General features: G+C 46.0%; 1 protein-coding gene across 3 annotated transcripts; it reads left to right on the top strand.

Annotated features, from left to right (window-relative positions):
- The first annotated feature begins 13691 nt into the window (after window positions 1-13691).
- Window positions 13692-68682, top strand: LOC139054269 (probable E3 ubiquitin-protein ligase HECTD2). Of its 3 annotated transcripts, none has more exons than XM_070531017.1 (20): window positions 13692-13768; window positions 44090-44376; window positions 48576-48678; window positions 49050-49139; window positions 49259-49323; window positions 49440-49485; window positions 50573-50682; window positions 51063-51214; window positions 52647-52770; window positions 53174-53270; window positions 53345-53452; window positions 54369-54501; window positions 54601-54689; window positions 54818-54979; window positions 55700-55774; window positions 55857-55944; window positions 60256-60362; window positions 60470-60585; window positions 64437-64580; window positions 68227-68682. In XM_070531017.1, exons 1-20 carry the CDS (start codon window positions 13712-13714, stop codon window positions 68345-68347), a joined length of 2274 nt encoding a protein of 757 aa, XP_070387118.1. In that variant the 5' UTR covers window positions 13692-13711; the 3' UTR covers window positions 68348-68682. The 3 variants fall into 3 exon arrangements, with proteins under 3 accessions (XP_070387118.1, XP_070387116.1, XP_070387117.1); XM_070531015.1 differs by lacking the exon at window positions 13692-13768 and adding an exon at window positions 16211-16642; XM_070531016.1 differs by lacking the exon at window positions 13692-13768 and adding an exon at window positions 37233-37885.
- Window positions 68683-68926: the final 244 nt, after the last annotated feature.

The raw sequence follows: 68926 nt of genomic DNA, 5'->3' as shown, positions 1-68926 counted from the left end.
TTCACCGAAAGGGTTCTCCCCTTGAGCCACACAGTTCGCGGAAAGGGTTCGATCCCCTAGAGTCGCACAGTTTGCAGAAAGGGTTCTCCCCTTGAGCCGCACAGTTCGCGGAAAGGGTTCTCCCCTTGGTCGCACAGTTTGCGGAACGGTTCTTCCCTTGAGTCGCACAGACACAAAGGAGCCCGAAATCACCGCGGGGCGCCCGCCAGACCGGCAACCTCTCGAGACCATAGCGAATTAGGGATCCATCCTCCGTTTCGATTAAGCAGGGTCTTTCGATCATCCTTCTTGCACGGGGTGTTACACGCCAGTCGTAAAACTGCCCATCGACTGTGTTGCAGATGTCCTACCACGGCTGGCAGCTTAGGTCCGGCAATGTTCTAGCTGGCGATTGATCTGTACGATCTTCTTACGAAGCTTTCGGTTGTGCCGTTGCTTCTTCCATCTTGCGTGTAGCGATGTCTTGGCTCCCCACAGGTGGGCTAGTCGGCTGTCGATCTTGTCAATCTGGACTTCGGGTGCGACCGTCTGTGTCGCCCTGTTCATTTCGCCATTGAGCGTCTCCATGCATCCATGCCTCGATGTCATCGATGGTTTCCTCATCTCTCTATTCAACTCGATGCTTACGGAACTTGTCCCAGTTCGTCCATTTGAATAGCCTAGGAGGAGGGAGTGTACACGCCTGAGGAATTCGTGTTTCTATGATCATGTGGTCACTACCGAGATATTCAAAGGTATTGCACCATGTTGCTTGAGGGTTATTTATGACCGCTGTCAGATCCGGCGTCGTGTCCTGTGCCGTTGATGTGCCCGTGTGGGTCGGCGCTGTGGGATCCGTAATAAGAGATAATGCTGCATCATCTGCAACAGGCGTCGACCTTTGGCTGTAGTGTAGCCATAGCCCCAGGCCTCGTTCGGGGCGTTAAAGTCTCCCCCACTAGAAATGTGTGTGCGCCCTCCAAGGCAAGCGCCCCTCGAAACAGAAAGAGGGAACGACGCCGCGAGTGAGCCGGATTACCATATACGTTGAGGAGAAATACCCTGTGTTCGCGTGTGCTATTGCGATGGAGCTCTACGAGCAGGTGTTCCGCATGTGTGTCGCGTACGCTGTGCACGATGTGTGCGATGTGTACGATGTGTACGATGTACGATGCGTGCGCGTACGCGTATAGCACCGCGTACGGTGCCGCGTACGGTGCCGCGTACGGTGTTGCACTGCTATCTGTTTCCGAATTCAAATCGCGAGTCCGTGATCAACGGGAATCGGCGAGGCGTGCGCAGTGTAACCTGGAAGCTTTGGTACGGTGCCTACTGTTTCCTGTACCAGTATGACGTCGGGCTTGGGTTGCGCGTGTGGGACGTATTGTTGCAGCAGTGGTTGCTTCCTAGAGAAGCCTCGACACTTCCACTCGTTAGTGGGGCTGGCCATCGTGGTGCTGTACGTGTGCGTTACCTGAGATAGGGCTAGTGTGAATGGGCCCATGATGGGCATTATTGGCGTGCCTGGGCGAAGGCCTATGTGATTATCGATTTTGTCTATATGGGTTTCAACCCTGTCTGTGCGAGCAGTGAGGTTATTGGAATTGCCATGTCGGAATTGCCATGTCGTGCCTTAAGTCTTCTCTCGCCAGATCCTGCGTGCACAAAATGAGCGCCAGTTTTAATGCACAGGTTCGGCGTCTATTACAAGCAGGTTATCCTAGCGTAACAGTGGCCACTGTGACTGAACGCCTAAAGAAGTCGGTTTCGAGGGCGACGGACGTGATTAGAGAAAGCAGTAATAGCAAAAAAAAAAGAGTAGTGGCTATGCCGTACATTCATTCAGTATCGCACAGGCTTAAAAAAGTTGCAAGATATGATGTTAATGTTGCTTTCACTGCCTCCAATAAGCTAGGTAACATATGCGCTGCCGTGCAGAGGAAAAAGGAGCAGGTAAAATGCAGAGAAAGAACATATATTTGTCCAGTGAAGCACGATAAGAACAACAGTTTTACTGACTGTCGTATGGGTGTGGCCTATAAAGTTCCCTTTAGCTGTGGCCAGTTCTACGTAGGGCAAACGGGGCGGTGTATCAATCAGAGGCTAACGGAACATACAAGGTCGTTAACAGGTGGATCGCCTTCTAATCTTTCCCTACATTGCCAAGATTGTAACTGCACGCCAGAGTTAGATGAATGCGCGATATTGTACAGGCACAAGAATGAAGATACGCGCCTTATGGTGGAGGCATGACTTATTTAATGGTGGAAGTGTGTGCGTGAGTCAACCTTCGATTACTTTATATGTATACATATGGAAGAGATTAGGTGCCTTAACAGCTATCTCTCACGTAGACAGGCACGTGTACCCGACTGACACGTGGTGATACCATTCCAGAGCATGCGCAGATGAGTATTGTGTCTTCTTTCTTTTTTCCCCTCAGTACTCACTTCAGTTGATAGTCGGCGTTCGTGTTGTCCAGTTTTCTTCTCTTGTGTCCTGTCCGCACGCCTCACCTTTTTTGCATAATGGTTATTCATTGCAACCCCGATGTTGCGGATCCCGGTTTGAATTGCAGAGAGCAGCTTCCTAATTTCTTCTTGTTCTTTCCGGCAGTCATTTATTGTGAGATGTGCTTTACGCCAATCACTTACGGCTGATTCGAGTTTGTCGAGCTTTTGATGCTCGGAGCTGGCCTCCGCGCGTTTCTTTGTGGGCGTTGCCGCACTGTCGTCACCGTTCGTAACGGAGTGGGGACTGAAGTACACTTAGTTAACGATTGCTGCGCCAACGACTGTTTAATCTCGCGGATTTCTTGGGTTAACTGCTGCACGACCATGCGTAACTGCGCGTTTTCGCGCTGTACTGCTTCAAATGCCACATCCCTAGAGTCCCTCTTATTGCTAATAAGTTCTGAGGCATTGACTCCCTGAGCCCCGCATCTCAGCGAGCCCTTAACCGCATCTGCCCAGCTCACCTTGCCAGGTGGGTCCGGGTCCTGGCGCCCGGCTTGCTTAGGACGCCGCAAGCTCGAATGGCCATGGCTTGGCCCGGCGGTTCAGCTGCGCGCCAGGCTCCGAGTCCTGCTCTGCTGGCGAGATGGAGGCCCCGCTGCCGAGCGAGACCGCGCCTGGCCTCGAGAGCGGGAGCGGGGAGCAGGTGGGAACTGTTCGTGGTAGTTCTGCTACTGTAGCTCGAGGGTTACCTCCGCTGCCACCCTCTGTCGGTCCCCGCGTCGTTCCCTAACGAGATAAGGGGTCTTGAATAGAGCCTTGCAGGTCTTTTCTGCAGTGCAATGCGCTCCACCACAGAGGCGACACCTTGGTATGCATGTGTGATTGGGGTCTGGGTTAGAGGCTCCGCAGCCTCTACATACACGGTCTTGGGGGTTCGGACGGACTTCCATACGATGGCCGACGCGTCCGCACTGGTGGCACACGTCAATCTGCTTTCTGTACAAGGTGCGCTTGAGCATTGCACCCCCGTAGTACACCCATGTTTGGACCCGGCCACAATCGAAGGCGATGCTGGCCGACGTGATCTTGCTGCGTCTTTTGGCCGCCAAAGCATTCGGGTTCCTCTTGTTGACGATACTGAGGTGAATGGCCTTGGTGTCTTCCTCGAGAGGAATGCCTCGGACGACTCCCTTGACTGTATAGTCGGGCGCAGTCTCTATAAGACCGAATCTCAAACTTGTGCTCGTCGAGCTCAAAGCTGGCGAGACGGCGGTACTGTTCCGTATTATAGGATAGTGAGGGGTACTCACAACGATGATGGTTTGCTGCATATTTGGGTAGACAATGTCTTCCGTGGCGTCTTGTGAAGATACGCTTGCTGCCCTATATAGGGCCGAAGCGAGACGGACGACCCCGACTGTTGCAACGTTCAAGCCACCTCGTGGCCTTAACAACTTTGTGGCGATCACGTGGAAGGGTGGGCATCTTCCCTGCCTTCGAAATTGCTGCTTGTGTACACGCGGGCCTCGCTGCGCCTTGTTCGTGCCTCCAACGCCGGCTTGGGAGGCTGATGCAATGTTAGGGTTTAGCGTGCTTGCCCCCAGGAGAAAGTCATTCCCGCGGGCCAATGGGGCACCATCCTGCTTCTTCGGAAATCTCGGTGAATGAGATATGAGTTCCTTCAGCTTGCACTTCCATGGCGGCTTGGGGAAAGTCGACGCGCAGCCGTAACTGCGGCCCACGTAGCGGCTGAAGCAGTAAGCTTAGCAGTAAGCTTAGCTCGGCGCAGCCGTAACTGCGGCCTACGTAGCGGCCGGCTGGAACACTAAACTTAGCAGTAAGCTTAGCTCGGCGGCGCAGCGGCTCGGGAGAAAAAGTCCAGTAAAGTGGTGGAAAAGCAGTTCCCACCTTGAAGACGAATATCGGTAGAGTCCGGATAACTGGCTGGAGATGCTGCTGCAAAATTACAGGGATATTTTGCAAAAAACACTGCGAAACCATTTACGAAAGACGGAGCCGACGTGAAGTGCATCCGCTCCCTTCGGATTCTTGTTCTTCCCTTCGTAGCCCACCATTTTTTGTCTGGCTTCCGTTCTTGATTCGCCGTAATGCCACGTGATGCCATGTGATGCTATATAATCAGGGTGCAGAAACTTTTATACATCCATTGAGACGTGTTACGAGTGGGCGTTTAGCACTGTTGTGCCTGGCGGTCCTTCTGGACAAAGGATGCACACCGTTAATTGAGCGTGCATCTATGTTATGCCATTCATGCTTCATCGTCTCTTGTCACCAAAGAGCTGGCGACGAAACCAGCGTCACCTGAAGCTAATTGACGGTGATGATATGTGTCTCGTTACTGTCTGTTCAACGACCCGGAGCTGACGAACGAGACGAATTCAGAGACCCCAAACTGTTCAGGAGTCATCGTCTCTGTGCAACCTACTAGTTGCATTAAAGAGCCTACGCTGACGACTTCGTGGAAACAGCGTCAACCCCGGTTCCACATAAAATCGCATCTTCGTTGCATTGAGGGCGGGTAGAAGGTTGGACACCAGAGGCAGAGTCCGGAGGGAGGCGCGACGCCATGCATGAGTGGGATTGTGGAGACTGTGAGACAGTACCAATTGGCCGAGAAGAAGGACATTGAATTATCTTGTCGAGCGAAAGAGGGAAATCAACTGCTTAAAAAGGGGAGTTTGAGTGTTGAAGAGTGTGCTCGCACATAGAAAGATTTGGCATGTAGTGTGCTCCGAGAATCATGGAGCTGTTTTAGTAAACTATGCTCATGTAAATTTGTATATAAATACGTGATTTTCTATTTTCTTTCCTACTTCGCTGCGATGGAATAAACAGTGCAAGTTTCGCAGTAGGAATCGTCTCTCCCCGCCTGGTCGCGATGGTCTCCCGGACGCCTGCGGCCTGCCGAGAACGCCACGCTGACCAGAAGTAACGCCGGTAGAGGTTATAGTAACCGGCGTCGCAACAGACGCAATAATCGCTCATGGTCGCACGATCGGCTCTACCACTGGCGGTTGACAGGAATCCTCAAAACAAATCACACAGAAAACAAAACGATGCATTGATGACGTCACTGGGGACAAGTATAATAGGAGGGGGATGTGATGTTGGGTAAGTTTCCGAACCACACTTTCCCATGACATGTGATCGTGGTTTGTTCAGGCGTTCATAACAGGTGCGGCCAACGCATGCGTCATGTACGCAAGAACAATACGCCGCGTCTTGCGAATTTCTTTTTTCGCTCTTGTGTTCCTTTTTGCTTTACTCATTGAACTTGCCGCAAGGCATACGAAAAAAAAAAGATAGCAAAAGGCGTCAAATAAATGCATGCAGTCCTGTTTGATGCAATTACTGCGGCAGTGAATTCGCGCACTTGTCCGTTATCCAAGTCATCCGGGACATTCGGCTTAAGTTTGACCTCCCTTAGCATGTCATGCCAAAAGTCCTTAGTACTAGTCATTAGCTACAATAGATGACGACTTCCCACCGTAGACACAGGTGCCAGGCACTTAAGACACGTTGTAGGGTTGTCACTCGCAGATATCCAGGCACAGAAGACATCAGGTGCCAGGACCACCCCAGCCCGAAGGCTCCGAAGAAACTTCCTGTACCCGGGAAAGGTTGCGGGGAAGAAAGCAGACACACGGGGGTGTAAGTGTTCGTGTGGCTTGATGCAGAATCGACTTCTGAGCTTGTAGAGGTCGGTGGCCAGAAGGAAGTGAGGATGATGCATTGTCAGGTAAAGGTGGTGAGTGATCCATTCGGTCAGCCAGGCTATTGAGCTAGCTAGCTCCCAGTGTGTCCCTGAATCTGAAGTGCACAGTAATAGTTAAGTGGGACGGCTTGTTTAGCCTATGTATTTATTGAAGGATTTTGAATGGCTTTGTAACTTTTTTTAGCTCCTTCAACGCACCGAGCGAGTCGGTGCAGATTTTAAGTTCTGTAACGCGCTTACACGTTCGATGGCATCATATAGTTCTAATAACAAGGAATCCGTCATTTCAGTGGCATAGGCGCGTGTATAATTAATTCAGGGATGACTAGACCTTACGTAAGAGACCCGTCCTCATTGCGGAATGAACGCTTCATCCGTGTACACAACGCGATGGCCTTGGAGGACGGTAGTCAGAGTTGTACAAGCTGACTGATTACGTCGGTGAAGATTGGTTGTCTTGTTTGTAGTAACTTACGTGTATACCACCACGGGAGGAAAGTGATTCTGTGTCGTAGTCAGAGGTGACTCGCCAGTGAAATTATTGTTAGGAGCAGTGGCCTCCTTAATGTGCTGTCTTTTGAGGATTCTGACCTTCTCTCGCTCAGTCACGACCTCTGAGGTAGTAGTCAGTTCAATTTGCCTGCACCACATGAACCAGTTCACGAGGTCCTGCACCCTGCATTCGTTTCAGCGGTGCAGCAATGTCGCGCTCTCTGAGGCGCCGTTCCTTTCAAATGGTGCAGGAAAGGTCCAGGACCAGTTTACAATTTTGCTGCACCGTCTTATTCTGTCGGTGTTGACTTAGTACAGACGTACAGGCGCGAAGCAGCAGCGCAGCCGACGACGCAAGCACCGTCAAAACCCCGCTTTCGCGCACCTGCTGTGTCTATACGCAAGCGTGGGTTGTATTTACGCCTCAGACGTCGATAATACCTGCGGTTTGTGACCCTCAACCTTACGCATTCGTCACTCGGTACCTCAGACAAAACATAATGCCTGCACCACGTTTGTACCTCGGCATTGTGCCTGCACCACAGACATCGAGCTGCATAATTTCCGAACTTCTAGTGCACTCCCGTGAACTGCTTTAGAGTGGTGCAGGCGAACAGAAGGGACCTAGTTTTGAGCTTAACGGGCTCTTGCAGAATCGGAATGGGTGTATGACTTGACTAGGAAGTGCGGTGGTAGTTACCACGAGACCTCGGTTTATCACTTCCAGAATTTGCCCACTGCCGAGTGGGTGAAATTGCGCATGGTAGGCAATGCACGGTTGGATGACTGAGTGAACGAGGCGGCGAGCCACGTTAGTAGGTGCCCTGCAACTCTTTGGTGCAATCCTGCGCACCAAGTGGAGAGTTGTTGCCGATGTTCTGCAAATCTTTCGAAGCTATGAGGCACCGGATCCATGCGGGTGGTTCTCTAGTAAAAGCAGATGCACTTCTTCTCTCTCCTTCCAGCCTTCACTTGAAAGTTCGCCTTAGACGCCGCCATCCTGACGCCCGTATTAGCGATCGAGGAATAGCAGGACATTTCAACCGGTACTTCGAAGCCGGTAGCCTGTGCGTAATTCATGGAGAACATCTAGGACTTCCTGTAAATGCCGGCATTGCGTATCCATGTCTCTGTGAATGGACCACAATGTGACATCGTCCGCGTAGATGATAAAGCGGATATTAGAGGTTTCTTGCAGTATCCACGCTAGAGGAAGGAAAGCAATACTGAAAGGCAAAGGCACCAGCACAGACCCCTGCGGTGCACCTCGGTTAGACGTAAATGACCCAATTTGTTGTCCCTCTCTACGTACGCAGAGCATTCGATCACAGTGGAATGCATGCACCAGTTTGGCCACTTTAGATGCCAGGCCGAGACTCCGCATGTTACCAAGAAATCACTTCGTGCTCTGCGTTGTCGTATGCCTTTTCTATGTCTGTAGCGACCACGGTCCGCACGAGGTGGCTGTAAGGTGATGCATGTAGCACCTCATCTAGTACTGCCAGGTCGCCTACAGGGTCTAAGTTTTGTCTAAATCCAATTTGAGCTGGTTGGTCCCTTTGATGATGTTTTAGACACCATTGAAGACGAGTGGCCAGCATCCGCTCAAAGGTCTCGCCGACCGTTGGCGTTAAAGAAATTGGCCGCAGGGTCTGAAACCTTGTGGATGGCTTTCCAAGTTTTGGTATTGGCTCGACGACGGAATGTTTACACTCATGGGGAATGATACCTTTGGCCCACACCTCGTCCGTAGCTTGTAGTAATGAGACAACTGCGTCTCCTTCCATATTCTTGAAGAGCGCATATGGATTATTGTCGTAATCAGGGGATGAGTGCCTCCTGGTGCTTTCAATGGCTGCGATGGGCTCGTCTTGCGTAAATGGAGCGCTGAGACCTGACGTATCCGCCAAATCGTCGATTGAAGGAAGAGCGACTGGAATCTACTGGTGTTTAGGAAAGAAACTCACAGACACTTGACTTGCGAGTTCCTCAGGAGTCAGGTTGAGCGTCAGCCGAATACTTGCTGAAGGATAAGCTTGATGGCTTCTGCGCTCCATGGCCCGGGAAGTGCACCACATATAGCGCTTTGTTTCCTGCCCCTGATCCGAATCATTCACCAGTGTTTCCATAGGCTATGTGTCAACATCTTCTCATGTCGTCTTGCCCGCGCGGTAATGCGATTTACCGAGGCACGAGCATCGCTATCCGCGGTGGGTTGCGATTAGCCCGAAGCTCAGCTTGGCGGTGCTCTGCCCACAGCTTGAGTAACTGTATAGTGCGTATCGGTTGATTTTCATTCACAGTTAATAATATCGTGCAGTCTGTGAGAACAGACTGTAGAGTAGGAGCGAGGTTGCTCGTATTTAATGACGAAGCTCGGTCGTCAGAGCGGAGCTCACCGCAGTTCGCAACTGTAACCTTGCGGCAAAGTTCGTTTGCGGTTGTTTCGTTTATAATCCAATATATATAGGGCACTGGTCGCTTCCGCACCGCTCGGGCGAGAATCGGTCTTCCTGGTTGTGTAGAACTGAGCTGGTAAAGTCACCCAAGATTGAGTCGCGCATTCCGAGGCCTTCAGTAGAATGCGCACCAATAGTAAGTTTTCTTTTTTTTTTGTGGGCGTGTTAACGCTGCAATCACTTCTTGCTGCTGATTACACCACTTGCTTTCGTATGGTTAATTTATTTGTGTTGTCATAAAACATTGGAAGAGTGTTCGTGTAAAAAAAAAAAAAAACTCCGTAGTGCCTTCATCCGTGTAGCATCATGCATTTATAAGTGGACCAAATAAGAATGACTGATTTCTCAGTCAGTGAAAGGTGCACACAATTCGGAGTTTAACGTGTTGATTTTTATTCGCACGTGTTGTGCTGTGAGATGACTCGAAGCGAGGGGAAAATGTCAGAATACATAAATGATATTTATTCAAAACTGTAAGTTGCCCACATGAAGCGAACATAGGTGCCATAATGTCCAAACTAACGTACAATACATTCTCTAGCCGTTTTCTACTTTCTGGCCGTTTTAAAGTACGAAGGGATGCACGACAACAGTATATTATCAATTCAATTAACATACAGAGTTTCCTTCCTTAGCGAAAAATTTACCGAACTCCCATCGAAGCGCTGTCGTCTTAATTTCATTGCCTATCACTGACTACCCATTCACAGGATTTGGCGGTTATAAGTTATCTGGAACATTTGGTAAAAGGGCGCACAAAATTGGTAGACAAAGCAGAAAAGGTGGCGCAGTCTTACGCTGCAGTTTTAATCCACAACGGAGCAGCAAGCTTGATTACTTCCCCATTGACTCAGCTCGGCTTCTCCATGTTAGTCTGCACAGCGTAACCACACCCTTCTTTCTTTGCTCCTGCAGTGGGTATCCGGCCCAGTTCGCGAGCGACATTTGCTCAGAGATGCAGATTAGTGCTATCTCATAACAAAATCAGGCGACAACATTTGTAAAACATACTTATATTGTCGTTGTCAAGATATTGTGTTCTGTAAGCCTTTCATGCACATTTGAAACTAAGACAAGAAAATTGTGAAGTTTGGGTTTCTGCATAGTACTTGGCCGGATAAGTAACTCGAGCGCCGTACAGACGAGTACAAAGAAATGGCCGCACACAGGCGCAATAAAATGTTTTTACGCACCCCGATTGCCTTAAGGACAAGTTTTTTTTTTTGCTTGCCCCCCCCCCTCTATTTTTTTTTTTTATAGAGTGTGTTTCATCTCACACCGATAAAGTGATGTTTTCCGAATGGATACAGGTGGTCTAAAAGTGCGCTGAACAGAAATAGTACCTAAATAAACAAAACTTTTGAATTCAGAAGTGGACATAAGATTTATTGCAAGAAAGTGTAAAGCGTGTGCAAAGTATGCTTGACGATTGCGAAACATGATAGAGAGTGGTGCCACTAATGCTCGAGATAAGACTCTTGTCAGTGAAATTATGAGATTTTTCATATCAGCAAAAGCTTGATATATGCCGCACCAAATAACTAGGATATTGAGCGAAACAACTTTGCGTTCAATTACGCTGTCGCTTAGCAGGCGCGAAGTTTTGCGCATGAGCTGTCTAGGAGATCGTGCCTCATTTGCGAAGCTGGTAGATTAGGTTATAATGACTCGGCGTCATGTGTTGGGATTAAAGCCGTGAGATTGTGTCCCTGACGGCAGGGGCTATTATTCTACGAAATATACAGAAAATATATAGGGCTTGTTGGGCGCCTAATGCTGGCATTCGCAAAATGAACAATAGATAAGTTGTCACACGCAATTTATATATATATATATATATATATATATATATATATATATATATATATATGTGTGTGTGTGTGTGTGTGTGTGTGTGTGTGTGTGTGTGTGTGTGTGTGTGTGCGTGTGTGTGTGTGTGTGTGTGTGTGTGTGTGTGCGTGAGGAAGTAGGAGTGAGTTGCGCTTCGTAGTTCGTAGGCCGACCTATGTCGTCCAGTCAATCGGGCTGCTAACGCCTGGAAATGCCGAGCGCTCTCACACGTGTGTGTGCGCTGCCGTGCTCGTTCTTCCTTTCCTGTTCATTTATCTTCCGATTCTCTCCAGTGTACCGTCTCTTGCCACGCGCAGTCCCGCTGCTAACCTTTCCGTCTCTCCTTCGCCCTCTTATACCTCTCGCGAAGGAACGGCACATACAGCTGTACTGCTGTGCCAGCGGTCGCAGCACGGAACCAACGCTGCCGATCTCGCGGAGTCGAACGACCGTGCAGCCCAGTTCCGGCGGCCACAGGGCCATTAGACGTTCGTCAAGAGTGCTCTCTGCGATAGACAAAAAAAAAAAAAGGACGTTCATCGGCACGCGTATCACGCCAGCGCGGTCGATACACACCGGGCGCGTTCATGTTTTACGCATCTGGCCGGCCGCACGGCGCATGCCACTTCGCTTCGCCGCGCACCGCTGACGCCGGGTCAGGAGGTGGCCGGACCACACGGCCCAAACCGCCAAACACACCGCTCGTCTTCACTCGGTCAGCAAGGTCAAGCCGCGTGCGCGGTACACGCGGCGCTGTAACCGCGCGTCACCCGTTTTGACACCTCTGCGCTGATTTTTTTTTGGGCATGCCAACTTGCGCGCGCGCTGTTTCATAGCTGCGAATTCCGCACAGTAAAAAAAGTTAATTGTCTGGAGCTCGCTTTCGCGTGGGGAGGGCAGGGCGGGGACTACGCATGAAAAAAGTTAGTGCAGTAAGTGTATTCTGTATTGTGCATCACGCTTTTCCATTCAGGCGCGCTTTTGGCAAGCCGCCTCTTCCTGCGATGTTATTTTCCTGCGCGATGCGTTCGCCCGTTGAGCTCTAAGAGGATAAGGTTAAGTACAGGGTCTAACTGGAGGGATTGCAGGCATCAGTATGCCTCCGGTTACCCCATTTCACTTAACATTTGCTCAAATAAATAATAAATAAGAAAAATGAAAATGACTCATTAGCCCGCGTAAACACTGACAAATACAAGATAAATAAAAATAAAAACAGAGACCAAACAATAATAACGAACGGGAGTCACTGATCATAAAATCATTCCTAATATTTTGAGCAAATGACGTGCTAACAAAAAAGACACGGCCACTAAGTGGCCATGATCCAAGTATGGCCCCAAGTGGCAATAGGTGGTTGCCTCCAGAGCCCTAAATGCGTAGCGTATAGTTGTTGCAGATGCTGAGCATATACTTAAGTAGTCCAGCGACTTTGTCCTCGTTCACCGTAAGAAAGGGGGGAGGGGGTCTTTAAACGTACATGACGCGGTGCTTGCACGATGAATTTTAAAACTGCTCGGTGAGGCAACATCAAGACGAAAGCGATGAAACCAGGTTTTGACCCTTCGTGCCAACTTCACATATCCACACAATTTCAGTCCAAGGTCTATACGACATACAGATTGACCCTACTGACTTCTTTAACGAACCATGACGGAAGTTATTTCACTGAGAGTTTTCGTATTAAGTTTCTTGCCTCGTGGCTGATTAGCGGAGTGAGGTATTCCATGTGTGTAAGCACGTTTCGCCAATTCAGTCAGGTCGTTCTTTCTAAATATGCCGGTATACGATTAGGAAACCGCTGAAATGCAATTTCGTTACTGTTTGTTCCATCGACGTGTGTCAGCTCCGCAATTTTACAGCGAAGCTGTTTATGCGGACCGTGTGCCGTCGTTGTCGGACTTCGCTAAAAACGGGCCACGTGACTTCGCGAGAGAGGAAAAGAAGAGCTCAACAGGGGGAAAGGAGTTGTAGTGACCCCTTTGCCCCTACGAGAATGCTGTCTTATTCGTTCTTTTCTTCCCTTTCCTCGCACCCCCCCCCCCCCTAGTGTAGGGTAGCCAAACGGGCACGTTCTTGGTTATAATCTCCCTACCTTCCCCCTTCTCTCTCTTATACGCGAATCTTATATGGTTGTCACACGGTCATTTTAGGCGATCGAGCCAGATCGGCATTGAATTTATCGACGATTGATTCCACCCTGCCGCAAAAGAAACCAACGTTATGCAGGCGGTTTGCAGCCAACGAACAGTGCCCAGCGATTGAAATGCGATACTAGAAGCGCGTGGCTGCCGGCACTTTTTCCGCCAGCGAGAAGTGCCGGCAGCCACGCCAATCGTCAAACCAATCCAAGCAATCGTCAAAACGATTGCAGCGCCCACATCTCCAGTGGTGGGCCTTGCGCCCAGTATACGGAGCTCTGCATTAGTGGCTCCGCACACTTCATCCCAGCTGAAACTATGAGAAGACCAAGAGTAGTGCGTACTCCTGACAAAGGAACTCTAAAAAAAAAAAACAATGGGAGAACCGCAAAAAAATCAAAAGCACGCCTAAAACATGCTCACCACGCGAAGCACGCAAAAGCGAAAATAAGGCGACAGAATGGTGAAACAAAAGCGTCACAATATAGACTGCTCGTGAAGTTTCACTTGCATGGTGTAACAATCGGTGTAACTAACACAGCTTCGCTGTTCGACCATCTTCACGGACTGGAAGAGGCGGTGATTTTTATAACGATTTTACTGTATGCATTTTTTTTCATGGACGCTGCAGAACAGCAGAAGTGTGGACTCAGAAGTCTCCGTGGATGTGAATTCGTGAGTGCACGCGCTCTGCCGGACCTCTCACATATCGATACGACCTTTCCTTACGTGTGTATTTCTTATTTATGCTCCACTTTGATGGTATTTGGATACAATGTATGAGCTGGCATGTATGTGGGGCCACACACACAGCCGTCTTTAACGCTGGACTACCTCAGGAATGAATTTCATTAGTAATAGTGGAGGGTTTTGGAAGTAGCAGAGCCTGAGTTAGCGGGTGCTATCTGTCTCGCGTGATAAATATAGTTTCGGTTCTGCGTATGCGCGCTGTCTCTGAATCTGTTTTCTGGCAACGCTACTGTAGATTTAGCGTATGCGAACCGTTTGTAGCCGCTGTTTCTAAAGCTCTTTATTTACAACGGACATCACCGAGATGCCCTGGCCTCCTTCTCCCTATTCAGCCTTACGGAAAGAGGGGGACTAGGGTAGGGGCCCGACAAGCCAGAACTGGTCAGCTTAGCCGTTGAGACTGTCTAGACTGGCGAACCCTTGCCAGGGCCTCCCCTTGCATTTATCCCATTTAGCGCGTTAGTGCAGCCACTGAGAGCTATGTTGCTACGTTGGGGTATGTAACGATTCGTTTCATTTTTTATTATGTTTGCCCGTGACACGGATATAAAAATTGCATGTACATTTTTGTCGGTGAAAAGAACATTGTATACAGGGTGTATCAGCTACTTTTAGCCAGTTTAAAAATATGCCGATGCACTCTAAGACGACGCGACCAAATGCATGTGGCTCACTTTTGTATGTAGTGTGTCATGCTATCTTTTGTATTTTGCTTAATTAGACAATTAGTCAATATTAATTGACCAACTTCTGGAGCAAGAAAGTTAGGCAAACAATTCAAGTTAGAAAATTGCAAAGCACTTTGGAAAAGACAGTTTCCAACTTTCTTTCTGTTAAGCAGTGTTTTTCAGCTTACTGCGGTTGCCCATGAAATAAAAAAAAAAAATTCCACGTGACATACCCGCTTGCGCGCCGTGATTACAGCGATCCCAAACTGTCCGCGTACAAACGAAAATAGCATGTAGTAGGGCCTGCTGCCGCTTAAAAGGCGGCAGGGCAGTGACGAAGGCGTTGGCTGTGCAATTTACGTCCGCGATATGCTTCCCTCGCGGCGGTTCATGATAGCGATAAGCAGGCGCAGCGGCAGCACCCCCGGCTAAATGCTATGTTCGTTTGTGCGCGGAACGCTTGGGAGCATGCAGTGCAATCACGACGCGCAAGCGGGCATGTCACGTGGTGTTTTTTGGTATTTCGCGGGCATCCGCAGTAAGCTGAAAAACACTAATACTTCATAGAAAGACAGAAACGGTTTATTTGTTGTATCTGTTGCTTTTCAGACATAGGTTATTTCCATTACTGTATGTTCACTCTGTCATAAATGTGCGAATGCCATCGCCTTTGTCGCCGGAGCACGCCAAATCTAGTGCGCTTTGCTCAGTTTTCCTCCACTCACCTGCAACTATACAGGGCTTTGACACCGCTGTCAAGGTCTGCCTAATGTATCTAATTCCAACGTATACGCCTGGCATATTTAGGCGACAGGAGCGGTTGGATACACTTTTTCGACGCACCCTATGTACAAAGATATGCAAGCAAATCTGTTTTGTTGCACATTCTTTTAATCCTTCTGTCCCCTCTTCCCGTGGTAGGGTAGCAAATAGGACCGCTTTCCATTCAACCCTTTGCGTACCCCTCTTCCTCCTGATTTTTGTTTTGCTGTACAAAAAAATATTTGACAGACTCGTAAGCAGAGAGTGCATTCCACATCAGCTTTATACTTATATTTGTGTGGCTGTGTGTGAGGGAGGCCCTCCTTTCAGGAAAATATTAACTGGAGTGCCAATATATATTGTCACACGCTCCTTTTCTACCCTTCAACTATGCCGTTGCCAAGAAAAATTCCGCAGTGAGCTAGCTGGTTTGACATAATCAACACTGTGGCGCAAAGAGACAAAGGCACAGGTGTCGTGTGTTTTCTCGCTCAAATCCTGTCCCTTCGTCTCTTTACGCAACAGTGTTGATTACGCAGTTGTATCGTGCACGTTAAAGTGATTACATAAAGGTCAGCTTGTGGGACAAATATTTATTAGCCAAATGAAAAGAAAATCTATATCTAAGTGAGCCAGCCGAAATAATAACAACACACACACGCACACACGCACGCACGCACGCACGCACACACACGCCGTCAACCAAATAAACAAACAAACACGTGTGGCGTGCCTTATCAACTAATTTAGAAAAAAAAAAACATTCCTAGTTTCTCGTGTGACTTCGTGTACATTGACAGCTTGCCAATAGCTTGATCAAGAGATAGACTGCCTTTCCGACTTCGCTTTCTGAAAATAACTGCCAGATACAACAGCTGTTGCACTTTCGCGACGTCACATTGTGGTATTTGCGGGATTTATGGGGAGTAGAGCCTGCGAGCCCACACGTAACGGGAGTTTGAACGAGTACACCAGTGGGAACAAAATCTTGAAAAATGCCTAAAGCGTGCTTTGCGGCGAGAGCTGGCACGCAGCCGCGACGCCGACCTTTCCTGGCCCAGCGCGGGTCCGCCGGCGCGGGAAGATTCGAGAGCCCGGTTCTTGGCGGCGCGAGTAACCATAGCTACGGCCGTTGCTAGCAACAGCGGCGTCCCGGGTCGGCGGCTGCCCCAGACGCGCGATGGACGCGTACGGGGCGGGGGGCCGGGAGTCGGCCGTGTCGCTCACCTGCCCGGCTTGCCGCATCTCGGCGGTGTCGACGCGGGCCCGGGCCATGTGCCCCTTCTGCGGCTCCTTCTACAACCGGGACGCCAACTCCAACACGTCTCTGCGCAGGAGAACGGCACCGGGCGACAGCCTGCCGCACATAGTGAGTGGCGTGCGCCCGACGCTTACACGTGTGTCCGTGCCATTTGTTGACTTGTCTCTCGCTCGGAGGGTCGTTATCGCTGCAGGCTGACAGCTGGCTGTGCGCCATACGCCCTTCCGAACTTCTAAGCGATTCGCCGACAAGCGACAAGACGAGTATAACCAACCATAGGCACCCGAAAATTACCCCTGTCACGCTTCAGAAAGCACAGTCATTCGACGAGGGGAGCTAGCTAGCAATATGTCTAAACCATAACTGCAGCCGTAGTGGTAAAAATATGCGTAGATCGAAATGTGAGGCTGCTAAATGTTCAGTGAAGCTGGGACAAGAAAACAGATGCTCAGAAAGAATGGCCTTGTATTCGCAGACAATTCTAGTGTAAGAGCTTTTTACGAATACGCGAGGTTTTTACGAATTAAAAAGCGTTTCGTTCGTAAGTGCTCTAGCTGTGCCACTCGCTGGCCGCCTTTGCTAATATGTCCAGCATGAGGATTGACTTAAATTTGCTGTTACGAATAATTATCGCGTAAGAAGTTTTTTTTACGAGACCAGGGATCGTATTCAGATAAACGTTTTTAAGCTATAGAAATCTTGTCTTACCTGATCATGAAGTTGGACACATTAGCGAAGACGGCGGAGAATGGCAAACAGCTAATTCGTCTCCTAGCTAGGTTCATATTCACAAAAAGAAAAACAAGGGAAGGAAAAGGAAGATTTTACGCTACATTTTTTCGTAAGGGCAGATGCCAGTCAATCGTATACGCCAATCAACAAGCCAGTCAATCATATTGCCCGCCATGTTATTAGTGAAGGCGTCCTGTCAATGGCAAACAGCACTTACGAACGATAAGCTTTGTAAATTCGAGCCCTGTTCCGTAGGTATGCTTTGTGCGAGATCTGCGCATCAGGAGTCACAAATGGAAGAGTCGGTGCTCCAAACAAGTTTGTGTCGAGCCGAACGAGTGAGCGGCGACCGCATACTGTATACGCATGAGTTGTACTTCTCAACCTTGTATAACCTTTTATAACCGTATAACGTCAGGGCCATGACGAACATAGTTGCGTAAGAAACTCTGTGGGAGCACAGACCCTTCTTGATAAATTAGTTGCTCTAAATGACACACTTAATATTCTATTACAAATAACTCACTCCACGGCGTGAAGAATGCACATAAGAACACATCTATACGTCTGCATTCTCCACGACGAATGGCGCCGAGTGATTTCACCTCAGCAGAAATGCCTCGTAACAAAATAAAGCTCAAAGTGTACTGAATCTTTAACAACAACGCGAGCATTGTTAACGCATGCAGTGTGTGTAAAAATCGCTTCGTGGTGTGCTGACGATAAGACGGAATAAAATGAGACAAGTGATTTGTAACATAAGTCGACTTTTTCTTTTTTATTACCAGCTGACTGTGTGTGGATAATCCTTGTTTTGATGGTCTTTGCCGTCGGTCGAAGTGGGAGCACTCTAACTAACAGTACTTTAGGATGCAGTAGTCGTTCACGGCACCGCTTTCGATGCGCGGGTAATATCTCAGCGTTCTTCTCGCCAAGAGGGCGCTCCGCTGTCGTCTACACTGGGTCGCTAGAGCGTTCAGGTATTTGTACAGGAAAAACACTGACTCACAGTGGAGGAAAAGAACTAGGAAGCTTACCAGCAAGTATGCGACCGGTATAGTAAGCGACATGGCAACAAAGAACGTCAAACGCAAAGTCAGAGAAACTGAGACAATCTCCTGGGTGGCGGCAATGGAAAAGAAATCTGCTATGAGTAACTACCTAAGAGATATAAAACGGAATCAGGAAAGAAACAATTTATGATAACTCAAAGGGAAGCTCTTTGCATTTAGAATTGTGCTCAGGATGCCTTTTATAAAGCAGGTTCACCAAGGAAGAAGAAGCGTGTGCTTTCTGGGGCAAGGCTGGGGTAACGATAGAACATGTTTTATTAGAATGTGAAGATATCTGACCAGCTGTCGGTTTAAGCTCCTCTGTCCTCCATGAAGCCCTCGGGTTCATCCGCAACAGGGGGAAAGTAAACATGCCAGCAACAGAGGTTAGTAAAAGGCGATTGGAGGAAATTTAGTGGTCGCAGAAAAGTAGGGAGACCCCACACAATGGAGACGTGCAAAAGGGAAGTTCCCTATAATGGTTCAGAAAGTTTGATGCTGGGAATTCTTTGTGTTCTTTATAAACATAGGTACGACATTAGGCAAAATAAGAACAAGAGTTTGATGGCGCAACCCACCACCCTGTTCCAAAGGTGACGCTCATAGCATCCACCCACACACCCACCTACTCATCCATCTATCCATCTATCCATCTATTCATCTATCCACTAGTGGGGGAGAAGAGAGCATTCAGATGCCAAGTCGACACATCCACATGCTGTCCATCTATCCATCTATCTACTAGTGGGGGGGAGGAGAGCGTTCAGGCGGCCAAGTCGACACATCCACATGCTGTCTCCAGTACAATTCCTTTACGTACACACATGCAAGACGGCGTATATTCACCGCCCCCCTACAACTCCGTCACCTCCACTCCAGAAGACAAAAAGATTGTAGTGTGGAACAAAAGCTGCGCTCACTAAAAATTATTTTAGCATTCCTGTTGGCAACGATGCGTTTTTTTTCTTTATATTTGTGCTAAAGCATCAAAAGAGCCGAAGACAAAGTATTGCTTCATGGTGGCTATAGTTTTATTGAGTCAAGATAACTAATAAAACAAAAGCAAACTTTGTACTATCAAAAAAATTTGGCGCGCACTTAAAAATATTTTGAGCTGTACTTTCTTTCCTTCTCCTTCTTTGAGGAGCGGTTAAATCATTTGCCCTCACTTCGTCTATTTATTTCTCAGTACCTTCGAAAGGGGATTCACATGCCGGATCTAATGACCGCTTTAGTTCACGGCCCAGGCTTGACGCGGTCCAACAGCTGCGAATCATAGGTTGCAAAAAGATTTTAACCGACTAGTTGCTCCCGGTGCGATTCTATAGCGCTCTGGCTTGTCGCCCTCAGTACGGGAGCTGTGTAGGCAATTCTGTCTCTCGTGCGAATCCAAGTGGTACCAGTCGGCAAAATTTGACATGAATCAGACCGCGCAGTCTGAATATGGATGGCGATAAGCTCTAAGAAACGCATATTGCAACGTGTCTCACTATATACGTAAATTGCAGCCATCTATTCGCGCAATAGGGTGTCCCAGTTACAACGTTAGCCAAGCTGTTCGGTAAGAAAAAATAAAGGCAGATTAAAGAAACACTGTGCAATTATAAAACTTACGGTGTTCGATCGTCAGACGTCTGACGACCGAACACCGTCAGTATTAAAAGCGTATATTGCACAGTGTTCTTTTAAATATCTTTTTGTTGTTTTTATTGTTGAACAGCTTAGCTAACGTTAGCCGGGACACACGGTAGACTGCACGATGGCAGAAGCGAATAGTGCAAAGTTTTGGACTCTCAAAAAAGAAACAATAAAAAATAGACCGGGAAGACTTCCTGTTTTCCCGCACTGTAAATTTTTATTATGCATCTACCCTCCTTTTGTTTTTCCCGGCGTGTTCCGGTTGTACAATGAGTCACCGTAAGAATCCTGAATGAAATAAACTCTCAAACGCACTTGTGACAGCCTTCCTCTGTTTCAATCTGTTTTCATTTTAGCACATATAGGCCATTCACGTGATCCCCCTGCACGTGCCCTTTAAATGTTCTTAAATGTTTTGCAAGATTTCTTGACGAATTTAGGTCGAGATTCCTTGCTCACGAATAGGGGGCGATGGTTTATTTTGAGTAACAGTACCGAAGAAAAAACGTTGACCTACATTCGAATAAATATCATATTTATTTGATAGTTTTCAATTCTGCGATATTACTCGGCTCGGACCTTGAATCACATGTAGCTCTGGGCTGTCCATCGGGCCTGCGACGCGGCGGAGAGGCATGGCCTCTCTGTCCTGACGTGGGAGCGGCCCGCTGTGCACTAATCGCGCGCACCGACGGACCTCAAGAAAGTTATTCATCCATCCATCTGTCCATCCATGGAAAGAATAGTGCTGCTTGAATAAGAAAAATAAATTGCGACTTTATCGTCTTTGTGTTGTACACAACTTCTTTTCTGTATGGCACCTCCTGGTGCTCGAAGTACATGGACAGAATTTAGCACTCTCACGTTGCCCGTGTTTAAGTAGACTAAATTTATAGAGTTCTAATGTATAGCTTTATGGTATCCTCTATATATAGTTTCGCAGCTGCTTGGCCAAATGCTTATGCTAACTTCTTTTGTTCGAGGCGGTCCAAATTTTATTATTTGAAAATATTTAATTGGGGCAATGTAGGCGCATTACGTTTATTTTTGTTTCTTTTGCGTTATCATGGTGAGATTACAATGTAATTAGCCTAATCAGCGTAATAAAAAGTTCCGAGAACTTGTGTAAAATTGTCACATTTCCTGTTTCCATTATTCAATTCAGACAACGTGCAAGTCCGACGTGTGTCGGCAGCACGGCACTGGAAATGACGTTTAAGTATAAATGTTTGTTATACAATTTCTGAAATTTAGTGTTTCTGTAAATCAACGTTTAAGCCCTTATATCTACTATTGGGGTTAAACATAGTAGAGATCGGTGCGTTTAAGCCGCCGGCGATGAGGCAGTCATATAGAGTGAAAGGCTTCTTGCTTTTCAGGTTTGATAAGTCGTTTTGAAGGTCCCGGATGGGGTTTAATCAACTCTGAGGCCAGAAGTTCAAGAATTCAAGTCACAAGCAAAATGACGCAGTGCCACCTGCGAGATTTTTAACTAGCATTTTTCGCCCGGTGCTTTGCAGCGCAGCTCTATCGGGCACTTGGCGGGTGCAAATTGTGTAAGCTAGTTTGTAAAAATAAAAAAAATAAATAATTATGTGGTTTTGCTTGCTAAAACCACGATCTGTTTATGAGGCACGCCGTAGTGGGGGGACGCCGGAAATTACAGCATTCTCACCCTTTCTTCACCCCCTCCTACACGCACACGCACACACACGCACACGCACACACACACGCACGCACACGTGCACACACACACGCACACACACACACGCACGCACGCACACGCACGCACACACGCACACACACGCACACACACGCACACACACAGGCACACGCGCACACACGCACACACACACACACGCACGCACGCACACACACGCACACACACGCACACACGCACACACACGCACACACACGCACACAGGCACACGCGCACACACGCACGCACACGCACGCACGCACACGCACACACACACGCACACACACGCACACACACACGCACGCGCGCGCGCGCACGCATTCCCTCGTAGTGGGTGAGCGCAATAACGTGAGGGAAAAGCAGGCAAGCAAGCAAAAGATGGTGGCCTTCACTGTGGGAGAAGGCAGCGGTCGCAATAAATAAGTTCAAAGCCGAAGAAATCACTAAGTTTGCTGTCTTTTTTTTTCTTTTTTTGTACTTTCGCGGTAAATAGGTTCTCGGTGTCGCCTCATTTCGGGCCTCTTCAATAAAAAGCAACTAAGGTGTACAGTGGGGGAATCGAGCCTTTGTCTGCCAGTAGAACATCCCGATGCTCTAGCCATTAGGTCACGATCACACGCATATTTCTCTTGTGCCAACGCCGATTAGCTCTTTGACACGTTTGGAGCCTGCGTCAAGCGTCACTTTCTCACATTCTTCTTTCATAGAAGCTAGCGCTTTGATAAGCTGCGTTACACTGCACAGGCTTTCAGCATTGGCTCCCATTCTCCAGCCCTTTTTTAGGCTTGTAGCGCAGCTCGGAAGAGCAAAAAAGGAATAAGGTAGGGGTAATCAAAGGGAACGGGAAACAGAGTGAGCGCTAACTTCCAACTGACAGTTTATTTCGTGACACGAGACTACTTATACACTCGGCAAACCATATGACATCAGGAGATAACAAAGACATGAAGCAACAAAACCGATAGTGACCAAGTGGTAACATTCAGACAGCCTGTGGCTGCAGTCGGAGATACGCCAATTCAGTATTTGATAATGATAATGAAGGTGAGCTTACACATGCATGGCCCAGACCAATGATAGCCTTTGCTTCGATGATTTCTCTTGTGAGCTGATTACGACTGCGACCAAGAATGACGCATTCCTCTAAGACAGGTTCGCAACCACACGTTTTGCAGTGCTGCGCCAGAAACCCCCCAGCTGTAATACAATTCTTGGCATTATAACGATGTTCGCGCAGCCTGTCATTCAGACATCGCCCAGTCTGTCCAACGTAACATTTTCCGCACTTGAGTGGAAAAGAATAAACGACACAATGTGTGCAATTAACAAACTTATTTTTGTGGTTCTTATCACAGGAAAGAGGAGCTACCTTATTGGGATTAGTGAGTTTGCAAATCCTCATTAGCTTGTTTCTAAGAGAGCGAAGAAAAGACAACCAGCACGCAGATAATCCTGTAACTACTAGGGGTAGGACTAGCGTCATCCCTTATATTCACACCGTCTCGCATAATCTTAAGAAAATCGCCCAGCGAGCGAATATTCGTGTAGTTTTTTCTGCCCCTAACAAGCTAATGAGGATTTGCAAACTCACTAATCCCAATAAGGTAGCTCCTCTTTCCTGTGATAAGAACCACAAAAATAAGTTTGTTAATTGCACACATTGTGTCGTTTATTCTTTTCCACTCAAGTGCGGAAAATGTTACGTTGGACAGACTGGGCGATGTCTGAATGACAGGCTGCGCGAACATCGTTATAATGCCAAGAATTGTATTACAGCTGGGGGGTTTCTGGCGCAGCACTGCAAAACGTGTGGTTGCGAACCTGTCTTAGAGGAATGCGTCATTCTTGGTCGCAGTCGTAATCAGCTCACAAGAGAAATCATCGAAGCAAAGGCTATCATTGGTCTGGGCCATGCATGTGTAAGCTCACCTTCATTATCATTATCAAATACTGAATTGGCGTATCTCCGACTGCAGCCACAGGCTGTCTGAATGTTACCACTTGGTCACTATCGGTTTTGTTGCTTCATGTCTTTGTTATCTCCTGATGTCATATGGTTTGCCGAGTGTATAAGTAGTCTCGTGTCACGAAATAAACTGTCAGTTGGAAGTTAGCGCTCACTCTGTTTCCCGTTCCCTTTGATTACCCCTACCTTATTCCTTTTTTGCTCTTCCGAGCTGCGCTACAAGCCTAAAACAGTCATGACATACCAACTCGCCCAAACTGCTACGCTTTTGACCTCCAGCCCTTTTTCTCGCAGTGCGCAGCGCTGTGCAGTAGCTGCGCTAAGTTGTACCGCTTTCATGAACGGCTCAGGTTGAACAGGCTTTAACGTTTTTTCAACGGCGTACAATTTTCATACACCACATGACATAGAGATACATACGCACGATTGCATAACAGTTGGTCGCAGATGACGTCACAATCCGTATTTTTCTCGCTTACGCCCGTACCACTACCTATCTAGAACACAACAAGCGGGGTGTTGTAAATTCGCGTCGAACGGCCGCAGTATATATAGATCATGCCGTCGTCATAGGATCGTCGTCAGCTTTGCCGTCGTCGTCTTGTCGCAATTTAAGCCGACTCAACTCCAGTTCACCTCACGTAATGCAAAGTATTCATGATTTGGTAGAGAATTGCTCTTATAAATCATATAACTGTTCTGCAGCGAACAGTTAATGCTTTTGCGACATGTTGCGAAATGATGTGGAGTGCAGCGCGCGGTGTTGTTTGTTGTAGTTTTGATACCCAGTGACTCAACTTGGCCCATACCCTGCGGCACAGACACAGTGGCACACATCCGGTAGCCCCTGGGCGCATACTTATTGGCTCCAGGGGCACATATACTGTTATGATCGACCTGCCAAGAGTGAGAGACATTCAGGCGTACGTTCCCATGACAAGATGATTTGCCTCGTCCCAGAAAAGGCTGTTACGTTAAGCCTGGACCTCGACCTGTCAAGTGTCAGAAGCGTTCAAGCGGGCGTCCCCATGTCAACATAATTACCCTCTTCTCCGAAATGGCGTCACCCCTTTTATTCCCCGAGCTGACACAAAGGGAAGGACGAAGGAAAGAAAACACGAAGGGCAGGAGGTCGACGACGGCACAATCTACTTCCACAGGCTCCCCGCGAAGACGTCGACGACCACAGGACTGCTAGGGGTAATTCAAGGCCGTCCTGGTCCCAGTGTTAATCAGAGCCGCTCGAGGCTCGGTTAAGAGTCACAATCATGTACCAATGAAGTGAATACATTCTTTCCTACTTTTTTTTCATCATCACGATGCCCGCTTTTTTCGTCGTTTCCTGATTTTTGCGATTAAGACCCACCTCACCCGGTCGTGGTCGTATCAACACCTAGTTGCACAGGCCCACTGTGGTTGCTGCCCACCGTGGCTATGGTGTTGGGCTGCTAAATCCCGGCCACGGCAAGCACATGTCGATGGGGGCGAAAACACCCGTTTGCTTACATTTAGGTGCGCGTTAAAGTACCCCAGGTATTATTCCGGAGTCCCCCACTACGGCGTGCCTCATAATCAAATCGTGGTTATGGCACGTAAAACACCATAATTTTTTTCCAGTGGCACATACCCAAGTTGACGTCAGAGAGGACCCGGCGTGGTCACTTGTGCATACGGCGTTGCGCTGCTAAGCCCGCAAGGTTTCGGGTTCGATTCCCGGCCCCGGCGGCGGCATTTAGATGGGGCAAAATGCGGAGACTCTCGCGTACCGTGCATTGGGTCCTTGTTAAAGAGCCCCAGGCGTTGAAAATTAATCAAGAATCCCCCGCTACGGTTTGCCTCATAATTATTTCGTGGTTTTGGGCGCACAAAACCCCAGAATTCAATTTTAACGTCAAAGAGGTTCATTGATGAGTGGCACATACCCAGTGATCAAGTGGCACCCAGTAGCACACGGGAACGGCCAACATTTTTAGACTACACGATCTTCGGAATCGCCCCTCAAGAACGACGAGATACCCGTCACAAAAAAGTGGGTTGAACTCGTCAAGAATGCTTTGCATTAAGAGATCAATCGTCATGCCATCGTCGTCATAGAGTTTCATACAATTACTAGCGTCTATGGGAGCTTTAAGCAGGATGCTTCAGCCAGTATGGGAATGATGAGTAAATGAGTTAGCCTAAACTTCCTCGTTCTTGTTTTAATCGGCTTCGCGATTTTTCAAACTCATCATTCTCAAGAGCGTACAGCGTTTTAAATCAGCAAGTTAACATTTTTGAAATTGTCCGACGGATTCGAACAAATAACCTATAGCACGGAAGCCCGATAGTGAAAGCATTACGCCACGGATGAATGCCCAAACGGAACCGCTGCAATTAGCAGCGATTATACGTGCTTGCAGGGTCTTATTGCCATCTGCATTAAAAAAAGAGACAGTATAGAATGCTTTGAGGCTTAGGCCAATTTAGGTCCTGATAAATCGTAACAAACGAAGCCACAAGAACGTCTCAAACTCCAAGCACAAATATCAGACAAATCCATGTACTACATATCGTTCCCATTGTGGTTGAATGATCCCAGCGCCAGACTTCCCTCTAGTAATTATTGTATGAAACTCGATGATCGTCGTGGCCGTGATACTAACGTCGGCACCATCGTCTTGCTGCTGTCTTCAAGCGCACGTTCGCGTCACACACGCAGCTGCTCACCTCAAGCACAAACCGTTGGTCCATCTGGTAATGGTTTGCTGAGCCTCTAACGATGCTGGATAGACAGCAGTCAGCAAATCGCTACGCCTAACATTGGTTCCCTCAGTGCGTAGGATCTGCTTATCGTTTTTTTTTTTCTGTCCTATACAGTCCAAAAGTTTGCCTGTATTAAATGCAGACGCTGATGTAAAATAAAAAAAATAATTCTGGTATTTCACGTTCCCTAGCACCGATATGATTAAAAGACACGCCTAGTGGTAGTATCCGGATTAATTTGGACCCCCTGTGGTTCTTTGAAGTGCAAATAAACACACGAGCGTTAAATTCTTGCATTTCGTCCCCATAAAAATGCGGTTGCCGAAGCCAGGAACGAAACAGGTTTCATTCGGTTTTGTTCAATTTAAGTTCACTTAAAAAGAGTCGATAAGACCCTTTTTATATTTACAAAATTTAGGAAAAGTTTATTTCAACAAAAGACGACAGGAACACTGAGTCACAATGACGGCATAATTCCGCCAGGACGATAGCATATACAAAGTACGAAGCATAGTGTGCACGGCACGTTTTCAAAGAAGTGTCCGAGTCCAACCACACTAACATATAACCACATAAACCCATGGAAAGGCACAGTTACACATTCACATTACACACACAGTCACATTATATAAAATGATATTTTATATATACAGTGTACACAATGGTTATGTACCATTCGCATGTGACAGAGGCGCTTTAGATAATTTTGTAGTGATGCTTAGAGATGTGTACACACAAAAATGATAGTGCATACAAGAGCACACACACACAGACACATAAATCACAGGCACCTACATAGATACACATTCAATGAATACTTTTTATGATTTTGCTACAAGAACCAGGCTGGTCAAAAATTAAGCCACACGCGTCTATCAGTCACTGACAGGAAACGGCATGACCTCTGTGGAAGGAATTCTTCTTCCCCAAGGAAGAACAACTCATCTGACAGAAACGACAGCAGCTCAGAGTAGATCCTCTCCAGAAGTGGAAGCAGGGCGCAGCGACGATGTCCCACGGCAACTGCCTCGCACCGGTTACGCTATAGACAACAGGCCCCATAGCAATTATAAGTCGGGCAAAGCGGCCACGTGAGCAGCGACCAGACGCAATAAAACGATCAACTACGAGGCCACGCAAACCAGTATGCATGGTCCTCCAAAATAGCCCAGCAACGACGCATTGCTTGTTGGATTCTTTAAGGGGGTCATTGGGCCACAGCGAAGATGGGATTATGTCCCACCAATATAGTCTGACACGCGTTGGGACCACTTGGCACCCTAGAAGCCACAATGAAGTCGCGTAGGTTGCCAGGCAGAAAGGACGCCGTTATCGCACCCCACGACCCATTAGTGGAACGTGCGCTGCGCGCTGGGGGAACCAGAGGAAGCAGTAAGGCTGACATTGTATCCACAACACAGTTTTCAATGACGTCTACATCAGGACATACCTGTTGTATGTGGCGATAAAATGCCACGGCCGAACAGTAAAATACAGGTGCGTTTAACACTTGTGGCCCGCGATGCAAGTGTACGCCCGGTAACATGTAACGAATTTTTGTGCCAAAGAAATAGCAGGCAAGTTCACGCATGGGACACTGAACACGTTGTAACAGGCGGATCAGAAATCGCAGAGCAAGCAGCCGGCAGCGGACCGACACGGATGGAAACGCGAATCCACCGCGAGTGCGTGGTTGTCCAAGCGCCGAGCGACAGACCAGTTCTGTATTGCCCGACCAGAACAAGGAACCAAGAAGGGTCTGCAAGGACCTAGTAACTCGTAATGGCGGCTGTATAACGTGACAAACGTACCACACCCGGCAGCAAAAATACAGACTGTGCTAAGTACCTTGTTTCTAATAGGGGTGAATCATACCTTTGAACATCCTGAATATTTCACCATACATCTTTAAGAATTAAGAGCCTAATAGAATCTGATATGCCATCACAGGTGTAATGAAGGCCTAAAATACGAATAGAATGGTTCTTTTGAAGACGGAAAGGGGAACTTAGGCGTGTGGGGGGGGAACCAATGAACAAATAACGACATTTTGAGAAATTTAGCGCAGCATCTGAAATATTTCCGTACTCAGCGAAAATTCGAAGGCTACGGGATAAGTTATCTTCATTCCTGAGATACAATGTGATGTCATCGGTGGAGGCTGTTACCTTCACAATACTGCTACCACGCAGTGGGCTAACTCTCTCAGTATCAAACGCAGAAATGACTCAAGGCTGAGCACAAAGAGTACTGGGGATAGACGGCAGCCTTGACGAATACCATGAATAACGCGAAATGATGCAATTTCACGACCATCAAGAAGCAATGTACTTCGGATATTTGAATAGGCATTCCTAATAAGTTCAACAAAATTTGACGACAAGCCAAACGAGGCAAGTATACTAGATATGTAACTATGTTCAAGGCAATCGAATGCCTGCCTTGTCTTGATCTAGTGAAACCAAGAGACCACGTGCTGACCTGGTCAGCGTGTACGTCATTATGTCGCGCGTAACGAATGAGAGACTCTGTATCTCTCTGCTAGGGACTGAGCATGCCTGATGGTGTCTTATTAAGGAAGGCATCAGGCTTCGCAAGCTTCGAGTGACAACAGCTGTGAAGGTTTTGCAGTCAACGTTGAGAAGCGTGATTGGCCTCCATTCCTCTGGATGAACTGATGATGGATCGTGCTCAAATATCAGCACAATGCGATAGTCGCGAAGACTAGCCGGGAACTCAGTTCCCAAAGCAGCGGCTGATAACAGGCACGAAAGTGGCACCAATACTTTCTCAGCAGGTATCGTCTGGTCCTGGGGCTTAGCCACGCCTCATGGAAGATAATTCCACTTCACCTCATCAGCTGACGGTCCTGCACAAAGACGGTCAGCAACCTCAAGTGGAACCTGAGGCAGCTAACTAAGCACTGTACGAGATGTTTGAGTACCATGACCCATTTGCATAGTCGCACGCGGCCTGTTTTCAAAATGCTTTACAAAGAGCGAATAATCACGTGTGGGAGGCGACATAAGAGGAAGTCCTCTTGTGGCTGCAGAACCGAATGTATTCCGCTGTCTAAAAAGAAGGTTTCTTGCAAAGCGCAGAACTTCAGGTTGTGCACACGTATTACGTCTGCATCGCCAAGCAGCAGCTGACAAAGACCACACTGCCATGAAGCGTTGTAAACGCCTCCGTAGCTCACGCTGCCATGACCGCGTCAGCGGAGTCAGTTGATTGACCCGAAGGGCAATACGGAATTTCGTGGCAGTATCCGGCAGTTCTTCTGACATACGTCGTTAGAGTGCACGTCCATCAACTGAAGAATGCAGACGCTACTGCATCTTGAGCACGTCCCATGATTCTGGGTCAGATCCAGAAAGACAGGCGCGCAAGTCTCTTGACGAAGAGCGCGAGCGCGTGTCATGTTAAACGCGGATGTCGAGGAGCCAAGGGCTTACTGATGAGAAAGGAGGGAAGCAAACTTCAAGCTTAACTACATTGTGGTCGGAAATATAAACAGGAGGTGAAGGTAAAGTTATCACATCATATCGTGAGACGTACTGAGCTAAATTGCTTGGCACATAGGCATAGTCTAACCTGCTTGACCACGCGCCACGTCCAAACAAATGAAGAACCATGAAAAAGTCGATGTGTATCCAGCAACGAAAAGTGCTGGACGAGAGGACACAACTCCAGTGCAATCAGGGCGACCCCAGCCTGGGCCTTGCACAACCTGATCTCGTGTCTAAAACACAATTAATATCCCCAACAAGCACCACGTGATGGCCGTCCAGGAAATACATACGTCCAGGTCATGAAAAAAATCATTAGACTTAGTGGACTACGCTGGTTCATAGATGCACAAAATACGTAACCTAAATGACTGTAGTACGCAATCAAATGCCAATATCCGCCGTGTTTCGTCATAAAAAAAATTACGATCTCGCAAGAGAGCTCTATTATTGCAAATGATAATACCGACTCCACTAGAGCGTGATGTTGAGAAAGAGGAAAAAGAACTTAGGTTGAAAGTGCGTTTGAAAGTAAGAGCATGTCCAATGGTGAAAAAAAAAATGTTTTTTTTTTGCAAACACAGAACGTTACAATTTTTGGCGTGGGCCACACTGATAATTTTGGCTTGCTTTATAGGACTTCGGTACCATTGTGCTTTTAATGAAATAATATTCAGGGTGTCAGACATATTTAGCTATAAAAGTAACACCGAATTGACCTGGTCGTGTTGTTCAAGTCAGCGCCCCGGGAACAAGTCCAGGGTACATGCACTACACACGTCACAGGGCACACTTCGACCGTCCCAAAGAAGGCCGAGGTTCCTTTGGTTGCTGTAACTCGGCAGGGCGATCCGGGGCGCCGTCCGACCTGTATATATAGACGCTGACGCCAGGGCACGCTTTACGTCTCGTGGGACCGCCATTTCTACGTCGAGCCCATCCAGGCTTGGCAAGAGTCCAGCGCTACTATCAACTACGAGGCTGAAGCTATTTTATGATGATGATACTGTCGGTAGTGGTTGGGATTTGGCATCCGGGGGCTCATTCAGACGCAAGGGCGCAGTGGCTTTTGCAGCAGATCCACAAATCGGATGCGGCGTTGTAAATGACGCAATTGAGGCGGGTGAAGCTACATCAGATTTCGTGAGTGTATCGAGCGTAGAAATCGTAGGGTCAGGTGCTTTAGCCATGTTTAAAATCTCGGTGCGATCAGGAGGATTGCAGCCTAAGTGGAGGCGCTATCGGCCACAGCGTGCGTGTCTTTCGCTGCCTTGGAGGCCAGCGAACATGGCGTGTTGGGATTATCCGAGCTGCATGCTTCTTTTTTGTCCATTGCCGACGCTGGTTGATGCGGTGTCAAAGCAATTTCTTTGGTTGCGGCACCACGCGCAGTCGCGACTGCAGCTGAGGCCGGCGGTAAGGGGGGGGGGGGTGAGGCTTCAGCAGCAGCGTCTGCGTATAAACCCCGCACAGGGCCCGCGACCGTAGGGTGACCGTCCCTGCAACGCTTACAAGGACGGTCACATCCGTCGCTTTCGTGGCCACGGATACCACAACGGCCACAGAACGCTGCGGTGCACTGTGCATGTACGGTAGTTGTTGCTGGAGCCACACCGATGACACACGCGGTGCGAGCCGCGGTACTGTAACGTCACACCATGACCAGGGACTCGCACGTAATTGGGGACAGGGGTTGTGGTGCTCATTTCCATCCGAACGAAGCGTGCGCCCGTGAGCATGCCACGTCGTCTGCTCACAAGACCAGCGTCGAGCGACAAAACTTTGCCGTATGATGATAGTGCCTGGACGAGGACTTCTTTCGGAACGAAGGACGGCAAGAGGCAGGTTACGTTGGTGACCTGCGGGCCGACGGGAAACGACCGGGCAACGCTCGCCAGCGATGTCAAGGCAGCCAGCGCCGACGATTAGAGTCATTTAAGCTATGCTCTTGACGGTGACTTGGAAATTGAGACCTCCCATGTGCTTAACGTAGTAAACTTCAGAGAGGCTAACTGTTGAGGCCGTCGCGTCGACGACGGTCTCGGGACCATTCCCAGTAGGGACAACAACATCGAAGACTTGGGCCTTCGAGGGAGTCCACGACGCTGTAGGGGCCATGGCGTGAGAGGTGGACGTCCCTGACTTGAAACACGCAGGGACGTCAGCAGACACTCTTCTTCCTCCTCTTCCAACAAAAAACATCGTGCAGCGTTTCTCCCGCGTCCAGCGATTCCCAGAAGACTTTCGGTTAAGCCCTCTGGAACAACACAAGTTACAATAGGCTATAAATTTATATAACTCTCCAGCTGGCACCAGTTCTGCTGTAGGGTTGGAACGTTTGACAAGTGAATTTTATTGTTGAATACAGTAAAAGCTCATACATGAGCTCGACGCATGGCGCACGTTCTTTATATCTGAACACATCAAGAATATGTGCCTACAGTATACTATGCGACAAAATACTTCCTTTTTCTTGGCTAACTTGGCCGTAAAAAAATGGGTGACCGGCAGTTTTCTGGGGTCATGAGTGCACTGCTGCCACAGCGTGGACAAAAAAAGGGTCTAAAGTAATGTTGAACATTCAATCTGAACCCTTAGCATTACTTCCAATACTGGACTCGTGCAGAATTTATATAAGTATATTAACTCAAGCACACTTTTGTACAATTTGTGTAGACTTGAATAAATATAAGAAGGAATGAAAGATGGACAAAACAAAGAATGAAAGATACAATAATTTTCATATACACATATGTACATTCTAACGTTCGAAATGGAGAAACTAACCTGTGACCTCGTGCTTAGCAGCACAATGTCATAGCAGCTAAGCCATCGCGGCGGGTACGCAAAATTCTGCTGCTTAACTCAGTCGTCTCAAAATGTCGATTTATGTGTGGCATCACCACAGGCCTCTATGTTAACGTGTACGTACTCAACCAATGTGCATATAATAAGGTAACTTGCTTGACCTCATGAACTCATCGTGAAAAATAAATTCAGCAAAGACAATTGATTGGCATCACTGTAAATTATGCATAGGGGTGGCCTGAACCCCCGGTTTTATCAGGCTCGGGAAGCCCGAGTCAGTGACAACCCGGACAACTGCTGGCTATACTCGGCTGAAAGCGCATGCGTGACTCCAGCGCAATACTTGACATGTGCTACCATCTCTTGATTATATGTATATGTGATGATGCGTCATGGAGGCGTAATTAAGCGCAAGCAGGCGCATGGCAAGAGGGGGATGACCTATGTGCAGCAATTGGGGAAAGAATAAAAAGGCTCGGCCTAGCAAGCGCGTCATCTGAATGTCAGTCAAACTGCTTTCGGAGGCGGAAAGCTATCGAAGGGCTTCATTTATATGTAATACTGCAGCTGATCACGCACAGGTACGTGACAAGCGCTACGCTACTATACTATAGTAAAGAACGGGTCAACGAACAGCTCGAGCGGGGCAGGTGAGCGACTCAGTGGCCGTTAAATGCCGGAAAATTCGAGCTTCTTGACTCTTCGTATTGCACGCGACGGTTTTTCGCGTCACACATTGCTGCTCTTTGCTCCAAAAGAACGCCAATAAATGAATAGAAAACGAAAAAGTTGAAACTTATTCAAGTTAAGCTATATAGACTTGGAACAGAATCAGAAGCAACTTGCGTGGCCCAACATATTTAGCACACGAGTGCTATATGAGCCCGGGGTCAGCAGGGCAAACGTTTTTTTTTTTCTCAGGAGCATTTTGTGACTGGCATGATTTACGAGTTCTCGCAAAGCGAGGTAGCTTGCAGCTACAAATCTCTTCCTACCCGCAATGCTTGCGTGTGCTGGTACTTTAATCGCGGTGACTATACATGCATGGAGGTCGAAATGGTAACATTGAACTGAAATCCGTTTGAAAACTTCTCGCTTGCCTATAAAGGGAGGGATAATTATTCGTATATGTCTGAGCTGCTGCGTTAAGATTTCCGTAGAAGCAGATGGGGTGTAGTTCCCGCTGTATACATATAACTTGTCGATTTAAGGAGAGATTATTCTTGTCCCGGCGTGCACTCTTCACCTAAATGGTAAGAAAACCTCCTACACAAAAATCAAGAACGCGAGTAACATATTACAGACGCATCCCCCCCATAAATATATATATATATATATATATATATATATATATATATATATATATATATATATATATATATATATATATATATATATATATATATATATATATATATATATATATAAAACATAAAACTCTTCACTTAAATGGTAAGAAAACCTCCTACACAAAAATCAAGAACGCGAGTAACATATTACAGACGCATCCCCCCCCCCCCCCATGTATATATGTATACATACGTATAGCCGGAGCAAACCGGCTCTCACCGGTTTGTTTTTCCGGCCATCACCAAGAAGGCCGGGACACAAATGCCTTCTTTATTTCCGCTGGTCTTCTAAATACCGCAGCGCACATGTAAGGCTGTTAGCTTTGCATAGTTGCAAAACATAAAACCGAAACAAATATTTCTTTCTGGGATACCCATTTATTAGCCGCTCGGTGAGGCCATGTCTGCATGCACGTCTTTTCGTCTTCGGGCTCGTGGCATGCGAAAAAGCGCTACGCTTTTACAAACTTCGTTTAATCGAATGTTCGCGTACAGCGTGCTAATGGAAAGAGAGCAGAAAAAAGAGAAGACCGTCAAAGCGAGATGGCGCACAGACTGCAGAGAAAAGGGGATAGCCTCACGGCCACGTCTCTAATAACTGTCAGCGGAGAGAGTCCGTGAATGTCATGTCGAGGGCCGAGCACGTTGTTTCCTGGCTGCATACAGCTACATCGTGCCGATTGCCTCTTTCATTTGTACACGTCGGGCAGCGCGCGCACGCTCCCGAGGTTCGCATCTTATCGAGTGACCTCTGCATTCTGCATATTTGATGCGTTTTCGCTCATTGACATGTACGCGTGGACGACCGGCTATGCAAGTAAAAAAAGAAAGAGAGAGAGAGAGAGAGAGAACGCGGGAGGGGGGGGGAGAAGCGGAAGAGAGGTAGGGGAAGGGGGGTCAGGAGGCGGTAACAGCCGAATTCGCCGAAAAGAGAGGAAAAGAGGTCATTAGAGAGGCATCGGTTGTTCGAATGCTGCACATTCGATTGGCGCAGTCTCCTAGACAACCGCAGCGTAAACAAGATCGACGCTGCTGAAGCGAAAAAAGGAATGGGAAAATGAGGCTACGCAATCAATGCTACTCGTGTTCGTTGGCGGACAGGACGTCCACATAGGATTGTTTTCAAGTCAGGTATAAAAGTACTCTTCCGTGTAGAAAACGCACGACGTCTGCTGACACTTAACAGAAAAAAAAATACAGAGAGAGAGAGAGAGAGAGAAAATGCTGGCAATCATGGCACATGGCGAAGTGCTTCTCTTTATATCAATAGAATCCCGATATTGCGGCACTTAGTTGACATGAGGCCACCGGCTCTTCCAACGTTAGCCGTAATGGTAGAGCGACTTGCACACCATCAAAACTTTTGTTTGAGGAAATGCTCAAACGGAGCACAGGACGCAGAGGTGGACAACTATTGTAAACTCTCTTCTTCTTTACCTGTAAACACTGAGGTCGTTCTATACGGAAGAAGGACGGAACAAGAGTTTCGGCTGACGGCCCTCCTCTCATTAGCGAAATGTACAGATTTTAGGCATCTAAATTATTCTTGGAAAGGACAATGGTGTCCTAACCGGCAATTGGAAGTACCATTTACAAGGCAGCCCGTTGCCGTATTCCAACACTTTACTTGCACAGATGTGGTCTAGATAATCCCCTTTATGCTGGGGATATTTTTATTATCGTGCCGGCGGTTTTCTACTCATCGAAAACGATGTCTAGAAATTCCGCTTGGAAACCCAGGACTGCCTTTAAGCAGTGCCGTTATACTCTTGCTTGGAGCAACGGCATCAGGATATAGCCCCAGGAGCGTTTTCCCAGCCATTTATCATTTCCTACGTCTCACAAAAAGTCTGTTTTATTAATATTTCGTAGTTTCCATAATTGATGTGCTTCTCCTTCAATTTAGAAAATTCAAAAATAAAAACACGAATCAGAGCTAAAATATTACTAATACTATTACTCAAAATTTAACTTGCTCATGTTAAAGTACATCCTTTACTTGACGTATTTCAGTAATACGTTGTTGTTACTACTCCTATCAAGGCACGGCTGACTATCATATTAAACACTACTTTATCTCATTTATTAACAGTTTATTTTTCATCTTGGGTTATTCATTCATTTTCCTTTTGTGTGTTATTTATCTATTAACCAATTTATTTCATTTTTCAGTCATCTTACCGCCCGATTCGTGGCCTATCCACGGTAGTGGGTTTGGTCCATTAATTGAGGCTTAATCTTCATCATCTTCTTCATCATCATCATCATCATCATCATCATCATCGTCGTCGTCGTCGTCGTCGTCGTCGTCATCATCATCATCATCATCATCGTCGTCGTCGTCGTCGTCGTCGTCGTCGTCGTCGTCGTCGTCCGTGCATGTTTCACATCAGGGACGTCCACCTCTCACGCCATGGCGCCTACAGCATCGTGGACTCCCTCGAAGTCCCAAGTCTTCGATGTTGTTGTACCTACGGGGAACGGTCCCGAGACCGACGTCGACGCGACGGCCTCAATAGTTGGTCTTTCTGAGATCTGCTGCGTTCAGTAAATGGGAGGCCTTAACTTCCAAGTCACCGTCAAGAGCATGGCTTCTATGAATCTAATCGTCGATGCTGGCTGCCTTGTCATCGGTGGCGATCGTTGTCTTGTCGTTTCCGTCTACCCGCAGGTCACCAACGTAACCTGCCTCTTCTTGCCGTCCTTCGTTCCGAACGAAGTCCTCGTCCAGGCACTATCGGCAAGGTTCTATCTGGCGACGCTGGTCTTATGAGCGGACAACGTGGCGTGCTGACAGGCACCCGCTTCGTTCGGATGGAAATGAGCGTCACAACCCCTGTCCCCAATTACCTACGAGTCCCTGGTCATGGTGGGACGTTTCCCTACCGTGGCTTGCAAAGCGTGTGTCATCGATGCGGCTCCAGCGACCACTACTGTGCACAGTGCACCACAGCGCTCTGTGGCCGTTGTGATATTCATGGCCACGAAAGTGACGGATGTGACCGTCCTTGTCGGCATTGCGAGGATGGTCACCCTAGAATCGTGTGTCCTGTGCGGCGTTCATACTCAGACGCTACTGCTGGAGTCTCCCCCCCCCCCCCCCGCTTACCGCCGGCGTCAGCTGCTGTCGCGACTGCGCGTGACGCCGTAACCAAATAGATTGCCTTGACACCGCATCGACCTGCGTCGGCAAATGACAAAGAAGAAGCATGCAGCTCGGGCAATCACAACACGCCATGTTTGCCCGCCTGCCTGACCGAAAAATAAGACCGTGCTATTGATGACGTGGCCGATTGCAACACGCCATGTTCGCTGGCCTCCCAAGCAGCACAGGACACGCATGCTGTGGCCGATAGCGCTTCCACTTGGGCTGCTACCATCGATCCTCCTGATCGCACCGATGTTTTAAACATGGCTAAAGCACCTGACCCTACGATTTCTACGCTCGATACACTCACGAAATCTGCTGTAGCTTCACCCGCCTCAATTGTGTCGCTTACAAAGACGCATCTGTTGGATTTCGATGAGCCTTCGGCTGCCGAAGTTGCTGGCGGCGATTATATCAACCCCGTAGCCCTACCGCTAACGACATCATCAGAAAACAGCTTCAGCCTCGGAGTTGATAGCAGTGTTGGATTGTCGACAAGCTTGAATGGACTCGACGTAGGAACGGCGGCCCCACGAGTAAAGCGTGCCCATGCGTCGGCCTCTGGCTCGGACGGCGCCCGGGATCGCCGCGCCGAGTTACAGTGACCAAAAATACCTCAGCCTTCTTCGAGAGAGTCGAAGAAGTGACGTGTGTACTGCATGTCCCCTGGACTTGTTCCCGGGGCACCGACTTGAACAACACGACCAGGTCAGTTCGGTGACACTTTTAATTAAATATGGCTGACACCCTGGATAATATTTTATTAAACACAGGGGTTCCGACGTCCTATAAAAGAGGCCGAAATTATCAGCGTGGCCGGCGCTAAATATTGTGACATTCTGTGCTTGCAAGAAACACATTTTTTCACCATTGGACATGTTCTTGCTTACAAACGCACTTTCAACCTAGATTCTTTTTCCTCTTTCGCTATACCACGCTCTAGTGGAGTCGGTATTATTATTTTCAGTAGTGCTCTCTTGCGAGGTCATCATTTTTTTTTATGATGGGGCACGGCGGATATTGGCATTTTATTGCGTGCTATCTTCATTTATGATACGTATTTTGTATTACATGTTTGGTTGCGTATTTCTACGACCCAATGCAGTCAACTAAGTCTAATAATGCCCACCCTGAAGTTCTGCGCTTTGCACGAAACTCGCTTTTTAGACATCCGATTGCATCGATTCTGCGGCCCCAAGACAACTTCCCGTTATGTCGCCTACCGCGCGTGATTATTCGCTCTTTGTATCGCATTTTGAAAACGTGTTGCGTAGTACTATGCGAATGGATTATGGTAACGTAGAAATGCTTATTGGGCTGCCTCAGGTTCCGCCTGAGGTCACTGAACGTCTTTGTGCATGACCGTCAGCTGATGCGGTGAAGGCAGCATTATCTTCCATGAAGCGTGGCTCGGCCCCAAGGCCGGACTGGTTACCCGTTGAGTTTTATCGAATGTTCTGGGAAGATATTGGTGCCACTTTCGTGTCTGTTATCCACCGCTGCTTTGAGAACTGAATTCCCGTCTAGTTTTCGCAACGGTCGCATTGTGCTGATACCTAAGCACGATCCATCATCAGTTCGTCCAGAGGAATGGAGGCCAATCACGCTTCTCAAAGTTGACTAGAAGACCTTCACAGCTGTTGCCACTCGACGCTTGGGAAGCCTGATGCCTTCCTTAATAGGACACCTTCAGCAATGCTCAGTCTCTGGCAGAGAGATACATAGTCTCCCGTTCGTTACGCGTGATATAATGACATACACGCTGACCAGGTCAACACGTGGTGTCTTAGTTTCACTAGATCAAGAAAAGGCATTCGATCGCCTTGAACATAGCTACATATTTAATGTACTGATCTGTTACGGCTTTTCGTCAAATTTTATTGAACTTATTAGGAATGCCTATTCAGATATCCAAAGGACATTGTTTCTTGATGGTCGTGAAAGTGCACCATTTCCCGTTACTCGATTGTGGTGTTCGTCAAAGGTGCCCTGTATCCCTAGTACTCTTTGTGCTCAGCCTCGAGCCATTTCTGCGCTCGGCAATGAGAGACTTTTACGTGTGCGGTCTCCCACTGCCTGGTAGCGGTGTTGTGAAGGGGACAGCTTTTGCCATGGCATCGTATTGTATCTCAGGAATGAAGATAGCTTATCCCGTAGCGTTCAAATTTTCACTGAATACGGAAATATTTCAGGTGCCGCGCTAAATTTTTCAAACTCTCATTATGTGGTCATTGGTTCACCACAGACACGCTTAAGTCACCTTTTCCGTCTTTAAAAAAGCGATTCTATTCGTATTTTAGGGCTTGATTACACCTATATGGCATACTAGACTCTCTGTGGCTCTCAATTCTTGAAGACGGAAGGCGGAATATTCAGGATGTTCAAGGGCATGATTTACCCCTATTAGAAGGTACTTAGCACAGTTTGTATTTTGCGGCCGAGTGTGGTACGTTTGTCACGTTGTACAGCCGCCATTACAGGTAACTAGGTCCTTGCAGACCCTTCTTGGTTCCTTGTTCTGCTGGTCGGGCAGTACACAACTGGTCTGTCGCGCGGCGCTTGGGCAACCACGCTCTGGCGGTGGGTTCGCGTTCCCATCCGTGTATACCCGCTGCCGGCTGCTTGCTCTGTGATTTCTGCTCCGCCTGTTATAGCGCGATCGGTGTCCTGCGTGCGAACTCGCTTTCTATTTCTTTGGAACTAAAATTCGTTACATGTTACCGGGCGTGCACTTAACTCGCGGACCACAAGTGTTAAACGCACTTGCATTTTACTCTACGGCCATGGCATTTTATTGCCACATACTTCAGGTATTTCCTGATGTCGACGTCCTCGAAAAGCGTGTTGTAGATACAATGTCAGCCTTACTGCTTCGTCTAGTTTCCCCAACGCGCCGCGCACGTTCCAATAATGTGTCGTGGGGTGCGATAAAGGCATCGTTTGTGCCCGGCAACCCTACGCGACTTTCAAGGTGTGACAGGCTATATAGAGCGGTTGGCCGTAGTCCCATCTTCGCTGTGTCGCACTTGCGCCCTTCAAGAATCCAATAAACATGTACGGCTGCAATACGTCGTTGCCAGGGTATTTAGGAGGGCCGTGCATACTGGTTTCCTTGGCCGTAAACCTAACCTCTTTATTACATCTGGTCGCTGCTCACGTGGTCGCTTCACGCGACTTTTAATTGCTGCAGGCCCTATGGTCTATGGCGTAACCGGTGCGAGGAAGTTGCAGCGGGACATCGTCGCCGCGCTCTGCTTCCACTTCTGGGGAGGCTCTACTTTGAGCTACTGTGGTTTCTGTCTGAGGAGTTGTTGTTCCTTGGAGAAGAAGAGTTCCTTTCACAGAGGTCATGTCGTTTCGTGTCGGTGGCTGATGGACGCGTATGGCTTAATTTTCGACCATGGCCTTGTTCTTGTAGCCAGGTCATCAAAAGTATTCGTTTAATGTGCATAGAAGGTAGGTGCCCGTGATTTCTGTGTGTACGTGCTCTCGGATACATGATCATTTTTGTATATACACATCTCATAGCATCACCATAAAATTATGTAAAGTTTCTCTGTCACATCATCATTGTACATAACCATTGTGTACACTGTACCGTATATTGAACATCATTCTATACATGGTACAATTAGTTTGTGTCTAACTGTGCCTTTTCATGGGTCTACGTGGTTATATGTTAGTGAATGAGGACTCGGACGCTACTTTGAAAACGTGCCGTGTGTACAATGCTTAGTTTTTTTGTATATGTTATCATCCTGCTGTAATTGTGCTGTGATTGTGACTTAGTGTTCCTATCGTCTCTTGTTGAAATAAACGTTTTTCTTAACATAACAACACGGTCGTTCTGTGAGATAAATGATGTGCCGCTAAGAGCACAAAAATAACAATAAAAAAGATCTTGCCAGTTACTTTTGCATTCGAGAGTGGCTAAACACAATAAATGCTTTCGGCGAAGCAAGTTACCACACAATGGCTGCCTTTGATTGCGCGACAGCTTCTTTGCCACTTGAGCAACTTTCTGCGTGGTTGTTTGTTGGGAATGGCGTTTCTAACCTAAAAAAAGGTGATTGCCGAAAGATGCGGTGAGGAAGAGAACGACGGGTTTGGCGTGAGTGAGTGTGTTCGTCAGCGAGTAGACGACGGAACGGTCGTGAGGCCCATGAAGCAGAGGCCGAATTCAAAAAGCTTGCTTCGTAAATGTTCTGTGATTGCCATTGCCCGGCCGCCTTCGCTAGTTGTATATCCGGCAGCAGCATTGACTGGAATTTTCTTTTATGAACAATTCCAACGCAAGAGCCTTTTTGTGAATACGTGTCCAGTATATATAGCTATCTGTACTTGCCGTACATATGTGCCGGTGACTGGCTTTGTCCTCTACAGAATGCCGCAATGGGACGGCAAAATGTACTAAATATCCTGTTTGCGAATATTATCTGCTTCAGGCGCATAGTTCTTTCATTAAAGCAATGCTCCCAAGCACCAAGCTGGGGGTCCTCACTGTTGTGCAGATAGTTGCAACATATAGTACGTACCTCTGGCGGCGAAAGTACCATGCTAGCTAGACGGCAGACATGAACGACGTCGCGGGAAGGCTAAACTGAAGAAGCGAGAGGCCTAACCCGAGCGATCTCGGAAGTTAGGTTAGTCACCTGGAGAAGGACGCAATGGGGATCGGAGTAGCGCGGCAGCAGTTTTTTCGAGAAGCCCGACGATTGGACAGCAAGGAAGTCGGTGTTAGGAGGAGGAGTGTAATACATGACGCAACTTGATGTACCTGTTCAGCCTGAGCATTGACGTCGCAGGTGTGCCCCGTCACAGTATCTTGAGAGATGGACACGATAGTGTCGAAGTGTCATATATGATCGCGACCGTGTAAGAGACGAAGTGGCGACTAAACTGCGATGTCTTAATGAGAATAATTGTTCTGATTAATGAACAGTTCATTCGGGTTTGTCGATATCGGAATGAATATCCGAATATAAATACCTCAATGAGAGAGCTAGAGAGGGTAAGGAAAGGCAGGGAGGTTAGCTAGACTTTGTCCAGTTTACTACCATACACGTGAGGACGGGAAGTGAAAGAGAGAGATAGAGACAGGCGTTCATATTACTCGCGCCCATTAGACACGGCGCAGCGTGTCTGCAGCGGGACACTCAAGTCCATTGCCACCATGTATAGTAGGAGAGCTCGTGTGGCTTTCTAGGCTTATGAGGGGTGAGGTCAGGCACCCAGGATCTTAGTTCAGTAAAAGACCGATGGATCCAGTCGGCTCAAGGCACTCTAAAGATTTTGACCGAGGCAGATGTGAACAGTGGCAGAGGTGACTGATAGTTTGTGAATCTGAATTATCTGAATATGATTTGAATGAACACGTCTGCAGGAAGTTCGAACCGAGAACTATAAAGCTTATGGGGTTTATCGCGCCCAAACTGCGCAGGGGGTTATGAGGGACTCTGCAGCGGAGGGCTCAGGATTCATTTTCACCACGTGGGGTTCTTCAACGTGCACCCAATGACAGGCGTTTTATTGCATCTTGTTTTATTGGAATGGGGCCGGCACGGCCATGATCAAACTCTCGACCTCTTGCTCAGCAGCAGCTCAACGCTATAGCCACTGAGCCATCGCGGCGCGTAGGCCATACGTTTAGAAGCCGTTGTTGCCAACCGCTTTGCCCATTCGAAACAAGTTACAAGGAAATGCCTTTGCCAAACAGCATGAAAAGGGTGTGTGAACGCAGCATGCATTTTAATCATTTGTTCTTGCTGTTCGCCCACAGTGTCTTGTGGTATTAGAATGCGGTATGTGTAGCGGGAGAGTTTAACAAGGATATCACTTGAATAAAAGGTCATAGATGCTGGTTGAACGCTTCCATAGATCCGGGTACTTGCAGATTTCGATATGTGCTATTGACCAAGTCCTCCTCAGGCAAGCTAAGAAGTGGCAGGACAAGGAAGGAATCGGTAGGCGGCAACGAAGAGTGGTCGTTTTCCTTTATATGCTTGACAATTCTCGTAGACTGCCGGACTAAGCAGCTTCAGCTGGCACTACCAATCACCTGAAGATGGTATACGCTCAACCCACGTTCTTCGTGGTTTACTGGATCCCAGTCACGTGTGGCAGAAGTTGCACAGGTCAGACGGACAGATGCCTAAGCGATCAGGTAGGGGAGCATGACGACCGACTTCGCAAGGGAGGCGACAGTACCTTGACACTGCATTGTAGAGGTTTTGGGTGCTCGCCGCAGTTTGATATTTGCGCAACTACAAACTGCGACGGGTGCAAGTGCACGCAAGAAATGATCATAACGGCAGAAATTCATTCCTGCGGGGAGACAATTGCTCCAGGATTCCGTATTTATATTAATCTCGCAAATAAATGTTGTACCTGCATGCAGATGTCCTCGAACGCTTATATATATATATATATATATATATATATATATATATATATATATATATATATATATATATATATATATATATATATATATATATATATATATATATATATATATATATATAACAGTTTCCCACAACGCCAAATTTGTACTCCATTTATATACGGTAATGCAATTTTTTGCAAGCCTTCTTCATGCAGAAGCTGTAGAATTGCCCTGTACAACTCATTGTGCACTAATTACAGCATTATTCAGCATTTATCTTAGTTTTCGTATTAAAAAAACAGTTTGTGCATATATATACTTCTACAAAAGAAACTTTCAATGAACATTAGTTATAAAGGCGTCTTGTTTGTTTCACGTGTCGATTTCGCTACTGTCCCATCCTTAGCGCGCTGTTGTAAGTTTTAAGTATATGAATTCGTCCAGATTCACACCCTGTCGCCTTCAACACTTTGGGTGGTCTCGTCCAGCTGCACGGCGCTCATAATCCTTATTGACCGTGCACGCAGGATTCTCAGCGGCCGCTGGTGCGTGTCACTGGCTTCGGGCCGCTCATCACAGACAGCCTGGGCGCTATCCACGCGTACATCACAGGTCTCATCCTGCGGCCCCCTTCGCCGACTGCGCTCTACTCGTCGCTGCCGCCCGTGCAGCACGACGCCGAGCGCCGGCTGTGCACGCAGAGCGCGGGCTCACCGCCGGAGCCCGCAAAGGACACCGGCTCGGTTTACGGTCGCGAGCAGCTGCTGCCCGAGCCCGAGTACCCGGTGCGCCGCAAAAACATCCGCGAACTCAGGCAAGTGTTGTGTGACTTGGGATGCACTTTGTGCCGACGGCGTCGGGGAGTTACATACGCTGAGTTGAACGCAGAACACAATGAAAAGTGTCAAGGTTAGTTGTTGCCACTGTCGGCGCGCCCCCCTCCCCCAATCCCAAGATAAATGAATAAAACGAAGAAAGAAAAATTAGAAGAAATTCACGTTAGCACTTCCCATCGCTTCATTACTTCGCAGAACTTAAAGATGATGAGCAAAAGTGTCGACAAAAGTGCCGCGCGAAACAACTTATTTATCAGCCCCCAAACAGTATACTCAGGCATTACACTATATATACACTAAAAGCGTAACTGAGATCTGTCCCTACAAGACGAGCGAGGCATCACCACGAGCCAGTGCTGGGCAATATCGAAGATACATGTATCTGAGATACTATCTTAGATACTCTTTGGGTATCTTGTATCTGTATCGTGATACGTCTGGCAAGACGTGTATCTGTATCTGTATTTCTGATACTTTAAAATGTATCATGTACCTTAAGGCCAAAGATACTGGGCTATCGCAACATCACTGTGTGGAACGTTGGCTTAAATCCGCTTCTCAAGCTGATACTGCTGCCACTAAGCCACCTGAATAAAACTAAAGGCAGCGAGATTACTTTATCTTTCGGACAGCGCTGTTGCTGCTGCACACCTGTCCGATGAATCGGTATTGCCGTTAACGGTAGTACGTTTAGGGACAAGGTTAAAGTCCACAGTGGCTGTTAAGAATCGCAAGCGACCACCCCACGTTTGTTGCACCCATGGCTGGAGGCCCGACGACGCAAGAGAGAGAGGGAGCCGGCGAACGGACGAGGGGCGCCCCGCTGGACTAGCGTCCCGGGCGGCGCCTCGACCCGCTGCCTGATCCGTGCCACCGGGTTTTCGGCGGACCACCTGCAGAGTGCGAATCGCCGGCACCTCCTAGAGGGACGATGGCGTCGATGCGGCCAACGGAGAACTTGGATTTTGTCTTTCTTCTCTTTTCCTTTTCTCTTCCCTTCGATCTGTCTTTTGTAAGATAAACCAGTCTCGAAACGCGTCCCAAGAAGTGAAGTTCTTTCCTTTGACGCCGTCCAGCTTAGTTAACGCACGGCAAAAGTTTGCAGTCGTCCAAGAGCGACAGTAATTAGAGTCAGCCATCGGCACGAGTATTGATTCACAGTTGTATTTGCGCCATCGTGCAGAGGCTTAATTAATTAATTAGATGGCGACCCGCTATAGCTGGTCGGCAAGCAGACCAGCGACTCCCATCAATTAAAAAAGTGACAAGCAACAACTGCTGACAGCACAGCCTGTAAAGAGCTTTCATGTTAAGCAGCTAAAGAAACCCCAATAAGTTGTTTCGGAATGAAAATATTATAGTTTGAGCAAGACAAACAAAAATTTCTAGGTACTAACAGACATTTCATTCCAATGCAACAAGATTGGTCGCAGTTGTTACATTTCCAAGCAAACATTTTAGTGCATACGCGTGTGCTCGTACATTATATAGATATTTAATAAGAAATTTGCGAATCTATCGAAGTATCTTAAGATACAAATGGAAAGTATCGTATCGGATACAATAATTGCGGTAGTATCTTGTATCTGTACCTCAAATACTTGTTGCCCGAGTATCTGGTTTCGTATCATGATACAATTGTAAAGTATCTTTTCCCAGCCCTGCCACGAGCACTCTTTATCCCCATGCAACCCCAGAACTTAGACATTTAAATACTCGTTTTTTTTTATTTCCGAACAATAAGTGAGTTGAACAAACTGCTCCCAACCTTAAAGAAAGAATTGAAATTATTCATAATGTTGAGTTTTGGTACACTAGTGAGTTTCCATATTGTTTGTTTAAACACAACGTTGTCCCTCCTGCTTGGGCCTATCAATGCCTGCAGTATTATGTAAATGAATGAATGAATGAATGAACACTTAGGCTGAGATCATGATGTATGTACAGGGGTGGTCAAATGTTTCCAGGCCACAGCTTGCGCGAACACGTTGACTTAGTGCCAATGTGACGTGTCATGTATCGGATTATAAGAGCCTCAAGGTTTTTGTGAAGAGGGTACGGGACACTGTTTCTCAGCACCCACAGCTTCCGAGTGCCAAAATTACTCCAGGAGCTCCGCGACTTGCGTGAGAGTGCACGTTGTCGAACACGCTATGGCCTGGGAACTTTTTACCGCCCCTGTACATTGTAGGTGTGCGTGTTCAGCCGACGCGGTACATGTCCTAATATGAGGCTGCATGGCCTCATCGCTAGAAATGAGCTTTTTTTCCGCTCTTGCTTTGGTTTCCAGACCCGCAATGGTATATACAGGGTGCCCCTCGTAACTTTAGGCAAACATTAAAAATGTGCAAATGCCACGTAGCTGGACAGAACAAAGGTAATGTTATTTCACGTCGTTTGAGCATACTCAGATAATTGTGTTTCCATTCCGCGTAATTACATAGTTAGTCTTAATTAATTAATCAACTTCTCAAATATTATAGTTAGACGAAAAGCGTCAATTAGAAAATGGTAGAGCAACATTAAAAACTCTCGATACAAGCTTCTGTTGCTCAATACATGCTACATAAAAGTGTTTTTGCAAGCGTGAAAGAAGCCAGCGAGTACACGCAGAATTGCCGCGCGACTGGCCACTCGTGGCACTTTGCGTGTATTCGCGGGCTGCTTTCGTGGGATACATCGTATAATGAGCGTAAGTTTGGGCATGTATGAGAAATATATGGTAGGGGAGGGAGTGTCGTCAGAATTAAAAAAGAATGCATAAACGCCGCCATAGTAGTCTAAGTATGCGTAAGCTTACCCCCAAATTTCAGTTGGCCCACCCCAAATTTCAATTTTACTCACCCCATAATTTCAAGTTGGCCCACCCAAAAATTTCAAGTTAGTCCACCCCAAAGCTTAAGTTGGCCCACCCACAAATTTCAAATTGGCCCACCCACAAATTTAAGTTGGCCAACGCCCAAATATGAAGTTGGCCCACTCCCAAATACTAAGTTGTCCCACCCCCAAATTTCAATTTGCCCACCCCTACTATAGGCTTCCCCGTGCATTTTATATGGAACCATATGCAGGGTGTTTCACCTAACATGAACCCAGGATTTTGAAAAGTCGTTAAACGCAACTGAATGAAACCAAGGACGCATGGTTTGCCGTCACGTAGCACTCCTTAGGGTATTTTTTATATTCCACTTAATTAGTTAATTAACTAAGATCAGTTATGCAAAATTTTTAATATTAACTTCAGGGCCAAGTGCATTTCGTTACCTTGTAGAGGGTATTCTAAAACGATCGATTCAATTTTTTTGTGGCAACATACATGTTGCGAGGTGATTTTTTTCCTTCGTTTAAAAGAAAGCCGCGAAATATGAGATAAAACCACGTGACTGCGCTCGTGCGCTATTGCGATTTTGCTGGTGTACTCGCCAAAGAATGCTTACGCATAATAACAGCGATTAGCATGCAAAGTAACCTGTCAGTAATAAGTACCATATAATGTGGACAATACATAGTCCGCACCCGGTGTATAGTCCGCAGGGGGCAAGTTGAGCCAAAGAGAGAGAGAGAGAGAGAAAAAGAGAATTGTTTTGTTTTTGTTTTTATAATCTCCTAGGGTCCACAGGGACGAAGTTTGACTGAATTTTTTTTTAGCTTTCCTGCAACCAGTGTACAGCGCGTGTAAACATTATTCAGTGTCAGTATGCCCTACCACATCCAGTATTCAGTATACACGACTCAGCACCGTCAAAAGTGTTATTGTGTTTTGTGTGTATATAAAGTTGCGCATAAATGCGTAGCGCATTTTCCCATCGAGGTGTTGCGCATGTCTGTGCTCGCTAATCCAAGCACTGAAATGTAACTACTTCAGGTATCACAAGCAGCATTCGCTTGCATATCACGAGCTGCCAGTATGAGCCGAAAAAAAGTACTCGTCTTATGCAGCGACGATGATTGCAGAGCTGATTTCTCATTGTGGTTTAGCGCGGCAAAAATTTGCAGCCGCAGCCTGACCTCGTTTGCGTCAAGTGCGCCTCCGATCTTCAAAAATTAAATTATGTATCGTCCGCTGCCGTAGATAACCCGCACACCACTAAATTTGAACTTATAAAGCTTGCATAGTCCGCGGACTGTAACCCAGAAAATACAGTACTTTATAAATACTCTGTCCTCCGCCTCACAGGGAAATCGTTGAAGAAGGTCGGGCGTCGTGCTGCTTTGCCAAGGTGCAGGAGTTCTACGAGCAAACGTTCAGTTCCCTAGTTGAGCTGAATGCACTATTTAAGGTGAGTTATTTGGACTTCCACTGCCGTTTAATATCAAATGCCGCACTTTGTTAAAGAAATGAACAAAAAATGTATGCGATAAGCATAGTCTCACACGATAACCTTCTAACATAACGTTCAATTGACATTCGTGTCTCAAGCTCGAGAAATATTACCGCCAGCACTCTATAGGAACTTTTCCGGCATTTCAGTGGTATCGATAATAAAATAATCAAAGGAGACGGCTGACAATTTGAAGTGTTTTTACACCATTTCACACATTTGCTGAAGCTTTCCGCTGTTTATTTTTATCGCTCGGACCCACTTTGCAACGAATTATTACAATTGATGTTAACCTTCAAGTGGCTCACATAGGTTGTTGACTTTTCCAGGAAAACCCAAATCAGGATGATGCAAAGCTTGAAGATCCGGAGATCAAAATCGACTTGTTGCATGCGGTGTATGACACCCTAGAAGAGCTGGTGGGTGTTTTTATCACGTTTCAGCCCGTTGGTCGTCATTCTGTGGTTTCCCTTCGTTCAATTATGCTGTGTAGATTTCTATAGCTTATATTATTTTAATTATATTATTTATTTTGCAGCCAGCGTACGTGAGCAAGGCGGTTTTAAAAGGAATTATTAACTCGTTACTAGCTACAGACATCAGGTAATTATATTCGTTGCCTAATCGTACGTGCTCGTGACAGTAACAATCCAAACACTCAACCAGTCTTTCCGACAATAATACCACGCTTGAAAATATCTATGTCTTCTTTGTTTCAGATTAAAGACAAAAGATGACACGCGAGCTGTATATATTCTGCTTCAGGTATAGACAAGTTTTGTGTTCATGTTACCTTGGGCGCTATATCGTAAAGTTATTTCAAACTTTTCTATTCCATTTCTGAAATCAGCCCTCCATGATTGGTCAAAAAGTTTTCGACCCCCCCCCCCCCCCCCACTTCGCTTGTCTCTCACGCGACATCACGAAAACCGCCAGAACGCTCTATCTGATAGGATGTGTGTACACTGATTATGCATGATTATACCGAACGAAAGAAATATATTATTTCTGATTCGACGCATTTTTCGCCATTAGCCCTCTGCTATTGGTGAAACGTTCTCGCGCTGCGCCCACTTCGCCTGTCTGTCACGCGACGTCACAAATCCGCCAAAACTCAACGCGTCAAAATGACTTGTACACGTTAAAGACGCATTAATATGCAGAACAAAACTGAATCTTTTTCTGAATAGCCGGAGACTGCCCCTTATCGAAACGAATAAATGATGGCTTCCCGCAGATTGCTCTGGCACTAGCTACTCCGAGCGGCCGGGGAACATGGATTTATTTGCATATAATAAACATTTTTCCGTGGCAGTATAGCGTTATCGAGCCCTTTCGGCACGTATACGATATCAATTTGAAAATTCTTCTTTGCTGAGAATCCATTCTGGCGGCATTTTGAATGTTCCGTTGCAAGCCGCCGCGATTTTCGACGAGCCAGTGCAAGGAAAATAAGGGGAAGCGGACCGATTGCCGACGCCAGCACACCCTCCTCATCCGGTTATCTACATTCAATGCGCTTGCTCGGTCCCAACGAAACCCTCTTCACTTGAGCATGCTCCTCGCCTCTTGTCAGCCAATTCGATAAGAAAATCTATTCAATGTAGGCAATGCTATTCGCTTTGAAAGCTAAGAAAAAAAGTTACCTCCTATAAACGAGGAGCACGCGTTGGGTTTTTCAAACGATGTTTCGGGTTACCGCCCGATGCTTGCGTCAGTGGTTACGTAAATTGACGTCAGGAGATTGGAATAAAAACATATTGGAATAGTTTTACGTTATAGGGCGCTCTGTCTTGTTTACCACTGCTGCTGCGCGAATATAACGTGTATGCTCTCCTTGTCGCTGTTTCAGAATCCCATATTTAGCAGCCAGGCGTCATACACCGTATTTGCACATCTTTTGCGCAAAGTGGTGTCATTAAAAAGCTCAGACCACCAACTGCTCATTCACTGGTTTTCAAAGTAAGCACACATTCGCACCGTTTTCTTCAAAGTATTGGTACACAAATGCGTAAAACAGTGAACAATAAATAGAAGGCACTGCGTCAAAAATACTATTAGTGTGGTTACTCAGGACATTCTTTTTTTAATTCTGCTCTAGTATAAATTGAAAAGCACTTCACAAAATAACAGCCGTACAGGTTGGTAATATCTAAACAAATAAACATAAAGAACTACGTCCAGTTGTAAAATTGTTGTCAGTCTCTTGTTTGACTTTTACCACCCCGCTTATCGAAGGTTCGATAAAGGGGAGAGCACAGTTGTAAGTAGCAAGCACACCGAAAAAAACTTCAGCGTCTTCTTTCTCTCCCTCTCTCACTCATGGCTGAACCGCCCGCCAGTTCTACGCCGGAGAGGCTCCGGGCCTTAGTGAAGCGTCTTCTGCAGTTCATCACCATACGAGAATTTCCTCCCGCTAACGGCCACAAACTGCCGTCCATCAGCAAAAGCCGGTGGTGGATTCCATGCGCTACGAGAGTGCTGGCTCTGATAAGTAGGTATTTTTTTGAGAGAGCGCGCATCTGTCATACTGCTTCTGCCTTCCCCACTTTGTTCTGACGTTTTCTTGAGGTTACACTCCGGAAAAGTTCCGGTTATTTGCATCTCGTTGTTTGTCAGTCAGCCAATCTCGTCGTTTGTCAGTTTTAATCGTGACATTGTCATTACTTGCTTTTTGTTTTTTCATCGATGATGATTACAAGCTTCGACGGCGAGCGTCCTCTTCTTCCCTGTTGACACACTATTCTGAGAGCCAAAGAGCGCATTTACAGCGAAGCTGTTAGTGGGAGCTCCACGAGGGCTTCCGTGTGGTGGTTTCCGCAGTGCAGCAGGCATGTGGTAGCGCATCCAGTATCTAATGTCAGCCAGAGAACAGCCAGAAACGCAGACTGCGTCGGAGCCCCGTTGTGGCTGGGGTCAAAGTGCCGCTGGTGATGTCGCTGGTGGATTGATGTGCTCCTTTCGTGAGACCGGGCGCTGCTTCGGCACATATTGCACTGCTGTGGTGCTATTCCGAACGATGTGAAGCTCCGCCATATTGTTCAACATTGTCACCTTGTCATCTATCTCTGATAGACAGGGCCGATACGGCTTCACTGATTGGCTGAAAGCACTAACATGGCAAAATTCGACAAAATTGCGAAATTCGATACTGTCCAGAATAAAGGCCACGAGCAGAACGGAGGGTTCAAAGCCATTTTCTAGTTGATAAATGATGTAGCCGTAAAAATAGCATCAATATTTAAGCGACCTCTCGGCGATTCCCCAGAACTCACATTTGTAAAGCGTGCTTCACCCCATAGTATTGTTGCTGCAGGAGATGCAGCCTTGACGGACACTTTCCCAAGTACTGCCGGTTGGCGATATTTCGTGCTTGTGGTTTTTCAAATGCAGATCGCGGAAGCGAAGATGCCATTGACCTTCCTGCAAAAGCGCAGCAAAATTTTGTTAGCACAGAATGTCATTGGTTCCCACCTGGATTTTTTTTTTTCTCCTGACATGAAGTGTGCTGATGAGGGAACGCGTGGGACTATTCTGGGGCCTCTGCCATGGTTGCTTCAGAGGTCGTGTGGAAGGCTAAAAATCCCCGTCTTGATTTACAGAGGTTCCCTCCTGCTTGTCGCGGCATAGTACATGAGTCATAACCCCCTCATACATACGCAAATAAACATGATAGCTCTTTTTCCTTCTTTAGCAAAAGCGAAAATACGGCTTGCAATCGCATTTGTTTAGCTTCTTTTAGGCACGTTATCTTGCGGTTCGTTCGATGAAAAACTTTGCAATCACTTCTTTATTGAAGTGCTAGAAAAGTAAACGCTTAAGAGACTGAATCAGGCCTCTATGCCCAGCTTCTCCGAACCAGTACTGTGTGGTAGTAACTACGTTACAGTGACAGTAGTTACCATGTTAAAAAATCATTGTTGCAGATGCAGCAAACAACAAGAAGAATCCGAACATATTGAACTACACCGAGTTCTACAACAGTGCCTTAGACCACATCGATCTGATGTCTGAATACTACCGGTGGCAGTCTCCGGGAAAGCACACAAAGCAAGTTTCTTCACCTTTTACAGACTCATAGACTTTATTTGCGTTGTTATATCTTACGAGAGCAGAAACTTAATTTTCTTAAAGATATAAAGCCACAGCTGCAATGCAGCATTGGCAACGATTTTGCAATCCTCATTATAAATGTAAAGTGTAGTTCTTATAGCCAGGGGATGAACTGCGCTCATAAATAAAGGAATTTATCTATGGTTTAATGAAATTGACTAATCTAAACATGGTGGTTTACGAGCTGCAGCTGTTGTGAGAAAAAAATAATGGAATGATTGGGCTGCAGTTATAAAATAGGTTATGTACTAGAATGGCTGCCGACACTGAATTCGTGTAAATTGTCTTGCATTTCAAACACGTGTTCGTACAATACGCCAACGCAACAATTTTCGTGCAGGTTTTCTTACTGCCAGTATCCTTTTATTCTAAGCATCGTGGCGAAGAAGTCTATCCTGCAGCGAGATTCCGAACAACAGATGATACTAAATGCGAGGGTAAGCATTGATATATTCAGAAATCTGCCTGCGATTGTTACCATAGCAACATATCTCGCTGCTTTTACTCGCAGAGGAGCCTACTGAACCGCGCTCTTCACCATCAGGCGCCAGATATTGATGTATTTTTTCTCAACCTGAACGTTCGGCGGTCACACCTGGTGTCAGACTCACTTAATGAGGTAAGTCGGTATCAGAAATGTCTACGTACGTTTCATGCCGGCAACTGACAACAGCTTGGCTAATTCGGTGCTGTGAATAATAATTTCGGAACTCATTGTATGATTACGTGATATATAAATCAGCTCAGAAAGCGCATAAACACCCGCCGTGGTTGCTCAGTGCCTATGGTGTTGGGCTGCTGAGCACGAGGTCGCAGGATCGAATCCTGGCCACGGCGGCGGCATTTCGATGGGGGCGAAATGCGAACATACCCGTGTACTTAGATTTAGGTGCACGTTAAAGAACCCCAGGTGGTCGAAATTTCCGGAGTCCTCCACTACGGCGTGCCTCATAATCAGAAAGTGGTTTCGGGACGTAAAACCCCATAATGCATGATGTAATGTAAGCGCATAAACCTCATGAAACATGAGAAGCACAGCGCTGTTCTTCCCTCTAATCCTTATTTGAAGCATTCACACATGTACTATACGTAAATAGGATGTGACGGTGGAACTGACCAAGAATCAAACAAAAGCGATGTAAGTATCAGCCCATGCAAAATATACCAGACACATAAAATCAACAACTTTCTATCGTCTCTCGTGATCTTGAATAAAGTGACACGGCCTTGTCTGTCAAGTGCTCTGATGGCTTGCTTGGGCACATATTGGCCAACCACACGATTTCCGCTGCGTCAACAATTTCTCGCGTGGATTGATCTGCACTTCGAAAGACGTCATCTGGTGTGATGACCACTTGATACGCGACGTGTGCTCTGTCTATGCCTCTTTCATTGTTCATGCAGTTTGTGATTTCTCTACGCTGCTTTTAGGCCATGAATGCGCTGTGACACCTTGTCCAAATCTCTATCATAGTGTGAGCCAAATAGATAGCTAAAAGACAGAGGCAAAATAATTTCTGCTTTCTCTCCTACAGATTGCAAGAAAGCAAAGCGACCTAAAGAAAAAGCTTAAGGTTACTTTTGTTGGCGAACCAGGGCTGGATATGGGGGGTCTCACAAAGGAATGGTTTCTATTGCTCATAAGGCAAATATTCAGCCCCGACTACGGTAGGTGGTTTTTTATGCAGTTCAGATATGCATACAGAGCACACTCGGCCTTTGAACATTTGCGTATTATATTGCTTTTTTTTTTACCAACATCTGCAGGCATGTTCGTATATCACAACAAGGCAAGATGCTACTGGTTCAGCACAACACAACTAGGCAACCTACGAGAATACAACCTTATAGGCGTTATATCCTTCACTGCGTGCCGTGTTAGTCGGGCACTTGAAAGGTGCTCCTATTTTGTTGGCTAGCAACTAAGGCAGTTAAACTTTGTGTACACGCACAGCGAATGTGGCATATTCCTTACATTGCACACCTAATGGGACTCGCTGTCTACAACTCAATCATTTTGGATCTCCATTTCCCGACGGCGTGCTACAAGAAGCTGCTCAACCCTCCAGTTGTTCCGCACAATATTGAGAACGCCTACGTAGGGATCTGCAAGTTCACAACGGAGGACCTCGCCGAAGTGATGCCGGTACTGCTGTTGTTTTCCCACATTTCTGTACAGAATAACTGCAGATCTGTAAAGATACATTATGTTTCGCACACGTTAAAAAATTCGTATTAGAAGCGCCATTTAAGTGTTGCGTTCTTGAAGGCCGCTCTTGAGAAAGGCCCCCGGCTGAAACGTTGCTTTTTTATTTATTTTATTTATTTTTTACAGTGTATGAACACTTCCCCATTATTACCTCGTTTATCTCCGTTCTCTTGGTCGGCGCTCTTTGGCCACTTCTGGCCCTTGTGCGAATAAACTACAGTCATCAGCCACTCTTTTGGATGTGTGCAGGTCTACTGAAAGTACGGAATACCAACACTCCCAATCACATGCTTTTTTTAATTATACCGTCTTAGTTTCATTCTGAAACGATGCACGTGCATTTTTGGAGTCGTCCTCTCAACTGCGTGGATCAACCTGCGTGTGATGTACGGTGTTGGCAAAAAAGGTTACATGCGGTGGGATTCACACAAACATTGGCATTCCAGGGAACCTTGCATGAAGCCCAGAATTCAAAGCTGAGAGCTGCCGCTCTATAGTGCTGCTTATGTACCCCTACTGAGCAGAAATTTCGATTATTTTTTTTTATAATATTGCGCATCGTAAACTTTTGGCACCGATAGTCATCGCAATTTTTTTTCTGCATGTCGTTCAAATGAAAAAAGTAATAATCGGTACTGGTGTTTCTGTTTATTTCAGGATGTCGCTGTTGGTTTAAATGAGCTGCTGGCGTACGAGGGAAACGTTGAGGAGGATTTTTGCATGAATTTTCAGGTGATATAAACACACGAATAGTGTTATACCTTGCTCCCCTTTCTGATCGCCGTGACAACGTGCCGCATTTTGTCCCTTACAGGTTTCTGTAGAAGAGTTCGGAGAAGTGAAAACCCACACCCTGAAATACGGTGGCGAAGACATTCCAGTTACAAGCGAAAATAGAAAAGGTAAGAGTAAACTTGCGGCCAAAGCTCTAAATCGGGAAAGAGCACGGAGAGCTTAACGTACATACATTGATTGCGAAATGGAACAGCAGGAAGTGAGCATTTCTAACATCTCCAGCTGATCCCCTACGCTACCTGCACTTGCCTTGACTACTGCAGTGGTCTTCGTTTTAGACTTAATGTTATGTTATTGGTATCACAAATTGACATCTTCGAGTAATTGCAGATTAGAATATAACTCAGCTGAGTCATCACCATCATCATCATCAGCAGCAGCAGCAGCATCGTCGTCGTCATAATCAGTCTGGCTACGCCCACTGTAGGGCAAAGGCCTCCCCCATAATTCTCCAACTGCCCCAGTCATGTGCTAATTGTGGCCATGTCCCTGCAAACTTCTTAATCTCACCCGCCCACCAAACTTTCTGCCGGCCCCTGCTACGCTTCCCTTCTCTTAGAATCCAGTTCGTAACCCCTAATGACCATCGGTTATCTTCCCTCCTCATTACATGTACTGCCCATGCCCATTTATTTTTCTTGATTTCAACTAAGATGTCATTAACTCGCGTTTGATCCCTCACCCAATCTGCTCTTTTCTTATCCCTTAACGTTACACCCATTATTCTTCTTTCCATAGCTCGTTGCGTCGTCCTCAATTTAAGTAGAACCCTTTTCGTAAGCCTTCAGGTTTCTGCCCCGTAGGTGAGTACTGGTAAGACACAGCTGTTATACACTTTTCTTTTGATGGATAATGGCAACCTGCAGTTCATAATCTGAGAATGTCTGCCAAACGCACCCCATTCTTATTCTTCTGATTATTTCAGTCTCATGATCCGGATCCGCGGTCACTCCCTGTCCTAAGTAGATGTATTCCCTTACCACTTCCAGTGGCTCGCTACCTGTCGTAAACTGCTGTTCTCTTCCGAGACTGTTAAACGTTACTTTAGTTTACTGCAGATTAATTTTTAGACCCACCTTTTTGCTTTGCCTCACCAGGTCAGTGAGCATGCATTGCAATTGGCCCCCTGAGTTACTAAGCAAGGTAATATCATTAGCGAATATCGAGTTACTAAGGTATTCTCCATTAACTCTTATCCCCAATTCTTCCCAATCCAGGTCTCTGAAATAATGGATGGCTTATACAAGGACATGCGTGTGTTGTGCTGTCTGCTGTCAGCCGACAATTCGCGGTGCGAGCAGCCACTGAGAAAACTCCTTTGCTGCGTCATGTGACCCCACGCACCTGCTGTCGAGACTCTCACTTTGCTCGTGTGCTTATCATTTCTCTAGTAACTATACATAACTTCGTTAGTTTCTCAAGGGTCGTTGCTCTCAAGGATTTCAAGGATCATTCACCTTGAACCAAACCTGCTCCATCGTCAATGGTAGGCCGGAATGAATCACGGTGCTTCGTGTTGCCATTGACAACGGCATCGCGAAAGTATCATGCCTCGGCATTAACAAATCAGGGCAATTTAAGATGAAGTCTTTTGTAACCCTTCCCTCCTAAGGCGAACCAACTTCTTTCGCCATAATAATCAAAGGGCGGACCAGGAAGATGGCCACGTTTTGTCAAGCCACATATGTGACCGCGGGAAAAACCATCTTAGTCATTACTGCACGCCAACAATGGACGAAGAAGCATTATCTGGCCCCTAATTTGTATTTTGAACTCAACTGCTTCATCATCAGTGCAAGAGATGGACGTCAAAGCTATCTGGTCCACGTTAGAGTAAGCTTTACCTCTGCGACTCCTGCATATATGAACGGAGAAACCATTTTGCTTGGTGTTCACTGAATCAAATTTTATATTGTTTGCAGCGTGTAAAAAGAAAGAGAGAGAGAGAGCGTAAATGTTTACAGAAGCAGAGTCGAGATATAGACGATCACTTCCTTTAAAAAACTGCGAGAATTCGAACATTAAGTAAAAAAAAATTGACTCGCCATCCCAACCCTGCGAAAGTGGATGGCCAGCGAAGCTGTTGAAAAACCACTCAAATGCCATCGATGTGGATATGAAATGTTCTATTCTTCTGCCTAGTCTTTGCACGACACCGTTGTTGAGCATTATGATTTTGCACTCTTCGACGCTCATCGTATTCACACTGTCTTCGGGAGTCTTAACTTTACGTGGTCTACCCATAGTGGTGTTGCAATAAACTGAATGAGTTACTAGGCAGGCCTAGTAACTAAGTATGTGAAGTTTGGCGGCGTCACTCACTGATTCGTATGCTGCTGTTGCCCCTTTCCCACCGGAGCAGCTTATGCAACCGTAATCTTTACCGGGAAACCAACGCGGGGACAAGGAACGCGCCTCGCATTGTTCACAGGCGCCTTATCATCCATCATGCGGGTTTGACGTTAGTTTTCTGCTTTGCTTTATTGAAATGAATGCATGAGTTGTGTGTCGTACGCCTGATTCCAAAGGAGATATGCACTTTTTTTCGATTTTTTAATTTTTTTATTTGCTCACTGACACGAAGAATCGCGACCAACTAGAAGCTAACAGCTTCGCTGTAAAAGGTGCATCACGTTTACATTTTTATGATTTAAACCCCAATTGTCACAATAGGGAAAATTGGATCAATTAGGATATCTAAAGCGGGAAAAATCGATTTGCTATACACCCTTCTGAAATATACCCCTCATATGTAAGTTCATCATCATCATCATCAGCCTGTTTTATGTCCACTGCAGGACGAAGGCATCTCCCTGCGATATCTGATTACCCCTGTCTTGCGCCAACCGATTCCAACTAGCGCCCGCGAAATTACTAATTTCATCGCTCCACCTAGTGAAACTACTGGCGTCCTCGACTGCGTTTCCCTTCTCGTGATATCCATTCTGCAACCATAATGGTCCAACGGTTATCTAACCGGCGCATTACATGACCTACCCAGCTCCATTTTTTTCTCTTGATGTCAGTTAGAATATCGTCTATACCCGTTTGCGCTCTAATCCAAACCGCTATCTTTCTGTTTCTTAATATGCCTAGCAATCTTCGTTCCATCGCTCTTTGCGCGATCCTTGACTTGTTCTCAAGCTTCTTTGTCACTCTCCAGTAAGTTAAACTTTCGCAATGCTCACGTAGTCACTGTGCCAATTTCACTTGCCTCTAATATTTTATGTTATATTTATCAACTTTAGGTATTCTAAATGCAGTTTGCGGAATCACGACATCTTTTTATATTATTGAATTACGGCATTGTAAACTTGGTACTTCAACTTTTAGAATTTTTCCAATTTTCGGCAATTGTAAGAAATTTGAGGCATAAATTAAAGATGTGCTTCATGACACTCATTTGAATTGTTCTAATTGAAAAATTAGATAGAGGAAAAAAATTAAAAGGAGGAAATCTTTACTAGCCAGACGATTGCAGCCTTTGTCCAATCTAAAACAAGCATAAGTGGTTGGCCATGTATGAAGCATCGTCAGCTCATTGGCCAGCACTAGCAATAAAACCGAGAATCACCTTAGTAATCAACAGATGGTCGGCATGGATGATGAAGCATCGTCTGGCTTTTGTCTCTACAATGCGAACAAAATTTGCTTCTTCATCAATGCGTGACCAGGATAGATGACGAAGCATTACATGTGCAGCGGGACAGCGGGAACAAAATTCGCTTATTCATCCACGGATGCCAGCTTGGATGACGAAGTAATGTCTGGCCATCAATCCAAACCAAGAAACAAGCTTGCTTCGTCGTCAATGGCTACATTGGATGGCAAAGGTTTCCAGGTTCTTCAATTCAGATTCACTGCTGGGCGGCTGCCTAAGAGACGTTTGGGGGAAATCCAGGTGCTGCGTGTGAGTTCTCGAGTTGTGGGCAGGCGAAGGTGCGCTGCTGCAAAAGAGATAAGCGACATACCCCTCAAAAGGTGCCCAACATCAGGCTAAGCAGCAACGTAGTTCGGACCCCATTACTAGACTACTTGGTCAAACTCCGCCTTAGAGTGCCGCGGAATCATGACCACTTTCCATCTGCTATTGCAACCGCCGGGCAAATTCTGTCATGCGTGCCGCCGCATGGCAGATAACGAAGAGAGGTACCGCGTTGTGTGGCCTCTGAGAGCGGCATTCCAGTCCTATACGTTGTGTCGATAAATAGCACCGTACTCGCCGATACGCCGCGACAGGCGACAAGGAGTATGTGCAGTTTTGCCCTCGATATTTAGAGGGCGCGTGTAATCTCAGAGGCATTTTGCGTGTGACTCATCTTCGCCGTCTTCGTTGCACGGGCTACAAACTTTGTCTATTTCACATCAAGTCCTCTAATCATATTGCTGGGCGCACCTGTCACTTTTCTCTTCGGCAGAATATGTGGAGCTGTACGTGGATCTAGTCCTGAATAAGGCGATCGCTCAGCCATTCAAAGCCTTCTATCTTGGATTCCACAGCGTTTGCGCTTCCAACGCCCTCATCGTACGTAACTTGATAACTTTTCAAACCGAAGCAGTCTAACCTTGATTTAATTTCATGGCCCCTACAACAGCGCGCCATGTTTTTGTTTCTTTACATACGAACGGCAGATGCTTCGTCCCGAAGAAGTTGAAATGCTCGTCTGTGGTTGTCCGAAATTAGATCTGGATGAACTACGAAAAGTCACTGTGTATGACAGCTTTGAGGAAGATGAACCAATTATCAGGTAACTGCCCCATTTTTGGCCGCATGCATGAACGCAAAAATACAAGGCAAGGTCGGTAAGCTTTCTTGCTCACTTTGCTCACTTTTCTTTTCCTTTGCGAATGATGTTTGGATGAGGGCTCTCTTGTTGAGCTTCAGCATGGAACTGTAAGTATTACGAGAATTGTGCAGTGCCCGTTAGAATTGGATTTATAAAAAGTGATAGATTAAAATTTGGCTTGAAAACACGGCTTCGTGGTGAAGGGAGCAGACGCACGAGAGAAATCTCTCTCCATGGGACTTCGGGCCGGTGCATCCTTTACAGCTCCGGTCATCTGCTTTGTGCTTAGAAAAAAAATTATGTCAACAAATATCGAACGTATTTGTGCTAGGCACGACGATGACGCGATACGACCAGGAAGATACAATACTAGCTGTTGCACACTATATACATGACTGTCACCAGTCCATAAGTATACTCAAGTCCACGTGCTCTCTCTATATAGTTCAGTTCAGTTCAGGTTTTTATTTTTCCCCCACAAAAAAAAAGCACACGGGGTGAAAAATGTGGGGGAAAAATGGTGACCGAAAAGAAAAAAGCGGCATTATAGCAACTTGACGGAGCTCCGACCACCGTGAACAAGCATCAAACAAACGCAAACACTGCATCGCAATATATATATATATATATATATATATATATATATATATATATATATATATATATATATATATATATATATATATATATATATATATATATATATATATATATATATATATACTACGCACGGCAGTTAGGACACTACATGATGCAAAACAACATATCTTGAAAGGCAGATCCCAGAAACTGATATAGCGTGAATACTAACATGTCATGTCAAAAAGAAAATATAAACACCATATGTTCACTGGTTGGAAAACAAACTAAAAAGGGCATCATAATAGCAGATAACAACAATGTGATAACACAGCAGTGTATTGTTTGTCGCAGCTAAAATAAACTTCATTTAAAAATATGTAGGAAATGTAAAAAGCAACCAGATCATCAATTCAAGACATCGTTCACTCGTATACAGTTCAAAAAAAGAAAAATACAGGCAGCTTTTATACATTCGAAAATGAATGGAAGTGCTACGCAATAGTATTTGCTGTGTTGAGGGACACGTTTTCACAATAAGCTTTTATCAAAAACCAGCTTTCAAAGGAATAGTTCCAACATACACTTGTTACTTACGGTTAAAGATTTATGTGTAGTTTAGAAAGCTCGTTCAGTATGTTGGGTAAAGTATGGCATAATCTCTGGCCCCCATATTCTGTGCGTGAGAATATAACGTGCCAAGGAATTTGACATTGATAGGAGTACGGCGAGACCTTTTTTTGTAACGTAGCTAATTCCGAAAATGCCGCTAGATTACCTTGTACTGCATTTTTATAATTTCGGGTTAGTTTATGACTATATAGTTGAAATGGTCTGGCTATCCTATTTTTTTAAAGTAATTCTTCGATGTGCGTTATAGGGAACATTTTCGATTGCCCGAACTGCCTTTTTTTTTTTTTGCAAGACCATAAGTTTGTTTAAATTATTTGTTGTTGTGCTTACCCATATTATCGCGCAATAACTGAGTTGAGAATGGAATAGAAAATTATATAAAATTTGTCTAATTTTAAAAGGAAGAATATATTGATGCCTGCTTATTATTCCAACAGATTTCCGAGCTTTAGAGCAGATTAAGTCAATGTGATCGTTCCAGGACATATGTTCCGTAGGTACGCCTTGCGTTCTCAACGACCTTTCAAGCTTTACCGTATACGGGCTCAGAACAATTGTGATTGGTACGGTGTATTTCGAGCCTGATAAAAGACACTTTGTTTCGGATTCATTTAGCAGAAGGCTATTCCTTTCAGACCAATTCTTTAGTTCGTGACAAAGTACACCTGCCTGTTCTGTTATGTTAGTTAAATGCTTCCCATGGACAAGTACTGTGCAGTCGTCGGCATAAATTACAAAGTTGCATTTGGTATTTATGTTAACAATATCATTTATGTAATACAAGAAGAGAATGGGACCAAGGGTGCTGCCCTGTGGCACTCCTGTAGTAACTGGTCTAACGTTAGATCTGCATTCATTAATTTCAATAAATTGCTTATGTGATTCTAGGTACGATCGGATAAGTTCAAGTATACTTCCTCGAAAGCAGTATTTTTCCGATTTAGAGAGAATTAGAGTGTGCTTAACGCGATTGAAGGCCTTGCTAAAGTCTAGGTAGATTCCCAAAGTCATCATTTCTTCTTCGATGCTATTTAAAATTGTCTCCTTTAGTACCAGTAATGCAGATTCTGTTGAATTATTTTTTCTAAAACCGTGCTGGCAGTTTGTAATTAAATTGAATTTGCGTGAAAAACAGTCCATTCTAATGTTCATTACTTTTTCGATACATTTCGAGAATATGGGTAGTATCGATAACGGGCTGTAGTTGCAAAACATATTTTTGTTCCCTCCTTTGTGAATCACCGTTACTCTCGCTACTTGCATGTTTTTTGGAAATACACTAGTTGATAGAACCAAATTATGGATATGGGTTAATACAGGCGCAATAAGGTCTAATACGTGCTTTATCGGTGTGATTTCAAGGCCATCGGCATTTTTGCTGCAACTCTTTTTAAGTCCGCTGAAGATTGAGACAACCTCCGATACATAGGTTGGCGTTAGTGGAGTGTCCCAGCTAAGCTAAACACACACACACACACACACAACACACACACGCATAAACACACACACATAACACACAACACACACACATACAACACACACACATAAACACACACACACACACACACACAAACACACACACAAACACACACAAACACACACACACACAAACACACACACACACACACACACACACACACACACACACACACACACACACACAGAGGAAGCTTTAGCTCGGGCCAAACTCCGACGCGGCCTATTCAAATACATGTACAACGCAAAAACTTCTTTCTGATATAACCTCTGGACCGATTTTAATGAAATTTATTGTATTTGAGAGAGAAAGAGAGCGGAAGTTCGATATGGGGTTGAAATGCTTTAAAAATTTTTTTCAAAAATTCGGAAGTTTGAAAAAGAAGCACGAAGTTTACAAATTAATAGCTCTGCATCAACAATAGATGTCGCGGTTCTGTAAACGGCATCCATTAGATCATTCAAAGCGGACAAATTCATTATGTAAGTTTATAGCTTACGTGAATTCGTTACGTTGTGTACAAGTGGTCTGCATTTTCATATTACTAAGTTTTTTGAGAGTCATGTGTGACATATCAGTTTGTTGCGCTTTGGAAGTACTTTTAGATGAAATTCACGAATCTGTGGTATCATGTTTAATTGCTGAGTTACAGAGTTGTAAACTTGATAGTTTCGTTTTCTGAAAATTTTCGATTTTTGCCAATTTTTAAATACAATATTGACGACATAAATCAAAACTTTGAAACCAACAGTCACTAGATTTTAAGTTTTTTTTCTTTTAAATGCTACAAACCTCGCCATATTTGGTGCAGTGGTTGCCGAGAAAAACTAATTCTCATTTTACATGCATTTACATAGGAGCACCCAATCTTAAGCTTCCTCTTAAGACCTGTTTTCGGTAAAACACGTTGTGGGGCTAGTTGGTGCATAGCTTTCAATAGGTGAAGCGCCAATAGTGACGGCACACAAGAAGAAATACAGACAGGACAAGGCGCCTTGTCCTGTCTGTATTTCTTCTTGTGTGCCGTCACTATTGGCGCTTAACCTATTGAAAGCTGTTTTCGGTCGTTGAACATCATATACTGGCCCTCTATAGTGACTTTTTGGTTCCTTGCTTCGTTTAGGGACTTCTGGGACATACTGAAATCGTTCAACTCTGACGTACAAAAGCAATTCCTTCGCTTTGCTACGGGCAGCGACCGAGTACCCGTCGGTGGCATGGGAGAGATGGCGTTCAAGATTTCGGCTCAGAACACCAACACGGAGATGTAAGTGCCTGTAAGATGTAAGACACGGAGATGTAAGCGCAACAGGGCTTGTTAATTTAAAGATGTCGCATAGAGAGGATTCTGAATTACAGTTTTAAGTGTACAGCGCTTACTAAGTCACTTAAACGCTTTCAGGTAGCGGTAGGATTATGTAGATTTAAAAATGTAGAACAATAAATGTTCTATGCACTGGACTGGCTGATTATGGAAATCCACTGTGCTGCCAAGGCGCAGAAAGAAACGAGAACAGCTATCATTACAGAGAGTCGTGTTCGAAGAAAGAGGTTTCTGAAAGTCAGGGTTATAAAACTCGCCGAAATTCAGTTATGTTTTGGGAGCATATGCCTGTAACACTACTGAAAGTGTTCAAATAATGCCGCTTATCCACGAAAAAGCGTCAGTTTAGCGCGATCCCCGAAAGATGGCAGGAGCTTACCAAAAACATCGATGAGCGGTACGGCGGCTCCGGCCGCGACTGTTGTTACCTCCTCCAAGAGATGGCACCACCTTGCCCAAGCAACTCATTGCTGCGAACGCTTGTATTGACAATGGGAGGTGACAACTTAGGTGACATTTACGTTCCGAATGACAAATTGATGATTGCTAATATGGAACTTAAAGGTGACGGCAAAAGTACACGGGAATCCGGAAAGAGGCAGTTTTCGACAAATTGCACACTGAGATTTCCGCAAGAAAGCCGCAATAAATTGTGTAAAATTGTAATAACGGACGACGCTGGAAGCTTACCGACTGATTATAAGTGTATTCCACTGCACTTGTGCTACATGACCAAGCAAAAAAAAAAAAAAACATAAACATGGGGAAGGCGCGCCAGATTAACTGTAAGCGTCCAACACATATTCAGGATAGCAGCAAACACTGAAGAGGAAATTGAACGTACATCAGAAGGATTGAGAAGGAAGAATGTGCGACAGAAAAAAAGAATTGCGCAGCTGATGGAATACTACAGTCAGGGATACAATAGAAGAACGGTGCAAAGCGTCCATATATTTACAAATATGTTAACCTATTGCAACAAAATTGGAAGCACAGGATCTGGTCACGAAAAAAATCAAAAACACAAATAATTGCTGTCTCTTAGAAATACACGAGGAAAATGACAGCACACCGACGTAATTCTGGAACCACATCAAATCTCCTTTGAGCAAGAATGAGGCAGTCTGCGATGTACACTATGTACGATGAGGAAACAGTTTGGAGGCGCAAGCGACGCACTGATTACGTTACAGGAAATGCAGCCGAATGAGTCAAAAGTGGTGACTAAAGGCCGGGTGAGAGGGCAAATAATAGGCGGAACAAGGCAAATGCAGGAAGGCAAGTACAGAGGAACGAATTAGTAATCAGGAAAAAGAATATTTCGTTAATAGGAATCGATACATAACGCTTCATATCGTCCGTGATCTCGTACCACAGCAGTATACGTGTCAATTATACTTTTTTTTTCTACATGCACATTGCACTCTTTGCTAAAAAAACACCGGTGACTGTAGCGGGCATTGAACCTTGTGGCAGTGTTGTCTTAGATGACGCTCACGACCACCCGTGGTAACCTCATGTAGTCTCACTCAACCTAGTAGTGTGAGAATTGAGAAGCATCAATTCATCTCATTTGTCCAAAGGGATGGAGAAGGAGCAGCGCATAATGAGCAGGCCAGTTCTTGCACGTTACATATATTTGTTTGAAGAACAGACTTGTAGAGGTAGGAACAGTAACCGTGGTCTTAACGAAAGGAGCTTAGGACTGGCAGCAGCATTACAACACTGCTAGCGGTCGGTGCATGATGCCATAAGTGCCATAAGTGGTATACCAAATGTCTCCGTTTTTTTTAAATTCCGACATTTTAATTTTTAAATTTTTAGTAGCATGTCGCATATAGCCCAGTTAGACCTGTTCAGTTAGATTACGTGAATAGGCGAATCTGCACGAGAAATCGCAGTGTGCAGGTTGCTGATTATAAGATATTCAGTAATTAACTTTTGGTTATGCATTCTAGAATACATGTCGAAACTGCGAATTAAAGCCATGCAGTATTGAAGTCACGTGTGCTTAGCAGTCATGTGTGCCTAAGACTACCATCACTTTCGAGATATCCGTCCCCAATATCTGCTGAATAAATGCATTGTAGTTCCAGTTACGATTCTCCCGGACTGCTAGATAGACGCATTTGTGGAACTGCGAACTGGGACGCCAAGGTATTTTCGTAGCACGTATTAACGATGGTCGTCTCGAAAGTAATGCTAGCCTTAGGATTTCTGGTCAGCCGACATGGATTCACTACGGCTGGGCTTCAATTTCAGAATTTTAATATGTGCACTAAAGTGAATAATTAAAAAGTTAGTCAATAAATATTTTTAATTTGATATCATGGACATTGAAATGTCTCACTTAGGTAATTTTCGCCACTTTCAGAAGTCACCTGAAAAGGCGGTACCGCGCTATCTGACACAGACAGCAAAAAAATAAACGATTATCCAGCTTATTATTATTGTTTTTAGATTGGACTGGATTATTTCTTGCTTACAAGCGGATGTCTCTTGGTCTCTCTCTCTCTTCTTTTAATCGTTCATGAACGACGATTGAGTAGCACCCGATGGGGCCCTTTATTTATTTATTTATTTATTTATTTATTTATTTATTTATTTATTTGCTAATGGCGCATTTATTTACACTTCAAAAGACAAACAACGACGGCATAGTTTCAGACGAAAAACTAAAAACGAAAGGTGTCTTACTTTTAAATCGTGAGTAGGATCTATGAGTGGCATTTTATTGAAAATATTAGATATGCTGTTCGTAAACTGTACTTCTGCTGCGCAGGTGTGGTAGTCAATGTGGCCTCCTACAATTGAAGCTTTCAATGGAAAGAAGTGTTTTTTCCGCGCCAGCGCGCCAGAACGCAAAGAATGCAAAAGCGACAGAAGTTGATTTTTGCAAATGGGAGCGCAGAAGCGTTGCGCAAAAAGGAGACGTGCACAGGAAAGACGCTGACTTGCAACTAAGAATATTAGGTTCCACGTATTAGGTATTTAGGTATCCGTATACTAGGTATCCCCCCCCCCAAAAAAAAAAAAAAAAAAAACAGAAGTTTCTTTTGGAATGACTTTTGTCAGGCCACTTGCACGTGCCGTTGTTGCTATCACCTACACTATATAGCTGTCATTATTGATGTAGTGATGCATGCCCCGTTGATAGGCGAATTTTATATTTAAAATAAAATGTAGGCATTTTTGTTTTTACAATTCTCGATGGCAGCGCATGCGCAAGAACGTTACTGGTTATTTGTCTCTGAATATATACTTAGTTGCCAGTGGGAGTCTTTCGTGTCCACGTCTTCTTTTTTCCTCAACGCTTCTGCGCTTTCCTTTGCAAAAATAATGTCAAACCAACTAGCCCAACAGCTTACTATTCTAAGACTGAAGTTGCGTTGGCGCGACTCGCCGCTTTACCACCTAATCAGGGCGCGTTTCCCACTAATTCTATCTGCTATACTCTAACAACGATGTACCTGCTCCACCACAAATGGTGCCAGCAGACTTGACCGATAATTTTTGCACACTTTGAGGCCACCTGCAAGGCTGACTGGAAGCAGTTGGGCCTTATTTTGTTCCCTGCGCGCGTTCGCAGGCTGCCCGTGTCGCACACCTGCTTCAATCAGCTGGTGCTACCCAAGTACAAAAGCAAGGACGTCCTTCGCGAGAAGCTGACCATCGCAATCTCCAACGCAGAGGGCTTCGGCCTCGAGTAGGACCAAGACTAGCCGTCTGCTATCGACCAGAATGGGGCCTTACGTAGATTCTTCATGGTGTAAACAACGAGCACTTATTATTCCCAGGGGCTGCACAGAAGAAGCCAGTGGCTACGCGTATACAAGGCGCGCTTCACTGCGCGCGCTCCTCACTGTAGTGAGCACGACCCTGCCTGTTTTCTCCCTCCCCCGCTTTGAGCGCGGCAGAGACTCCGTCTGCGTCTCTCTGTTACAGCGTACGTATTTGGGGATAAACGCAACGGGCACTTGCGCGCAGTGCTCGCGGTTCAATGCGGCGTCTCAAAGTGACAAGAGAATGTTCTTTTTATATTCTGCGTGTCGGCTCTTGGAAACGGGAAGTAGTTTACAGACAACTTACGGCCTATCTCTACGGGTCCAAATCATACGCAACATAACCATATCATAGTTAGTGAACTTTGTGCCACTATTGTGATGTGGTGCAGTCGCTTAGTAAGGAGCGATACCGACGGCTTGAACGATACAAATCTCGAGTCTGCGGACAGCTCGAGGTTCGGGGAGCGATCCAAAATAAAATGGGCTTAGAAAGTCGTGTCCTAA

This window comes from Dermacentor albipictus, chromosome 1, assembly GCF_038994185.2.
Source record: "Dermacentor albipictus isolate Rhodes 1998 colony chromosome 1, USDA_Dalb.pri_finalv2, whole genome shotgun sequence".
In the NCBI taxonomy this organism is placed as follows: Eukaryota; Metazoa; Arthropoda; class Arachnida; order Ixodida; family Ixodidae; genus Dermacentor; species Dermacentor albipictus.
The sequence above is the reverse complement of the archived record's forward strand: the minus strand, read 5'-3'. Positions and strand labels throughout refer to the sequence as shown.

Bases quoted from the DNA above. Each gene is read 5' to 3' on its own strand.
- LOC139054269 (XM_070531015.1), top strand. From the start codon at position 16,454: ATGGACGCGTACGGGGCGGGGGGCCGGGAGTCGGCCGTGTCGCTCACC. The intron at 53,453-54,368 runs GTAAGTCGGTAT...TCTCTCCTACAG, and splicing joins TGTCAGACTCACTTAATGAG to ATTGCAAGAAAGCAAAGCGA. The intron at 55,945-60,255 runs GTAAGAGTAAAC...TCTCTTCGGCAG, and splicing joins TACAAGCGAAAATAGAAAAG to AATATGTGGAGCTGTACGTG.